This window comes from Oculina patagonica, chromosome 7, assembly GCF_052425735.1.
Source record: "Oculina patagonica isolate OP01 chromosome 7, crgOcupat, whole genome shotgun sequence".
Lineage (NCBI taxonomy): Eukaryota > Metazoa > Cnidaria > Anthozoa > Scleractinia > Oculinidae > Oculina > Oculina patagonica.
The window spans coordinates 19274397-19345644 of record NC_135764.1 but is presented as its reverse complement, the minus strand read 5'-3'; the positions used below and the strand labels follow the sequence as shown (position 1 = coordinate 19345644).

General features: G+C 38.4%; 4 protein-coding genes, 1 long non-coding RNA gene and 2 pseudogenes across 8 annotated transcripts in view; 4 read left to right on the top strand and 3 right to left on the bottom strand.

Annotated features, from left to right (window-relative positions):
- LOC144661372 (uncharacterized) overlaps positions 1 to 6556 on the top strand; it is a 9460-nt gene extending 2904 nt beyond the window's left edge. Inside the window, exons 2-6 of the mRNA XM_078522100.1 lie at positions 4189 to 4272; positions 4842 to 4969; positions 5338 to 5454; positions 5870 to 5949; positions 6269 to 6556. Of these exons, the coding sequence (XP_078378226.1) occupies positions 4189 to 4272; positions 4842 to 4969; positions 5338 to 5454; positions 5870 to 5949; positions 6269 to 6385 (526 nt within the window). The 3' untranslated portion in view covers positions 6386 to 6556. The remainder of the gene's footprint in view (positions 1 to 4188; positions 4273 to 4841; positions 4970 to 5337; positions 5455 to 5869; positions 5950 to 6268) is intronic.
- A 30-nt stretch (positions 6557 to 6586) lies between these two features.
- LOC144661371 (uncharacterized) lies at positions 6587 to 16194 on the bottom strand. Of its 2 annotated transcripts, XM_078522098.1 has the most exons (8): positions 16060 to 16194; positions 15890 to 15946; positions 11842 to 13127; positions 10972 to 11045; positions 10423 to 10498; positions 10237 to 10343; positions 8931 to 9630; positions 6587 to 8580 (listed from the first exon to the last, which is right to left on the bottom strand). In XM_078522098.1, the coding sequence occupies exons 1-8, from the start codon at positions 16074 to 16076 to the stop codon at positions 8540 to 8542; spliced, it is 2358 nt and encodes a 785-aa protein (XP_078378224.1). In that variant the 5' UTR covers positions 16077 to 16194; the 3' UTR covers positions 6587 to 8539. The 2 variants fall into 2 exon arrangements, with proteins under 2 accessions (XP_078378224.1, XP_078378225.1); XM_078522099.1 differs by lacking the exons at positions 15890 to 15946; positions 16060 to 16194 and adding an exon at positions 14340 to 14446.
- A 2156-nt stretch (positions 16195 to 18350) lies between these two features.
- LOC144661086 (cytoplasmic dynein 2 intermediate chain 1-like) lies at positions 18351 to 43208 on the top strand. 2 transcript variants are annotated; one of them, XM_078521793.1, is made up of 36 exons: positions 18351 to 18500; positions 19668 to 19721; positions 20434 to 20517; positions 22508 to 23308; positions 23706 to 23752; positions 24203 to 24245; positions 24496 to 24573; positions 25057 to 25107; positions 25548 to 25676; positions 26082 to 26153; positions 26380 to 26400; positions 26622 to 26693; positions 27547 to 27571; positions 28125 to 28231; positions 28487 to 28600; positions 28773 to 28884; positions 29058 to 29155; positions 29738 to 29861; positions 30653 to 30750; positions 31317 to 31387; positions 31788 to 31863; positions 32678 to 32792; positions 33191 to 33266; positions 34372 to 34404; positions 35136 to 35170; positions 35379 to 35443; positions 35541 to 35592; positions 36481 to 36547; positions 37104 to 37191; positions 38387 to 38453; positions 38775 to 38833; positions 39551 to 39596; positions 39708 to 39828; positions 40034 to 40090; positions 40727 to 40799; positions 41866 to 43208. In XM_078521793.1, exons 1-36 carry the CDS (start codon positions 18486 to 18488, stop codon positions 41977 to 41979), a joined length of 3360 nt encoding a protein of 1119 aa, XP_078377919.1. In that variant the 5' UTR covers positions 18351 to 18485; the 3' UTR covers positions 41980 to 43208. The 2 variants fall into 2 exon arrangements, with proteins under 2 accessions (XP_078377919.1, XP_078377920.1); XM_078521794.1 differs by lacking the exon at positions 34372 to 34404.
- A 138-nt stretch (positions 43209 to 43346) lies between these two features.
- LOC144661096 (uncharacterized) lies at positions 43347 to 51249 on the bottom strand (annotated as a pseudogene). Its single transcript, XR_013572201.1, has 2 exons — positions 51166 to 51249; positions 43347 to 46498 (listed from the first exon to the last, which is right to left on the bottom strand). The product of XR_013572201.1 is annotated as an uncharacterized LOC144661096 (transcript).
- A 2204-nt stretch (positions 51250 to 53453) lies between these two features.
- LOC144661105 (uncharacterized) lies at positions 53454 to 58315 on the bottom strand. The gene is made up of 2 exons (XM_078521811.1): positions 58203 to 58315; positions 53454 to 55764 (listed from the first exon to the last, which is right to left on the bottom strand). The coding sequence occupies exon 2, from the start codon at positions 55762 to 55764 to the stop codon at positions 54178 to 54180; it is 1587 nt and encodes a 528-aa protein (XP_078377937.1). The 5' UTR covers positions 58203 to 58315; the 3' UTR covers positions 53454 to 54177.
- On the top strand, positions 57245 to 60188 carry LOC144661135 (uncharacterized). Its single transcript, XR_013572217.1, has 3 exons — positions 57245 to 58492; positions 58897 to 59000; positions 59817 to 60188. It is a non-coding gene; the product is annotated as an uncharacterized LOC144661135 (long non-coding RNA).
- Positions 60189 to 61486: 1298 nt separating this feature from the next.
- LOC144659267 (uncharacterized) lies at positions 61487 to 63336 on the top strand (annotated as a pseudogene).
- Positions 63337 to 71248: the final 7912 nt, after the last annotated feature.

Genomic DNA, 71248 nt, shown 5'->3' with positions numbered 1-71248 from the left:
CCTTTCCTCTAGAGCATAACAGGTGCTGAACACATGAATCATCTGGCTGTCGTGTGTCCATCTGATTGCTCGTTGACGGGCCTTGTTGTTAATGAGGCCGGTAGATCGTGAATTAGATATCTAACAATTATTCCATGAGCGCGCGTTGGATATGAGGTGATACGCGCCCAATAAGTGCGAGTGGAATAATTGTTTTAGTAAAACGCCCAAAGAATTGCAATATTTAAGCTGCCCGGCTGTTCTCGTTGACGCGTGCACCCACCATATTTAGGACCCATTGTGTATGATCTCATATACCATTGCCTGTTAACCAATTAAAACTCCGGAATTGCAATATACCATTGCTAGTTTTTAATAAATTCGGATTTTACCAGTTTTTGATAAAACAATATAACAGGCTTGAAGACGAATTGTGGCGTATTACCATGGTTTGCTCTTCTCATTTTTCTTATCGCTGAGTTCTTAAAAAATAATCCCGACTTACAGTTATAAAAGTTCTTATAAAGAATGTTTTCTTGTTTTAATAATCTGGCATTAAAAGTTAATCAGAACATATTTTATGATATCTTAATTAAAATTTAGTTATACTCAAAGCGAAGAAAACTTCAAAGAATATATTACCAAGGCGGAGAAACCCTCCCCCCCCCCCCCCCCAAAAAAAAAAATAGAAAGAAAGAAAGAAAAAACATTAATAAGCTATAATAACATGTAAAGCAATAAAGATTGCCTTAACTGATACGGATTATAAATTGTCGGACTAATAAAAAATTAAGATTGTGAATTTTAAGCTCGGTAATAAATAATGAAGACGAATTTTCAACAATGATACGAGCATGGGACAAAGAAAAATTATATGAGTCCCCAAAGGGAATCGAACCCATGGCCTCCCAGATACCGGTTGGAAGCTTTAACCAACTGAGCTACGAGAGACTCGTGGTGAGCTAGGTCATATACATGTCAACCTAGTATATGGCCCAGCTCACCACGAGTTTCTCGTAACTCAGTTGGTTAGAGCGCCCAACCGGTATCTTTGAGGCTATGGGCTCGATTCCCGTCGGGGACTCAGAATTTTTCTTTGTCCCATGCTCCTTTGCTCGTGTCACTGTTGAAAAATTCATCTTCATTAGGAAAAAATTGCATCTACGCTACATTGTATATGGTGTAAAATATGGTTCTCAGTCAAGTTTTGTAATATTGTGCTTTTTTATAACAATTTAGCTTAAAAGTTTCACGCTGTCGTTTCGAGTTTAAAAATAGTTTAAAATTTCCTGTTAAGACTACGTGACATCGTTCTAAGTTCAACTCAAATAACAAAAACCTATTAAAGATAACAATTTTGATAACTTTTTTCAAAAAGCAAACATTATACATAGAAAAAACAACAATGACAACAATTTTTTAAAGAAAAGTTTACTCCATGATATATTATTCCTGAACAGGTGAAATTTTATATTCTTTCACATTCCATTTATTGAAAACATCAATATCTGTAAATAGAGAAGATTAGGCGGCTATTAAATTAAATTACATGAAGGCATAAAATTGACGTTTATGTCAGATTTTAAAGTGGCTTTTTAGAGGACATTTGCGATTTCCGTGCCGGTCGTGCTATTAAATTAAGCATAAGGAGCCTATATTAGAGTTATTCTGTTTCAACTGTATGTCTGCCTCAAATATCGGAAAAACGTAAACCAATGAGACAAAAAGTTTTCTCTCTGTAGTTTTCTATTTAACCTTATTTGAGCTGAGTCGACGACTCGATGGATAATATTATCGTTTGGGTATTGGGAATTATGCCAACACAACAGCCTTATTTAGCGTCTGTTTAAAATAAAGAAAAATATTTAACAGAAAAGAGGCATGAACGGAATTCTTGGATTGACATGATTCTAACCTTCAAAACTGGCCTCTATTTCGTGAAGACGTTAATACGTTTCGAAAGATTTGTTAAGTAACCGGGATCATAGTCTTCACGCTACTGATATGTTGTAAAACCGCCCAGCCCGAGGCCTTTTTACATTGTATCATTTTCTCCTCTTCTAAAGGCAATATATGACAATTTGGTTGATTAAGTCTAATATTGTCGAGTTTGAGGTAAAAAATGGTTAGAAAGTTTCCTGTAAATATTACCTGACATAGTTCCAAGTTAAAGGAAGAATTATGCCTTTAAAATGTCAGTTTGTTTACGAATTTGACAATCTTCAACTCAAAAAACCACAAAGACCATTACAACTAACAATTGAAAAAAGCAAACACCACACACACACAAAAAAACTTTTTTTAAGCAAAAGTATATCCCATAATGTAGTTTCCTTTAGCAGGTGAAATTTTATATTCCTTGACATTCCATTTATGAAAAACATCACATATGTTAATCGGGAAGATTTGGGAGCTTTTAAAGTTACGTGAAGACATTAAAAGTGCCTTGTTAATGTACCCCTGTTGTGATGAACTAGAAGCTACATCAAACGTTAATTTGTTTCTATCGATTGATTCTTTTAAAGTCTCTTTTGTACACGAGGCCTTATGCAACGCCTGTCACAAACGGAGAGATGATGCTGATGATTCGTACATTAGTGTATGCGATTAGCGTATAAGATGTATAATTTATTGTAAAGCTACTCAGCTGAGGTATTTACATTGTATATTTTTCTCCTCTTCTAAAGGTAACCAAAAAAAAAAAAAAAAAGGTCCAAAAAAAAAAAAAAAAAAAAAAGACAAAAAACCAAAAAAACGGGGGCCCGGGAACCAAAAAAAAAAAAAAACACACAAAATATAATCGGCCCAGGCCCCGCCCGATTAATAAAACACCATTTGGTTGTTAAGTTTCATACGGGCGTTTCGATTTTTTTGAACCATTTTTTTAAAAAAAAAAATCATGTAAATACTACGTGGCATAGTTCAAAAAAGCAAGAATATTCATTCGAAATGTCAATTCCTTTTACTGATATGACAATGTTCAACTCAAACAAAGACAACAGTTTTGACAAATTTATGAAAAAGCAAACATAACACATAAAAAAACCCGACACACTACTTTTTTCTGGTTAAAATTTATTCCAGAAAGTGATTTCTTTTAACAGGTTAAAATTTATATTCCTTGACAGTCATGCAATATATGTTGATTTGGAAGTAATTATGACTTAATGTCAGTCTTTAAAATGGTCTTTCAGTGGGCAAAATGCGTTTGCCATGGTAGCCGTCCCATTTAAGTAACATTATATATTTTCATTTTCATCTGCACTGATACCTCAGTTCAATCGGATGGAAAAAAATGACGATTTTTTAAAGTAATCGTTTCTACTTTTCTAACCTAATTTGAACTAAATCAGGGACTAGATTTACACTCCAATTTAAAATTCTATTTAAAATAAAGAAAACATTAAGCAGATAAGAGACGTAAACGAAAGTCTTGGATGCGCTAGATTTTAATCTGCAAACCTGGCCTCTGATACGGTGAAGCTACATCGAGCGTTAATACTTTACTTCAGTTTAGTTCTTTAAAAGTCTCTTCCTTCTTTGCATTAACTGAAGTAGGGTAACCACGACATTAATTTTTAAGTATTATTAAGAATATCCATAATACCATGCTCGACAAACATGGTCAACAAAATATTGTTGTCGAAAACGTTTTGTTTTTAAGAACTTTAATAACTTTTTATCCCTTTTTAGCCTTTTTAAAATTATTTTATTGAGCAACGTTATGACAAAATAATGTTGGTTTTTAATAAAGCAGTAATTCCACACGCGTTTATATGATACAAGATGATTACAGCCAATGAGGCCGGGCGCGATGGCTCACCGCTGTCTACCATCACATATCCAACGCGTGCTCGTGAAATAATTGTAAAGAGATAGTAGTCTTTTACTCACCATTTATTTAAAACGAAATCAAAGCTATTGGTGATAGCCTTTATATTAGCATCATTATCCGTTTCTTATTCTTGTTGTGCCATCATCCAAAGGGCTAACACTTAAAACTCCATCTGATTTTTGTAAAGGGGCGGTGACGGTTAATTAACTGACGAATCACAACGTTTTTAGTTTAGAAGCCAATTTTCCAATTCGCAATCACATGTTTAGCGTAAGGTCGTTTGCTTCTTTTAAACTTTTTTTTTTTATAAGCAACTGTATGCTTCTGATTAATAAGCAACTGTGCAGTCCTGACTGTATGCTCCTGATATACAGGCAAGGTCGTGTGTTCGCCCGTTTGATGGTGCAGGGTTTCAACAACAGCAAAGACCCTAGACTTGGAGTGGAATTTGCAGGAAGGTAAGAAAAATAAAATCACTTTCTAACTTGAACAAATTTCTTTCTCTATAGACTTTCATAGCCTAGTTACGGTTTTGTAGAAAAAATAAGTAAAATGACTTTCAAGAATATATTTCTCGTTATGTTACCCTTTTATTATGAGCTACGATATCTAAGGTCTTAATACTGGTGAACAAATGACCTTTTCCAGGTGGAATCCTATCTTTATAATTGAATGAGGCCGGGGTTTAGTCTCGGACTTGCCAAACAATCATGAGTCCTCGCGTTATCTTTTGCTTATCGAATAACAGTCAGAAACTCTTGTGCTTCAGTCAAGGAGGTGTTAACCAAAAATGACACCTTTTGAACGGACTAGTGTTATATTTGTCTAAAAGGAGCTTTTTTTCCCTTAACAGTGAAATTTTGTAACTATTCTCCTATTGGATTGGAATAGAGAATGTAATAGAGTATGTGTGATTACATTACCTTGACAAGCAATAAAATCAGTCAACGCACCAAACCGGTTATGTTGGATATAAACGCTGCATGTAGAAGTGTTTCAAGGAAAATCATTTTTATATTCCCTTTAGGTTGGCTGGTGTTATGGCAGAGCTCATAGAGGAAAATGAGCCCACCCCTCTGCGGAAGTTTCTGTTGAATGTGCAGTGGGGTATACGTTACTTTATACGAGCCACTCCCCTGCTCTGCGCCCAAAAATGTAAGTATATACAACTCTTACAGTCGACACTTGTTTCATTTATTTCAGATGTATTTCGGCATCTTTTTTTAAAAACGTCTTGTTTGTTTCCTATGAAAAATACTTTTTCTCTGCTTGCCGACAGTTCATATTCAGGAAACCCGATTTTTCAAACCCTCGATTTCTTGAGCCTCCTGATGACTGCAACCAAAATTTTCCCTTGGATTTGCTTCAATCAGCCAAACACTGCAATTTTACCCCCCCCCCCTCCCCCCAATTTCTCGAACCAATTTTCGGTTTCCTTGGAGGCTCGAGTAATCGGGATTTCACTAACTGTAAGACATGTATTGTTGCTCGCGTCGTAATATTTACTTTCTCTTCTGTTTCAGTGTCCACGGCGCTGTCCATTCTATCGCACTGGACAAGCCAGCTACTTAACTGCACCTGGTCTTCACTGCGCATGTCACTCACCTCTCAGTTATTTGCCTGCTGGAGGCATTTGATTGGTACGTGTACAGTGTTCAGATTACATTGTAAACCAAAACCTCTCTTTGTATTTTCATCGGTTAGCAGTGAAAACCTCATACTGTCGAGACAAATCTGTATAATATAAACTGTTGGGAATCTAAAGGCGAATTGTTTTCGGCTTAATTGAACATATAAACCAGAGCTATTGCGAGTTGAAAGTCTCGTTTTATTGTTGGAATTTCGCTTGCTTGCCCGTTTCTCGGGAACTCTACCCCAGTATCATAAAACCTTGGATGTACAATAAGCCGCTTAGTTTAATATCTGAACTGAACTCTTTTCCGTCTACCCCACACCTCTGCGAGGGTCTAGAGGGTTCGACTGCGGGGTACTGCTGGACTCGAGGCACTGTCATTTCTTTGTAAAGCACTCATTATTCTCTTTTGTCGTTTCCAGGTTCCGGGTTAGGTGATCTGCATTTCATTGGTGTGGCCATGTTGCTGTTGTCTCTACACAAGCTGCACATGGTTCTTACGGTAGGTAAACTCAAAAAGACGAAATGAATCATAATCAAATTCTGCACTAGAACTTTATAATCGCCAATGCAAAGAACCAGTGAGTAGAATTTGCGAAGGTAACATACAAAAAGTGCCCGCCTGATACTTGCACATCCCATTGATTTGCTAAGACCACCTAGCTATCCGTCAGCTTCAAAACGAGAGCTGGAAAGCACTCATCCTCGACCCAATCCCCTCTCGGCGGGGTGACTCGTTTTGTTTACTGGTTCGACTCAAACTAATATAATTAAAACTCCACTCTAAATCTATTTCTTGTTTTTTTTTTCCCTTTTTTCAGCCATATGACCAGATGGACTTTTCTCAAGTCAGGTGTCAGAGCATGTTGATGTCCGCCATCGAACGCGCTCGACGACAAAACCTGCTTAATCAGGATCTGTTTTTACAGCCAAACTAATTTATTCTTAAAAAGGAAACAAAACGATATTTGTTTGAATTGATATAAGAGAAGTTTTAATTTATTGAAAAATCTTAAATTTAATATAATTTACGTACATCATGTACAAAATGTTGCCTGAAAATAAATAAAATTGTTGAAGCTTTGAGCTCAAGACAAAAGAACTGAAAGTGTTTTTTGTGTGTCGTTTTTAAGCCTTCTCAGACTTTACAAACTAAATAGACCAAATTCGTCAAAACAAAGTTCTAAACTTGCTCCGAAGCTTAGTGAAATAAAACAAAAGAAATTACTTAATTATTGCTGGTTTGCAGCTGACGTCACAGCAGCCATGTTGGAGGACAGGAACAAAGCGTTCTCCTCCGTTGGGAACTAAACTTTTTTATCATGCAAATTCCGCAAAAACATATTTTGTTGTTTTGTCACCCAACATGGCCGCCTTATCACGTGGTTTCAAACCAAGAATACTTCAACCATGATGTAATTTCTCTTGTTATATTCCCTTAAAGCTCGGATCCGAGTTCTAAATATATCAAAAGAGGCCTATTTAAGGTTAAAATCGTTGAGTTAAGGCTACAGTAAGTAAATAACATTGTTTTAGCAAAAAAGGTTTTCTGTTGCAACAAGAGTTTTGCAAAATATCAAAGGAATTGGACCCAGAAGTGATCCCTCATTTTCAAGTTTGCTTACTTTGTAACGAATTTTCATTCTAAACAATGGTAGTTATCCTCACTTCTCAAACTCAATAATTCAGAATCTATTTCTGGTATTCACTTGACCTAATAGCCGCCATATTGGTGTACACTGTACAAAAGAAATTATATTAAGCACACCAGCATGGCTTCCTTGCCTTTTGCCATTTGAGTACCACAGGACTGAATGAAATTTTATTACAAAATGAATTCGTTTGAAAAGATATATCAAACAATCAAAACAGTCACGATGTATGACTAGTTAAACGTTCTGCTTCTCAAAGCCATACTTTATTTGATAATATCGACGACATTACTCCATAGTGATCTCTCTTACGTTCATTATCAAAAATTAGTAAAAAAATCAACAGAGCTCTTCTTCAGGTGGTTACATCATTTATTAGAGAAAGATTCCTCTACCTTTTTTTTTTTAAAAAAATTATTATTTCCGATATACAATTGTTCACTAAACACTTTTACATTGGACGACTGTTAGATTCGTCTTTCCTATTGAAGCATATTACAAACAGCGAGAAAAGGTTACAAAAGATTTGATCTCGGCAGTTATCAAGTTCAAAACAGTAACAGCTTGAAAATATATCAAAACTTGGACAGTGAACTAACTAATATTCGAACATTTTTTCAAGACTGAGGAAATCTATGTTACCTTTCAAATTTACTTTTTTCAGTATTTGCAGCAATGTTATAACACAGCATTGATAAAACGCATGATCTGATTGGCTAAGGCGATCTACAACTCACAAGCCAGGACGCTCTGTACAACCAACCCGCACGTTGATGTAATCAAGGAGAAAAATTAAATATTTTTGTTAACTATATTCTCGCGATTAGGAAAACTCAGCATTCACGCAGAATCATTTTTCACTATTTCTAGTACTGTAAATGATTCTGTATTCATTTGAGAGTTAGATAAAACAATGCAGTTCTTTGGATTCTTATTCCAGTCTTTATTGAGAACCCGACGAAAGCCGGATTAGAATTAATCATGTTTTCCAATCGATACTCGATACTCAGTTGCGCGAATGCTTGTATTATTGGTATCTTTCTTAACTTATTAAACCTGTCCTTTTATCATTTATATGCGGAGTAAAAAGGAAGTCTTTTTTTCCAGCAAGTCTAGTTTTCTCGCACGTTGTGTCTAGGCCGATGCAGGTGACTTGCCCAGAATAAAAAGGCGAGAACATTGCAGGCGATTATGTGTGGCAGAGCCTCAAATGATGTGTCGCGTTTATCTTGCTCAAACTCCTTCAGCTGACCAGCAGCTTTCTAAAATGTTTCAACAACCGACATTTATTTATAGACGATATCGTTAAATTCAAACACGCATTTAGAATTTCTACAACACACACTCAAAAGCTATTCAAGGGTCTTTTGGAGAGACTTTAAGACTTCCACCGTGAAGTCTGTTTTGGTGAGCGGTAAGGCGTTCTTGACTGAGCTTCTTCTATTTGTGGACTGGAATCACTTGGAATACAGATCCCGACGCTGAAAATAAAATCATTAAAAAATATCGTTCACACAACTTTGCTCATAACGTATATCAGACATTAAGGGGCGTGGATACCTTAACAAAGCGGCTTTTTAGACCAAAACCTGATAGGTTAAATACCCTGGTGATGACATACATGTCGAAAACGTTTGGTTCCTTTTAATTGTTTATATCCACTTTTTTTTTTATCTTTTTAGCCTTGTATATACATCACAAAAACAAACGTTTTTAAAATATTCAAGTTTACATACTGTTGATAATTTAGGTTGATAATTTTAACTCTGTTTGTAAGAAAAATAAAAGAACATAATGCTCTTTTAAATAGTTTTTTTCAGATTTTACTTACCCAGGCCTATTTCCACGCTTGAAAGTCCAGTCAAGTTAGTTGATCGTCCTCCCATTCCATTGGACATTCTTGTCTTCGATCGATTGGAGCTCGGCGATGTTCGGTTTTGCTTCGATGATTTTCGGTAATTGGGAGCGGGCGATGAGCCTTGTGTGTACCTACCATTTGTCGGTGATGCATTACGTGATCGCACGGGCGACGAGGGACGCGAGTTTGGTCGAGAAGACGGTCTGGAGGAAGGCCGTGACCGCGAGTCGTATGGCGTGACAAAGGTGGCAGGATGCGACCGACTCAGGCTTGGTGTTGTGGGCCTGGAGCGAATGCTAGGTGTCCTGTTTATCGAGGGACGCCTGGTAGTTTTGTTAGGTGAATTGGGTCCGAGACTTATGGTTGAAGTGTTGAGATTGAAAGACGACCCCGACAGTCTTCCTAACCGAAAGTTCGGTTTTGAAGCCAATCGTCGGTCGGGACTGACGCTACCTGCTCGGCTCGACCCGTGGCTTGATCGTCGCGACCGCGGACGGCTTCGGCCACTTGAACTGCTGCCACTGATTTTGGAGTTTCGAAGCTGTCTGTCTTGTTTAGCAAGGCGTTTTGCAATCTCTTGAAATTCAGAGGGTAAATAACTGTACGCCTCGACTCCATGGGTGTCTGTTCTGGGTTCCACACGTCTATGAGGACTCACTTTATCTGCCTGAACCTAGCAAGAGTAAAAAGTGTTAGCAACAGCAGTCAAAATTCTATAAGTTTGAGAGATGGCAATGTGTTTCTAGGTAAATGGTTACGGCTGTTGTAATTATACCCGATTAGAATGGTATAGCCTGAAAAGTGAGTAAATAAGAGAACTGGAAGATAAACGCCTTTAAACCTGGGCCGTTGATTAAACTTAAGCTAATCCAGGATTACCGTGAATTTTGAATTCAGTGTTTCAACGTTCAGTGAGGTTTTCATGTTTATATTTCCTGTTTTCCAGTTTTGGCGTCGACAAATCTCAAACTCTACAAAACATAAGCAATAAAAACACTTCTATACCAGAAAAATTTAACCCTCGATCAACTTAAATTCCGGGTTAGTGTTAATCGCCTTTTGAACAGCCCGGCTGAGCTTCAAAGCAGCGTCTTACAAATTGGTCAAAATAAGTCAACAATAAACAAAAACAGTCAACAATAAACAAAAACAGCAAAAAAGTAAAAGAAACGAAAGAAAATTAGGAAAGAGAGAATATTAAGGAAGCTACGTCAAGAAACTGATCAGAAAAATGACTTAAAAGACCCGGTGACATAGCTCCTTTAATGTTTTTTTTTACCTTAACTTTTCCTCCACCCGGTACATGGCCGATGTTGCCAAAAGAATTGACCTTAGATTTCGCTTTCTTGTTAAAGTCAATCTTCTTTGTTTCGTTTTTCGCCCCGCCTAATAAAAAAGGAACAAGCAAGCAATATTAAATGGAGGAAAGGAATTTTCAAACCTGACAAATGCAATTGACACCTACCTGGTTTATTTTTCAGTTTTTGCAGCGATCCAACCTTTGCTTTTACCTCTGATAGCTTGGTTTTAGTTCCCTGTGGCTAGAGGAAAACAAACGAAGAGAAGTTAAAATGGAAACGGTAGGAAAGAAAATCTGTTACTGAGAAACGCATTCACATTACGTAATGCCATTAGTTATGGAGTAGGCCCAAGTTAGATGAATGGTAGCAGCTTGGCTTGGTGTTAAGCTACCTCAAACATGGTCATTGTGTAATGAAACAGTCGTGGTTTATCCATTTTAAAGCTGCATATTAACAAGTTTGACCTGTTTAGGTAGCTTTCTGGTGATACTGTCATCCGGTAGAGGGGGCTTTCGGATGTATTTTTTGTTTCGGTGATGGGCTTATAACTGGGGGACTTAAACCGGAATTTTACAGATAGCTGGTTAGATAGAAAGGTACACCAGCTAGTGAGCAAACGAGATGTCGGAATGTAAGTTGTATATAAAACTAAAAGAGCTGAATGTGTTGTGTGTAATCACACTTGACAGTGATACTACACTGAGTAAAGTTACCTGTTTTGCCTTGCCATTTTGTTTCATGTGTGAATTTGAATGTACGCCACCATTCGGGACGAGCTTATGTATTTCTGTGGAAATTACAACAGATAAAATATGTGTTGAAGTGAGCTTTTCTCATTCTTCCAAGCTGATTTTAAACATTAAAATGAAATGCACTTTTGTACAAAACATGTTTAGCCCAAAGACAACATCTTTTTGTGAGTTCGTTTATAATGATTTTGACTAGTTCCTTCACTACTTTTGCAAGTAAGGCGTGCCCAAAACAATTGTCGAGCAAGGCTGAGATACAGCAGTCACAGCACACTGAACTATCTTATTAGAGAATCAATTATTTACCAGTTTTTCTCACCTGAAAACCAAACTCTTAGCTACATTTTCCATTACGCGCACCCAGTATGCTGTAAGTAATGTAGATACCAAATTGGTCTCACGATTTAAAATAACCCTTTCAGTTCGTTTTCTTAACTTGTGTTTTTGGAGGTAAGAAAAAGTTTATTATTAAGTTATGTGTTTTCTTAACTTGTGTTTTTGGGGTAGAAAAAGTTTTTTTATTAAGTATTGTTGGTTTTCGGGCATCGCTGAGGGTTTTAATTGCATGTCTCAACACTGTCTGGCAAAAGCATACTTCTTCAGTATAATGAAAACTCTTCAATAAGTTCTTAGTGAATACAAACAAAAATAGTACTTTTAAACAGCCAATCTCCCGTATCTTTCACTCATACGAAGAACCCAGAAGCTTTCTGCTTGAACTGGACAACAGTATTAAAAACAAAACAAAAATACAATGATTCGTTTGCAGATTACAGGAAGTAGACCTGAAGTCCGTATGAAGTCGCACTCCTCATTTTTTCAGTATTAACTTACTTTTCTGTCCTCCTGCCGTTTTAATGTCAATGTCATTTACGGACATGCTATCATCAGACATGTACGATTCCAAACTGTTCTTTCTGGAGCTACAAGGAGTCTTGGAGAATGCTTGCTCGGTTGTGGGGGAGTCTGGGTAAAAATCCAAGTCGCTTTTTCCGTCACGTGACTGCGACAAAAAACCGGATGTTGGTATTTCGCTATCTGTGAACACATCTGAGCTCAAGTCCGACAAATCTATGTTTAGTTCGTTGTAATCCCCGTTTTGAAGCGTCTCATTCTGCTCATTGACGTAGAGTAATGTTCTATTATACCGATTCATCCTTTCTGGATCTTGTATTTCACCTCCTTTCGATTCGTAATTCTTATTCCCGACGTCAAATCTCGAGTTACTATCATTTGTCGTAGCGTCCGGCTCGTTCACAAGTTGCTCCTCAGATCTCCCCGGATCGTTACTGTTAACTCTCGTGTCAATGCTTGGTTTAATGTCGTCTTTTAAATTTGAGGGATTCACACTCACAGGCGTTGAACGGATAGGAGAATAGTCTCTCGCTCTAGCGCCATTTCCAGAAGATGTGTCTTCACGTTGTTGTGGAAGTGCCCCGTCTGAAATTGTCGATACGTAATTCGTTTCCTGGACCCTTGAATCTCCAATGCCCTCAACAACATGCGACGGGCTATTACAGTTATCAAAATCCGTTTTCCACGAATCAACTTTTGCTATGCTATCAGCGATACTGGACGAAGCAGTGTTACTTTTGGAAAGTTGAACTGTTCCACTATCAGCAAGTCTTAACCGTTCTAACGCTGCACGGATTTGCTCATTCGATTCCAATTCGTTTTTAACTTTATTTTCAACAGTCATATTCGAGGAACGATCCTGAAGTATTTCGTTTATCTCAAATCCCTTTTTCACGGGTGCGTTTGAAATCCTCGGTGTCATATCCATACTACCGAAATTTTCGGACAAGGCGCTTCGGGCAGGGGAGTCGTTTAAAGAGCTCTCCATAGTTTGGTCCAGAATTTTGTAGGAACGCTTGGGAGTTTTTATAAGCTTTTTTCTTGGGCTTGTCAAAGCGATATGGTCGTCATATAACTTGATGTTTCCTCCCATGGAATATTTAAACTTTGTGTATTCTGATTCATATGACACAGACGCGCCATCTTGAAGAGGTTGGGGTTCATCTTGAATTCTGATCTCTTTAAGATGTGGAAGATATTCCTCATCCACTGCGAATGCTTCTTCTGGAATGATTACACTTCTGTCACCTTTCTTTTTGCGGCGTCTGTGGAGAAAGAAACGTCACTGTTAATAATCCCTTTCTGCCAGCCTCGAAATATTAATTATTTTTACTACCCGTTACAAATTTCTTTAAGTTAGTTGTGAGAATATCAATGTTGATACTAAAGGATTCCCCTTGTGATAATCTCATCTCCACACAGGCGCTAAGTATTGGTTGTGCTTTCTGTAAGGTTATTTGATTTGGACATGTAGTCCTCTTTTCAATGTAACTTTTTCCTAAAACGCTCGGTTGAGTAAAAGGCTTAAAGATCGAATAAAGCCTCGCCAACTTTGCCCAGTAAAAACAATGCTTCTGTGCTTTAGTACTCCAAAATGAAAATGATTTTTTGTTCCTTTGCAGCAGCGACGGTTTTGCATAAAAATAAGCTGTTGTGTGTTCTCGTATACAAATTCAAACTTTCTTGTATTTTAAACGTAAACTACGCCTGAAGAACCACTATACAACTACAGTAACAGGATCGTTTCGGTCCATTTTATATAAGACACGATTAATCCCATAGAATGTATGGCTGATTGCGTGCAATAGTAATAATAATAATAATAAAATAAAACTTCTCAATGTTCTCTTAATAGTTTGAAGGCAATCTTGTACAAGGTTATTGTGCACACTACCGAGATAATTTGAAACAGCGTTTAAAGAATATAGTATTGAAGTCTGCGAATGAAAGAAAAACAAACGTTATTTACTCAGCGGTGTACAGTAAAATAAATTCAAAAGTGAACAATCGCCGCAATACTTTTTGTATGTACGCTTTTGCAAATTTTAGCGAATAATTACTACTTATTCCAAAAATAGTCTAGGGCATTTGCAGTATGTTAAAGAGTTAACCAGCTCCTACTGAAATGTTAAATTATAGATAGTAGTTCGTAACTGGGACGTGACTAGCTACCGAGACGATGGACTTACTGATAAATACTGCCGGAAAACATCTTGCTGTATCTCACTGACAACGTTTGCAAAAAACGTTAACCAACAATTGATATATCAGCTATAGAAAGTGAAATTATATTGAAATTTTGTCTAAGATGAAACTAACTTCACGCAAAAGTTTGGCAGTTAATGGCTTTCGAGATATACGTATTCAATGCTGTATTCTACTGTGCTTTCCCTTTGCAGTTTCAAATGTGTAATTTATCGTCGAGCAGATAATGCCATTCACCCAAACGAATGATACAAAGAAAACTGTAGCAATACCTTTCTCATTTACTTGACCATCAAGCAGAAAAACTAGGACGCTGTCGGACGCTTGTTTAACTGAGATATAGTGACGCTAAATTTATGTATGCTGTGAACCACTCGACCGGTATGCAAACTTTAGCAGGTGCTGACTGATATAAATGGAATATGTAAATTAACTCTTATTTCCCTCCAGTGTATAAAATAAGTGAGAATACCACAAAACTGCACGGGATCATGCTTTACCAGCAAACCAGTGAACATGCATATTAATACCTAATGATACGGTTTTATATCGGTTTATTTGAACTTGCCAGATGGAACGCTCCAATGCTTTGAATACAAGATAATTTTGGAGAATACAGACTAAGTCTCCCTGCGGTTAACTTGTAAATCCAGGCATGTATCTCTCAATTCTAAAATTAGATAAATTCTTTATCAAGATAATAATCAGATTTTAATTGTTTTGTCTAATTAGATCGATATCGAAGATCGGACGAATTTTTGTCATAGAGTATGTGAATTGGTGAACATTTTCTTTAATTTTCCTTTAATAATTTTCTGGTAATTTTCGCTTCAGATAATAATATTTTCCCTAAGGGGTTTTTTGCTAAAAAAGGAGTAAAATGTTTCGATGTTCAATTTGCAATTTCATCGCAATAACTAAAACTGGTGCATGAAACGTCCCAAAAACTGATCGTAATTTTCTAAAGAGCTAAAATTTAAATACAGTGTTATTTATAAGGTGCCGGTTACTTCCAAACTTTAAGTCTCCGACATTTGAAATAGCGTTTAAAAATGGTTTGTCATTGCAAAACTCTTTGCCTTTATTCATTTTTCGCTTAACAATCTCACTCAGTTGGAGAAATGAAACTGTAAATTACAGTATTACCATTTTATAGTGTTCTAGCTTAACTTGCATCGAATCAACAGGATCAATTCCCATCTGAAAGCACTGAAATAATCCTGTACCGGCCGAAACTGATAAGATTGCTGATAAAAATCCGAAGTTCAACCGATTAGGACCGATGGACTCGTCGTGTTCACCTGCCGAATTCACGAGCTCTTCCGATGTCTCAAGCTGTGAAAGCAATCTTAGCTTGATTTGTTTTCAGATTACCAAAAACATTGTATTGCTCTAGCAGAGCGTAGAACTAACACTACTTCAAGAAGTTAGGGAGGGAATCTTTGAGAAATTGCACTTTTAAATTTATAAGCCGGTAACTTGGCTATTCGCAAACGAAACTTATAGTTATACTTTTAGTTTCAGATTGGTACTGCCATACGTGAGAGTTGAGCTAGATCAGAGGAACAAACCTTCTAGTTATAGCAACGTAAATGACATGTTAATTTCAGATAAACATTAAATTTTATCTGTTGAGCTAACACCTATAAGGTTTAACACGTTCTGTAGAAAAACACACTTTTCAATCTTTTGCTAGAAGAAAGGAACTGGTTTCAGCCAGATGATCAACGGACCTTTGATCAGCGAGAAATAAAACTCTCTCATGCGTAAATCACATGATCTGCAAGACATTTTTTCTCTTTATAACACACATCAAACTTACCGCCGTAACTTCTTGTATTCTCTCAGGTCTCTGCGATTTGGCCCAAAAGCGTACAAGCTGACACGAGAAATCAAAAAAAGGATTTTTCATTAAATCAATCAACAACTAAATTGTTATGGATTGAACGTAACTTAGAACTAAACGCTACAACCCATTTAAAAGGAACCCACCCAAGTGCCGTCCACATGCTGCGCCTCAGATGAAGTGTTCTAGAATGTCCGAACAGTCAAAACTCAAATTTTCGTTTTCATTCCGCGTTAAGAGTTAGAAATAGAAAATTAAGAGCGAAGTTTAGCGAGTACGTGGCGTTGATCTACCAAGAAGGTCAAAATAAAAGAAACAAAGCCGTAAGAACAGGTCTTAACGGGTAACACAAAACAAAACCACCAGCCCGGAGACTTTGACAATCGTGCGACTGCTCATTTATTTTCTGTGAAAAACCAAGACTTAACAAATACGCTCCAGCCGTTCAAAACTTTCTTCCAGAAGAGAGCGAAACGAACTTTTCACGCTCGAGAACTCAAGTTTACTCGCAAATAATTCAGTTCTATAAATAAAACATAACTGTTGTAGTTTTTAATATTTTACAATAAGCAGCCGCGCGCCGAGGAATAACAAAATCACGGAGGTAATAAACTTGAATTGTAATCGTAATGTTCTTGTTTTCATCCTTGTGATGGATTCACGGGCGTTCAGTAGAAGCTATATTCAACAGATTCCTCAGTTAAGCTGTGATAACCCTTCTTCCAGAACCGATGTAACGAGTTTTGTGATGGCGTCGACCGAGCAAGGTGTCTTGTTCATATATGCAAATGATGTAACCTCGTTATAATTTCCCCCTCTCCAAACGAGGCTGAGGAGAGCTGATTTAGTGTTCCCGGCATTCCGTTGCAGGACAAATGCATGCTGGGATTAACTCAGAAAAGGAGCCTGAAAACGAGGTTGGGGTTAACTCGACCCATGACGGCTCTGATAGAAAATGAAAACAGCCACAAGCACAAGCAATAGCAATGGCTAAAGCACTATTGGAATGACTTGTACAACATCGTGTTGCCGTTCGTTTTGAAGAAATCTAAAGTAATTGTTTGGCATTTGACGAGCCTTATTAATACTTGGCTTCACACTAGAGCTTAAAGTATAGTCTAAGTGCACTTGGAACCTACTTTGAGTGTGGGGGTCGAATCTCTTGACCATGAAACTTTCGTAGTTCAAGCGGTACGCCGCCGTAGGTCTCATCCACTGCAGTGGATGGAAGCCAACTGGCGCGCGTGCAGCGTGTCACGTTCTGAAAACAACTTGCAGCTGAAACTGATCAGAGAAATTCAAAATGGACGGCTGGTGTTCGGAGGAGCAAGAGTCTTTTATGTAAGTTAACAAAGAAAGAAAGAGTCGATGCATATGGTTAAACTTATAATAAACTTATAATCCTATTTTAATTCCTTTTTTCAGCGGCTTAACATCGTTTCATTTCTACCACGAAATGCGGTTCTTCAAAACCAGCCACGTGCAGCCACTATTTCAACCTGCACTTCCGCCGCAAAATACAAAAATAAATAGGAATTGCAAAAACATTCTCTTTTGCGGCCTATGATTTCCAGCGTGCAATCGGTGTGATATATGCGTGACTGATTTTCCCCTCGAAGATGATTGACAGCTTGTACCTCAAGTAAATACTTAGTCATCAAGTGTGAAGCAGATTTTGAAAAATAGACTTAAGATTTTTAAGTGCACTGATTCAAGTGCTGACTTGAAACTAATTAGCTTCTAGTGTGAAGCCAAGTATTGTGGGACCAACAGGCCTCGACTAACATACTGAAACCAATCATTCGCGGTTGATGACGCAGTATTTCTCGCGTATTTCTTATGTGATTATTGAAACGAGCAGAAAATAGGCCAATTCCCGGCGATATATTAATATTCTAACTTTGCTCCGAGGCTTGGGGGAATAAAACAAAAGAAATGATTTGTTTATTCCTGAACCTTGACGTGATATCTTTTGTTTTATTCCCCCAAGCCTCGGAGCCAAGATAGAATTTTAATATATCGGAAATTGCCTATTATATCACGTGCAACTTTTGTCGTAAATAAATTAGGGACCTTAAAAGAAAGGGGGGGGGGGGGGGGTATAAATCTCATTTCCCTAGCCTATTGCTTTCCCAATTCCCAAAATCCCAGTCCCAGTTCTATTGTTTTTCTGTCTGTGATTCAGGCCCCTCATAAATTGTTGCAAGTTTCACGAACATAATATTACATAATATTGTGTTCATGTTTCACGCTACAATTCGCGGACCACCTGTGTCGCCGAAAAAAATGTAAGTATTTTCACACCAGCTATCACACGTGATGTTTAATTTTTACTGGTTTGCCGCTCCGTTTTCATGTGTTTTTTTACAAAATCGAATTTCGCGGGAAAATGAAAGGGGGTTGGACACTAGAGTCACTTTCGTAGTTTCCCGGATGACAAATTTCTAAAACAGTAATGGCGGAAAGTGTACTTAGTAACTATGGAGCCTGAATAGCAAAATTCAGCTGACATTTTCATCATTTTGAGCTGTTCCTGCTATATTTCTTAAAGGAAGCCAGCGATGATCAAAGAATGCCATCTGGGAAGGTGAGGATATCTGCTATGCCTTGTAGTTTCATGTGTTTTCGTTGCTACGGTTCAGGTAGAATGATATCCATAAGATATAAAAGCATTCAGGAACGAACATACGGTTTAATTTTGCGTATTCGTTTAACTGATCGAATGGTATTCATTTGCTTCATGAGTAGTATTTAAGATATTTTTTTCTCTCTTGTTTCATGGAAAAATGTAAGCTGAGTACGTAACAACGCAGCCATTTTTAGCTCGATGATTCTTAATCAAAAAAGAGCTTAATTAAGCTTAAATATATTTTTTGGAATAAGCTTATAAATGCGTAATCTCACCTGCTCATGCCGTTATTTTGGTTGTTCTCTGAAATGTAGTTAATTTATTTTAAATAATTTGTGTTAGTTTGAAGAAGACATATCAAATTTCACACTTGTCTTATAAATTGAAGTTGTCAACAGTTTATGTACAACTATTGCATTATCAAATTACTTACTACAAATCGTTAGTTATAACCTGAGTGAAGTGTCTGAAATGGGTACAGTGTAACTGTTTGCATGCAGATTGCATCTGGCATCAGGAGTCTTAAATTATGTCCAAACCATAGACCTGTTAAAAGTCACGAATGTGTACTAAGATTATGCAGTGTTCTTTACAAGACTTCGGACGAATCTTCGCAACCTATGTATATTAAAAAACAAGACGCGCGCATGTGTGAAAAAGCAGGATATCTGTTATGTACGGATGACAGATAACGTTAACATTTTGACCATATAATTCTGGGCAGAACGCGCATTTGTTGAATAATAATGGGTATTGCGCTACAAGGTAATGCAACCTTTATTGAAAATCATTCAACACAGAAGATATCAGCTACTTTTATTTACATTAATTTTTTGACAAATTTCCTGAAAATGTTTAAAGATCCCCTTGGGAAACATCATCGATTTTGCGTGCTTTGTGTGCCATTTTTTGCTAAGTCCTGAATGATTATGCAATTATCACAATTTTTGACTGAGCTGAATTAAGATTGCATAGTGAAATCAATGCAGTCAATTGAGTCAATACAATTTAATTCAATTGAGTCAATACAATTTTATTCAATATTCTTGCCTGAATATTGATAGTCAAATAATAGCTAAGAGGGCAAAATAAATTACCTGTAACATTTGGCTTTTTATTTTTTAGGATCGTAGCAAGGAAGACACATGGAAAGAATCAGAGCTAAAAAAAGTGTTGAAGGTCAGGAAACTACAATATCATTTTTAATGGAGTTCACTTGATGTTACGGGTGAAGATTTTGATTGGTGTTATATTAAGCCCTGACCAAACGACAATGCAAGTAGGCGCAAGTTAAAAAACGTGCGTCCACTTGGATCTCCATTTGTCCATGAGTGAGGACTTGCGTCACACTTGCATTGACTTGCGTTCACTTTGGTTAAGATCAAATTTGCACTTAAGTTAACGCAAGTTTTTCACCATTTGGCCATTCTTCGCAAGTCATTGCATTTTTTACAGTTTACTTCAAATACTGAATTGCACCTTGTAGCATTTTAAATGACTTGTTGCAAACTTGCATGCACTTGCGACTAAACTTGTGTGTCCATTTGGCCACCCAGCGCAAGTCCGTACACAAGTTGGACTTGCAACTACAGTACTTGCGTCCACTTGCGTTACTGTTTACCCAGGGCTTTATACTATGCTAAATGCTATGGGTGATAACTTCAATGTACTGTAATGGCTTCTTAAAAACTTAATGACAGCCCTACATGTATTACATTACTCATAATTTCACATATGTGCCCTGATTCTGAGAATTATACATGTATGTAGCTTTAAGCGTTTGCTTGCAACCTTTAATAAGTAATAGCCAGATAATGGAAGATAAGGGCTAGAGGGAGAAGAATCCATGTCCTGATTGTTTTGCATCATTTTGTTCAATTTTGCTGCCTAGGATGACAAGACAAAGTCCAAAGATGAGAGCAGAAGATCCAAGGAACACTCAAGTCGTAAATCTGAGGATAAAAGAGAACGGAAGGTACACTTGACTTGTGAACAGTCATGTAAACATGGTTCAGGCCTTCTGATAGGGTGCGGCAAAAAAGCAGAAATTATGCGGCATTTTTAGGGCAAATTATGCGGCAAGAAAGTACTTTTATGCGGCAAATTATGCGATTTTATCTGAGCGATTTTAAGCTTGTTTTACAAGGTTTCAGAAAATGAAAATCCATTCTGTGCATTTAAAAAAAGAATAAAAGCATGAAGGAACGATAAATATCTTTATTAGAATGAAATAGATTATTTTCTGCCCATTACCGTTTATTCCAATGTCAAATGGTTTTCCGTGTACACTACATGACGTAGTAGAACAGTGATGACTTTTGGTGACACTTTATATGAAGGGTGACAAGATACCGCTGACCGAATTAATGAAGGCGCATGTGTAAACGTATGGTATCGAACGGATTGAACACTCTACGATCTTTTTCTGCTTTTTGACTTCATGGAAGGATTTAAACATTCTGAATCCAGCCATTTTGCCTTGTAAACTTCAGTACAATACAAGAAAGCAAAGATAGAAAGCAAATTTACCGGTATTTGTGTGAATGTTGTTATGGCTAAGTTGAAACTGAAAAAGAAAGTTGCCTGCCCGAAGTAATGTTGTTCGATTGGAAACCACATCAGAGGTTTTCCAAGGTTGTTTAACAGGTAAATCACATTGAAACAATGTTGAAGTTGTCTTAAAACTTAGTTTAAGCGATAATTTCCTTTATGTTTTCTCAAATTGTGCGATTTTGTACAAATTATGCGATTTTTGATGAATTATGCAAAAAAGTTGCGATTTGAGGTCAATTATGCGAAATCGCAACATCGCATAATATCAGAAGCCCTGATGGTTGTAAAGAAAATGGAAATGTTGTGGTTAAAGTTTGTTTTTTGGTTTGGTTTATTTCTGTTGTTTATATTCATTATCATGATGTAAACAAAGAAAAAGAAAAATCAAACTGGATTAAAAAATGTCACAAGAAAAAAATTAATAATTTAAACCACCACATATACACGTTACGTACATGTACTGTACATGTCCTATAATTAATAAAGCACACAAAATAATCCATATTTTGGGGTTTAAATGATTTTAGATTATGATTTCAAACTAGCTTGATTTGTATTTGTCTTTTTTAGGATTACAATATTTATAAATCAGGAACAAAGAAAAATACAAATCAAACTAGTTTGAAATCATTTTGACCTATAAATGAAAGGGTGCCTGGAATAAAGCCCCCAGTTATTTCTGATAAATTGCTAGATTCCCCTTCCAATTTGCCCTGTGTATGCTTATAAATCAAAGGGAGAATTTTATATTAGATCAGGATCCAAATAGGGCCTTATTCCACACACCCCTTCAATTCATTTTAAACTGCAACACATACATCATGTAGTATTACAAGTAATTTTGTACCGTGTAATTAAAGGAGCATACAGGCTATAAAAGAAAAGATCAGTTTTGTAAACCTCCATGAATTTCATGGTTAAATTCATATTTTGGGTTGCTACAACTGGACATAAGGTAACCTGTATTTATTTTGCTTAATTAGCAAATATTGACTTCCCTGGGTATGGAACTTTTGGTAGGTCACATGTAGATAGTTAACACTGGATGGACACAACATTCAAAGGTGTAGACACTTTTCATAGGACTTTTCATAGCCCTTTGACATTGTACTTTATCAAAGGAACTAAAGTTTTAAAGCTTTGCAACCTATCAGAGGTGTAATCAATCAGAATCAGTAAACATTAGTCAAAATCAGTTTGTTAATTACATGTAGTCCCTTCTACCTTTGAAATGTCTTTGATGCATTTGATCACCTTTTTAAGGCACCTTTGTTTCAAGTCAAAGGTAGTGTTTTTTTCTTTTTGTCTTTGATTGTGATATTGAAGGTTGTTTTTCATCATCAGTGAATAATGTTGTCTATCACTGTCAGTGTTGTTATACTATTACATGTGACAGTTTTTTTCGTTCCCAGGACAAAGATGACGATAGAAAGAGAAGAGGTCATGATGATGTAGCCAATGGGGAAACAGATCGCAGGAGATCAGATAGGGACAGGGATAGAGAAAGAGACAAGGGAGGGGCAAGAGACAGGGATCGGGAAAAAGGCAGAGAGGGAGAAAAGGACAGAGATCGGGAGAAGGAAAGGAGAAAAAGAGATGAAGATAGGGATAAGGAGAGACCAAGAGAAAAAGAACGAGAGCACGACAAGGACAAAGACAGGACAAAAAGAAGAGAAAAAGAAGGAAGTGAAAGAACGAAAGATGCTGAAAGATCAAAAGAAAGAGACAGAAGTCAAGAAAGACGAAAAGAAAAGGAAAGTGGAGATAAAGAACGTGATAGGGACAGAAGAAGAGAACGAGACGATGGGAAGAGTAAAGACCAGGAGAAAGGCCGTGAAGGAAGAGAGAGAAATGGTGAACGTGACAGAAGTCGTGACAGGAGAAAAGAGAAAAGTAGTGAGGACAGAGACAGGGAACACAGAAGAGAAAAAGAAAGGGAAAGGAGGGGAGAAGCAGACAGACATGAAAGAAGCAGAGATAGAGACACCAGCAAGGAGAGGAGGAAAGAGAGAGAACGGGAGGACAGGGATAGAGGAAAAGAAAAGACAAGGGACAGGGAGAGGGACAAGGAGAGAGAACGAAGGAAAGAAAAAGACAGAGATCGATTGGATAAAGAAAATAAAGATTCTGACAAAGATGAAAGGCGAAGAAGTGATAGACATGACAAGGAAAATCGAGACTCGGATAGAAGAAAGGAGCGTTCCAAAAATGAGGTAATTGTACAGCTTACAATTCAGCAGAGTCTTAGACATCTTTCATAATAAGGCCTCTCTTCACCACAGTAATTAATTTTCTTGGGTACAAACCTGGCAAAAAATCTTGACGATAGCCTACACTGTTTGATTGACTAATATCCCTTTGCCACCCAGGTAGGGAATCAATACTTCTTATTTAATCTTGTCATGGTAAAGAAACTTTTATTAGTTATTTAATAAATATGTAAATGTACTTGTACAGCTAACTCAAATAGTGGACACTCCAAAAAATAACAGCCTTGATTGTTTTGCTTCACTATTTTTAAATATTGAAACAAAGTGAGGTTGTGTCAGATACGTTCTTTTTTTTCTAAAGGTTGTTAGTTAAATTATGCCTCGTTTAATTGTTTTGCAGGATGGCTCAAGAGAAAGAAGTCATGATGATAGAAAGGATGATAAAAGGTAATTATAATAAGCATGTCAATATTTACGGCAAAGATCTTTACAGACCTTCAAGCATCCTTTCATGGGAGGGAGCAGGAATGGCGCAGTGGTGAAATCACTCGCCTCCCACCATTGTGGCCCAGTTTTGAATCCAGGACCTGGCATCATAAGATGGTTGAGTTTGTTGTTGGATCTGGTTCTTGTTGCAAGGGTTTCTCTCCAAGCTCTCAGGTTTTACACCCTCCAACATTTCCAAATCCCAGTTTGACAGGGAATATGGCAGCCCCACAAGCTTCTTAGCTTAAAAATAAAGGTAATAATAAAAAACAGAAAGACATGTACACAAGCACCAACTTGGCGTTCATAAACAGCTGAAGGTCCCAGACAGGCATTTCCTCTTGGTTTCCTTCTGTCAGTTGATTGTGATTAAGTTTATAAATCAAAGTACATGTAAATTTTGTTTTATAGAGAAAGAAAAGAAGATAGAGACAGACGTAAGGGAAAAAGTGAGGTAAGTTTACTTTCTGGGCTTATGAAAGGGTTGGATTGAAGTTTTTAAGTTAATTTGTGCCTGTCATGCTGTTTACAGCATGTCACTTGATATTTGGGACACTATTAATTCCCTCTGTGATTGAAGGATTTTTAACCGGCTCTAGTTAATTATTAACCAACTAAAAAGTACTACCCAGAGTCAGAAACCACATGTACAGTCAGTTGTTTGTTATTTAGTTTCAATCTTTAGATCATTTTACTTTCCACAGGAATCCAGTGATAGAGATAAAGATGAAAAGGTAAAGAGAAGAGAAAAAGAATTGATGGAGTCTCTAAAAAAGGAAGAGGTACAGTACATGTAACAAACTTAGCCTTTTCTTGTAGTCTGACATGCTTCTTGTAACATCATCATAATTATTCAGCATTTATGCATTCTTACAGCCATTATAGAGTAGCACATACATGCACATGTGCATGTATAACTATTGTGGCAGGGACCATCAATAAATAGTCACTGTGCTCAAATGAAATTTGTTCAAGTGAATGATTTTCTTTCAAATAAAGTAATAGATTGTTTGGATCCATTTCCTGTCTTCTTAATTGTTGGCGTAAATACATACACCTGTATACTTACACACATCCCAGATTATTTTGTTGTTGCAAATGATATAACTGGTAGGGATTTATGGGTTCATATGCTAAAATGTCCTTTTAAAAAACATCTTCAAAGGGATTGTTATTTAATTAACAGGCTTTAATCATGTTTAACATCCAAGATGATTTAAAAAAGATTCATACTTTTTACTTCTTCTGTGTTCTACCCCCAACAGGAATTAAAGAAAAATCCATTGAGATTTAGATCAGATACAGTGGAAGAGGCAGTGAGTCAAATCTTTATATTATAAATTTATGTATAACATAGTCATTTGTAGTACAAAATTAATTTATTACTTCACTCAAAATGTTTTGTTCCAGAAATTATCCATACCCCTGCTGTAACAGGTTTTTGGTTTGAACCTCCTTTCCTTCTGGAAATTCCAGATTAGCTTTATATTTTGCTTTAATAGCTTTGGCTTTTGTAATCCACTTCCCAGGGAACTTTTAGTGACCTTGGTTGGGGTGGGTTTGGATTTTTTGCATCCAGAAATTTTGTATGGGAGTTTGTTTGGGAACTTCTTGGGGAGGCAACAGACTCTAAACTACTTTATTAACCTATTAAGAAATGTTCATTATTTTGTCAGTAGCTACAAACTTTTTTATGTAAGTTGTAACTGGTTATTAAAAGTATGAAAGTTTTGACTAAGGTGTCTCATTTCTCAAGGATACTATTGAAGAAGATGTTGAACAAAGACGAAAAGCCTCATTACAAAGAATGCCATCCACTGGTGCTGCTGAGGAAATCCACGATGAAGAGAATGATGGTTATGACTATGACGATGACGACTTTGAGGTAGATATACATGTCATCTGCTGCCTTCAAATAATTTTGATTTGTTCAAATACAGTACAATGTACATGTATGTTTGGTTTGTGTTCAGGGGACAAGTTTTCTTGAAACATGGTCCTGAGCTTTTCTTACCTTGCTAGCAGTCCAGCATTGAGTCACAAATCACAAACATGCATGAACAGCATGAACAGCCTGAAATGAGTACTCACTCACCCTTATGTACAAAATAATGTAATTAGGGACTCTGACTGGAGGTTTTTAACCTGAATTTTGTTGAAGATTTCCCCATTGATAATTTCCTCTATTTCTCTTCACCTGCCTGCTTGTCAGTGTATTAATACTGCAAGGAGAATTAAAAGATAGATCACTCTTGGGAACAAAAGATAAATATCAGTGATGCATTTGTAGGATTATGATGAAGATTTTGAAGATGATGCAGATGAAGAGGGAGACGAGGAAGAGGCAAGCCTTGATGTCCAGGTATCTGAGTAATAATCCATTTATTTACTTGCTTACTTCAGTTGCTAAGTTTACATACTGGTAAGTAAATGGCTTTTAACTTACTTACTTATAATTATAGTGCTTAGAACTTACTTGTTTATAAAAAATGCAAATCTTGTAACAACTTTTAGTAATAAAAGTGATTCAGTGAAACCCAAAGTAATCTTGGTTTTGATACTGTGATGTTTTTTTCAAACTTTCGTAGGATCATTCTGGAATGCAGGAGGTAAGTTGTGCCTTACTTTACTGAATTATTTTCAATTGGTAATACATACACTGTAGTATTGCATTTTATTACTATTAGCTTTCCAAATTTGTTAATACAGCTGTATGGAATGTGCCCTTTCTGATGCAAAATTACAGACTTTGAGTGGAAGCTTCTTTTTAAAAACAAAAATACCCTTTTTAAGGGTTTAAACTAACTATTTTAACTTGTTGTATATGTAGCTTCTACAAGCAATCCATGCAGAGAACCAGGATGCAAGGGCGTCATCCAGAGAAGGAAGAGAAGATAGCGAGGTTTGTGACATTCATTGCTCCACTGTTGCCATAGAAACTCGGAATTCACTATTCATACATGTACATGTAACCATTTAAAAGCTGATCGTTCAGTTGGCTTTTTAAGAAGCTGATGTAGCCAAAGTTTTTACATGTCTTTCAGTTTAAATTTTATGTCAGACAAATTTTAGATTTATCATACTTATGTCCATTCCTGGCTGCCATTTTAGCATTTTTTGTAGATGTACATGTCAGTGTGTACACTAATTAGATGTGTATTAATTGGTAGCGGAGCTCCCAGCGGTCCTTCGGGCTGCAGAGCAGAGCCCCATACCCATAGAAAATTAACAGAACCATGCTTTTGGTTTTTCCTGGTCATCATGACTTGCGGCATGGTTCACCTAGCGACGACGTCGCCCCAACGTAATGGCGGCCATAATCCAGAAATACATGAAGGTTGGTAAGGTTAACGAGAGCTTACTTCTTTGATATTGGATATCCATGTTATGGTCAATTGACAGCTGTCAAAACAAGGTATCCGCTGACCAGTAGCACATGACCATATCGCGGGCTCAGATATACGACTCATCGAGGTCTAATGTTTTTTGAAGTTAACCGCTGACCAAGTAATGTTTTGCATTAAATCGCGGGCTCAAGTGCTATATTTTTCTGTTAACGGTCAGTAAATTTGGATTTACAAAAAGGTGAAGTAAATAACCAGGGAGCTCCGCTTTTAGGCTTGGCTAAATCTATTTAATAGGGTTTTGTCGATATACCAATGTTCAGAAGGCGAGTATTTCTTATACTAAGCCAAAACGGGCGATACTTTACGACTGATCTTAATTTAGTGTGCATGTTGCATTTTTTTCTTTAGGACCTCTCAGAACCATCAAGTAAAGGTAAGCAACACCTAAATTTCATTTGTCAATATTAGAGGTTCTAACGTCCAAAAGTTATCCAGTGCATGACCTAACTCATCAAAATGCTATCTGCTAAAACATCATCTCCTCTTTGGCAACCTGGTGCAGATGTTAATTTCAGGTATCTATTATTCTTGATACTACAAATGTACATTAAAATTTTACTCTGCAGTATATGAGGAAATAGAAAAGATAATTTCGATGGTGCCATCCATAACAGCACTACCTGCTTCAATTTTTTGTTAGAAAAGACTTTACTCACAATAATGGTCAACATGTATCTGAGGCTGCTACCCACAGCTGAGAATGTCTATTTTTGTTATGGCCACTCAACTTAGAGCATCAAACTCCAGGTCAAGAGATCTATCTGGGTTGACCCTCGCTCAGGTTCTTGAGTTGTGTTTGTGAGGAAAGACACTGCTCTCTTAGCCGACTGCCTCTGTCCATCCCATCACTGCCACACATGGCGTTGCTCTTTAGTTCTAAAAGTTCATCGAATTGCAACACTAATTACTTGTTTTATTTTGGATAGAAAAACTACGACCTACCACTGCCAGCCGAGGAAGAATAAACTTTGTTGCTGCCAAGCAGAAACAGATCACTGATAAAGTTGCTTCACGGACAAGAAGAAGAGGACAGGTCAGCAATTTTTTTGAAAAAATATTTCCTCTGTGTAAATTGTTCCACAATTTTGACGCAAGTTGCACAAAAATTAATGAAAATTGCCTATGGTGTTGTAACCACACTTATCGCTAAAAACAGAACCATACAAAAAAAGCTGACATTCTTAAGTGAAGCATTGTCAAAAGCATACTTGCGAGAACATATTAAGCTAATATATATATATATATATATGCTTTCTCTTTTTAAAATGTGACTGTTTTGTATTTTTAGGAGTTGATGCACTTGATTGACCTGGATGTTGCCGTTTTTGATATTTTTGATTTGCCACCACTCAACGAGTATGAGCTGTACATAAAAAACTTTGGACGATCTGATACTAAACAGGTAACACTTAAGATCAGCCTTTTTTAAACTTGCACAGCTGTCATGTTGTACTTCAGAAAATGTGGCTATTTAATCTAGGAAAAAGTCAACACAATATAAAAGCCATTTGATGACAAAAAAGTGACAGTCTGGAAGTGGGGTGCTTTATAAACCGTTTTGGTGTGTTTTGTAGGCATATGTCCAGTGCAATGAAGATAATCTTGAAAAAGAGATACAAACAGAGGAAATTGAGACAAGAACAAAATGGACACAAAATCCTGCAAGTGATGCTGCTGGGTTTGGAGGTAAGCTCTTGAACCTTAATAAAAAAATTTGTGGTTAGTACATACTTCTATGGATGGACAATTGACCAGAGTCCTTGCTTGTTTTTAACATTCTGTTTTGCTTGTAATGTTTTCTGGAACTGGCCACTGTCGGTCTTGTTGTGTTCCTCATTTAACGTTACTTTAAATTCCAGACGATGAAGATGATTTGCAGGAGGATTTATCCAGTTTAACAGAAAAGGCAAATATTGATAGCTTAAGATTGTCAAAATTTCTTCAGCGAGCTTCACAGGTTAGTTCAACTTTATTCCTTCCTTTATAGTATGTGATCATTGTGAAATAAAAGAGGCAGATTTTTGGATTCAAAAGTATGTTACAGATGCCCATTGGAGTGGTTCAGATTGAGTGTCCGAAGTGAGCTACAATGGGCGTCAAAAGTCCTTGAGACAGTTGGATGAAATTAATACTAATTTAAAATTCCCATTTTTATCTTTAATCTGCTACCGCTTTTCAACCACTCCCCCTCCCCCCTTTTCAATGTTGTACACAAACGGGGCAAGTCTTGCAGATAGCAAATCCAACATTGTTTCGGGAGAGGGGGTAATATTGAAAGGGGGAGGGGTAAAATTTGTCCAAGGTACTCAAAAAGTGCCGACTGTCTCAACACTTTTGGCGCCCATTGTAGATCGCTTTGTGATTGGTTTAAAAAACTTGCACCACCTACTCAACCAATTCACGTGATACCCATTGTTATTGATTTGGTTTTGGTTTTTCAACACGCCAATGAAAACCGCTCTGTTCCTACTCTGTTCTTGCTGCTCTGTTGATCAGGACAACTTAAGTAAGCAAAGGGTGTATTTCTTCTATCTTACAGACATGTTTAATCCTACTGGAAGAGAGTATCAGTGAACAGGCAAACACTCAGTTTAAAGACAGGAAAGATATGACTTGTAGTGATGGATTTATTCAACTTTCAACTAAACACCCTTACCTTGAAGGTATGTGATCCAGGAATCTTTAAAAGTGCTGCATTGTGCTGAGATTCTTTTTTTTTTTGTCAACTTGCATGCTATGAGATTTGCATGTACTAATGTGCTTATTACTTGTGCATGGGTGCCTGTTTTAACTTGTTCTGTAATTCACCATTACTATGATCTTAGAGGTTAACCTTAAATGAAAAGTTGTGCAACGTGACGGGGTTACATCAGCTTTATTTTTTCGAGTGTATAATCTGAAAGGAAAGATAAATAATACTGACAAGTAATATTTCTAAACTTTATAACAGAACTTTCTACTAATTAATATGTTATACATATTTAATACGACGCGACATTATGGAATTGTCAGAAGATTGAATCATGCCCATTATTATCATTCAGGCTACTTTTCTCACGTCTCATTACTGATCTCGTTAAACGCTTTTCTGTATGAAGTATTTAGCTCACACATTTCCCAGGAAACCCCTGTGACGTATCGTTCCTTGACTACCTTTATACAATCAGGTGTATAGTTTATTAACTACACAAACAACTGGCGAACACCTAGGACTCACAGGGAAAGCTAGAAAGCTACTTGAATATGAATTTCAAAGGTTCTTCCTTTTTAACAGTACATGTATGTAAAGTGCAACAACCCTTTTTGCGCTTCGTCGGGTCACTTACGTACTTAGCATTTTAGCAGTTTTGATTGGTACACTAGCATTTCATCTTGCTGTAAAATAATACTTTGAGTAATGTTAATAGAAAAAAGTTATGACACTCCTAAAATGAAGTTTGTTTTCCTAATTCAGGGCGTCCAGTAAAATGCGTTCACATATCTCCAGTCCAAACACATTTCTTACTTGTTGCTTATGGTCCAGTAAAGGAGCAGGGCAAGGCTACTTCAAAGGTCAGTCTCTTAGTCATGTTTCTCTAATTAAGTAAGCCCAAAGGCTGAAGGGTTTACTTTGGGAGTAAATTAGGCCAAACGAACAGTTAGATATAATGCAAAAAAGAGAAGTAGACAACTATACTAAACAGAAGGATTTCATGAAAAGAAACAAGCGAAAAGCCAGCAAACTGCTGTTCAAGTTAGTCTAATTAAAAAGGAACATTTTATTACTAGACCGGCCGACTGGTCTGACGAAATAACTGAACTATTATCTGCTCAGATACAGTGACCCCAGATGTTAAGAAAGATGGATTTAAAACAACACACTAGGCGGTTAACTAGCAACCAGACACAAACAAAACAGGAAAGTGGCCCCACACTGCACTTAGTAATACATGGACAAACCAACAAAGGGCAGAGAGATTAACAAGCTAACAAACTTTAACAAATGAACAACAGGGAGATTGGAACAAGTTTAAAAATTTACAAAATGTTGAAGCCATTGCTTCCTTGGTGTTTGTTGTTTGTAAAAGGTGAAATTACTTATTACGGCAGTGTGGCACATTTCTCTCAATGTATTTTAGGCTCATAATAACATCCAGGAAAAGGGACTTGTCTGTTTCTGGAACACCAATGAACCCTCTGGGCCTCAAAAGTAAGTCTTCACTTGCTGAGATGTTTACAGTAATACTAACTTGTTTCCTACTGTAAGCTAGCAGAAGCGGACGAACAAGCCAATCACAATGCTAGTTCTCAGGTCCTCCGAGTGATTTTTTTTTGATTGCAAGTTCAACAATTTTATTTTTACAAGATCATAAGTGACCACTACGTCGGTTTGATTTTCACTAGATCGTAACACTCTGCTCTTGATTACCACTCCGACTCCGTCTCTGTCGCTAGTAAAATCCAGCCTTTAGATGGTCAAGATTTACTTTCACTTCAGAGTAGCAGTAAAAAAATAGTTTGAGAAATTTCCTGTAGTGAAATCATATTCTCTCCGTTTATACTAAGGAAAATTTGTTGTGCTAATTTCAGGTTGTTTCTTTCCCCTACAGAGTTTTAATCTGCGAGTCTGCACCGAAGTGTTGTTGTTTGAGTCCTTCTAAGGCAACTTTAGCATTTGCTGGTTTGGTAGGTTTCTCTTGAATTTATTTGTGTAAAAAATTGGAATTAGATTGACCACAGTTTTCAAGCGGTAGTAACGGGCTGCCACAAAACGTCAGTAAATTATTAAATGAGACTTTGATGTACAAGAATGAAGAAACATAATGTCTACGAGGTAAAGTTATTATTTGGAAAATAGGTGAAGGGAACGACCATGTACGTTTGTCCATCTACATGTACAAATTTGTTGTAAAACCAGAACAAGAAAAAGTTAACACTAATTAAATATTTTTTCAGCTGGCCTTCTGCTGCTTGAAACCAAGCTTTCTACAACTTGTCGTACAACAACTTTGCGTTGCAAGTTGAAAGCGTTGTTGCGTAGCATGCATTGTATTATCGCTGGCGTTGCCACGGTTGCGGCAACATGTTGCACGAAGTAGACGGCATGACTAAACCTTTGTACGACTTGTTGCACAAACTGGCAACACGGCTGTCAGTACGCACAACAATGCTTTTCAACTTGCAGTGCAACATTGTTTCGTGTCCTGTATTACTTGGCCTAAACGAAAAATAAAAACAGAAAAGGAAACAAGTCACGGAATACTCACACAGGGGAAGTGTTACGCTACTCGCAAATGGACCATGGTGTACCATCATGTGTACTGCTAAATTGATTTGATGTACCGTAAGATTATGAAAGAATCCCCCAGTGACCTTTGAGCAGTTAGCACCACGCACTGGCACATGTAATCTTCTTACAGTGGATATAAGTGTAAAGGAAACGTGGCGGTGGGGTTGGAGTTGAGTGATCTGAGTACTGACATTTTTATTGAACCTTCAGGAGGATGGATCGCTGGTAGCGTGGGACTTACGAGAGTCTTCTTCGATGCACAGCTTTTCCAGAATCTCCGTTGGAGACAGTGAAATAATTTTAAGGCCACCCACGTTTAGCACAGGTGTGTTGTGAATATGCGTCCTTTAAGAGTACGTGCAAGACCGACTTGTTGACCGACTTAGGCTACTGTAAATTGTATTTTTTTTTCAGCTCCTGTAAGCAATGTGCAATGTCCGCGAATGCACAGAAAATTTTATCGTGTTATCTAAACTATTAATTCCTTGGTTGTTCCTAAAACGTTGCACAGCATTCGTGTTACAGGAACAGGAAAAATTAATCATTTCCTCTACTTTTGGAATCTTGCTGCCCGACAATTTTTTGACTTAAAAGTGAGATGTAATGGAAAAATGTTAGTTGTGCTGTATTGTTATTTGAGTGTAAATTTTTTTGCACGAAGAAACAGTCACTTTAGCTTGTAAACGACTGGTATTCACCCCAACTGTTTTCAAATCTCCTCAGCTGGTGTGTTGAAAAAAGACGAGAGTCATCTTAGCCCAGTTGTATCTATACTACCAGTCGTCATGCCAGGAGACAGGTCAGTGTTGTTTACATGAAGAAAAACCATGTTGTATTGCAAATTGAACCTTGAGTTGACAATAACAATCGATTGTACGATGAATTATATCAGGATTGTATTAAAACCAACAAACCGTTGCTAAAAATGCATTCAATCGTTAAACCTCTCTTTAAAATACGATAACCAGCTGATAAACAGTAAAGTTTCGTTATTAATAAAAATGCACCGTTCATCAGCTCTCTGTGACTGGAAATCTCTTATGCATTTTAAGAGTTGTTACATCAGGTTCCGGTTGTTCATAGGGTGGATAAAGCTATTCACCTGATAAGTCGCTATCCAGTAAAAAAGTGTTAAAAACATACTACGCTAACCACTGGGTAGTGATTTATCAGGTGGATAGCGTTTTCTATCCTTTGAACAACCCGGGCCATATTTCTCTGCATGGTGCTTTTCGTGTACTGTCTTGTAATGGCTATTACAGTGAACCGTACTTTATGGAACCTCCAACATGCAATATATATTGCTCGTATTAAAGTTGTAGTTTATGATAATAGGTCTACTCCCTTTAAATAATGCCATGAAAGGTATACTTTAATTTTTACTCTGCATCGATTCTATTCCAAGTGAAAAGAACACAACTAACACATTTTGATACAACTGAGCATATTTCAGTGTCTATTTGCGTTTGTCCCGTAAATAAAATAAGTCAGTCTTATAATGAAAGCCTCAAAAGGTAATGTTCTTGAGAGATTCTCAAACTCATTAATAATCAGAACCGTGACGGAGTTAATCTGATCTTAATTAGCATAGATTTTGACGATTTTATTTTTCCGTTTCGTTGTAGTTTTAGTTTCGATTGAGAGATATTCAACCACTCGACGAGTGTTTCATCACATTTCAAACACCTCGAAGTTCGTCAAAATACTCCGCTCGCGTCGTCTTTCCTCTCTTCTCGGTATTTGGTAATGTGATGAAAACGCTGTCTCGTGTTTGATATATTACTTAATGTGTAAATTGCCTTTATAATACAAATAAATTGACGTGTGACGAAAATATGAAATAAATGCATGCCAATTTGTGATAATGGACACGTTTTTTATCATGAATAATCTTCATACCGCAGACTTATGTTGCAAGAGATTTCAGGAGCAACGAGGTAAAGAATAAATGTAAACCGTTCGTTTAACTGCAGCATAACCGTGTAATTTACAATTGTAGAGATTAATTAGAAGGTAAAAACAACACCAACAAAATAAAATTTCAAAACAATTTAAATGCAAAATGTTAAATGTAAAGATCTCGTCCATCACGTCATATCTACCATAGCAGGTGCAATATATTATGTAAAAAAAATTGTTTGACAGTGAGTCTATCTTAAATTTTTAACGACACGGCAAAGTATTCATTGAAATCTTCAACACTTCGTTAATATTGAGATTATGCCATGTAATCGTTATGGGATTCTAATGGAAATCCCTACCGCCCCAACCTAATCTTATGTGATCTATCAACTACAAACAAAAACAAACCAGCTGGTAGCAATGGGCTTTTCAGCTTATTTATATAACATAAATTTAAATACCAAATATAAAACTATTAACCAAAGCAAATATCAAATGTAATTAAAACAATTAAAATTCAAATTCCCCTTTAATATATTCCCGTTTCCTTTATAATCCTCTTGAACCAAGAGGAGAGGGTGGGATTGATTTGATACATGCAAATAACTTTGTGTTGTGAGTCACCTCGGGTCTTTATAAACAGATATTTCTAAACCGACTTTAAGTTTCGTAATGTTAAGTAGATGTTATAAATAACTTAATTACTGCACAAGAAACGTTATTGCTGTCATAATGTAGAACTAATTGCTTACCTGTTGATATTTAGCGCGAGGGCTTCTGGTGGATCAAATATAATGTCAGGTAAGCCTAATATTCCTGTTGCCTTGTTTTCTGTTGGCTGAATTCAGATCAGACCAAGTTCTGACTTAGCAAAAATATTGGCGTCAAAGTAAGGGCGATAGTTCGTACATAATATAAAAGGGAAATTTCTGCTCGTATTTATGTTTTTGCCTATATTTAATTATATGTCAATGTTTAACTAACTTTTTTTACGTTTCACTCTTTGTAGATGATGTGTTAGGCTTATCATTCCAACTAGCTTCTTTAGAGGAAAATGCTGTAATTCACCTCTGGGTAATGTGTTGTTTTTTTGCCTACTGTCCTCATTTCTGGCAGGTCTTGTGATAATTGTTTCACTTTACTGATGTACCAACTCTTTGTCTCTCCGCAGGTTGTTGTGGAGCTTGATAGAGCGAACGACGCAGGCTCAGAGTCGGATCTAGGTCGGTGGAACTTTTATGGATCATGCCATGTCCTGGCTTTTTCAAAACGTTCTCTCTTCTTTATCGTTATGATTGCTTTGCTCTGACCGCATTGTTTTTTTTTTTACGAAGAACAAACAACAACAACATGAACAAAGAAAACAAACACCAAACAGCAATAGCCGTAAAACAACATAAAGGATTATGGAAATCTTTTGTAGACGCATTTAATTCACATTGAACAATTTGTATAGGTAATCATATGATTTCGATGAATTGGGAAATCAGCACGGAAATCAAGCCCATCACGCCCGAGGCGAATCTGACCTGACCACTAAAAAAATAAGTGATGAAAAAACACCCCCGGCCGGGCTCTCAACGCTAGGAAACTCTCGTCATCCTTCCTTTCATTTTGGTTGGGCTGTGTCATTCTCGCTTGTATCTTTCTTCTTTACGCGTCGCGAACACTGGTAGCTTTCAGTAGTATCGTTCGGTCAAACTGTCGTTATGTTTTGCTCGTCTCTCTCTCATGCAAACTCCGACTCGGCCGCCATCTTTTTTGGCGTGCTTTCCGACATCCTTCACATTTATTTCAACTTTCTGCACTCAATTTCAATTTTTCACTCAATTCAACTTTCTCACTTTTGGGATTAATTGACGTGCTCTCAGCCAATGAGCATGCAGAAATTTTTGTGTGTATATTATTAAAACGTAGAACAAGCATTTGTGTGTATTTCGCATATTTTTACGTCAGAATAATGTCAGAAGTGTTAATGTTACGTCATTGTACAACTTCTCCGAGAAAGAAGAGATGGGACTTAGCCTGGTACACAGGCTTTCCTGCCCCGTTGCCCACGTGCGGATGTTTCTTGGAAGTATTTCTTAGTCATTTTTTATTTTTTATTTTAGGATTGTCTCCTGGAGGAAAAATTAAGCTAATCAAAAGCTCCTCGATATCTCTTCAATCACCTTTTAGGTCTGTCGTGGTATTATGCTTGCTGTGGTTTTATGCTTATATCAACTGACTGCCTGGCTCCGCTAGCCCTAATGGTTATCCCAGACAGCCAGTACTTCAATTTTACTCCTGATAAAATAAATATCTTGAATTGTGAAAGGCAAGAAGGGTACAATAAAGGTTGATCTAAGTATAAAGCCTTCAGTTGTTTGTAGTTTCAATACTATGGTATTGGTTTGCATGATAGTTTGGAAGTTATGTGGTGAATAATAAGATTAGCTGCAAAAGTAAGGTTTCCTTTGTTTGGAATGTTGAGAAAAATGTCAAGTGTTGTTTGTCGTCAAAAGCCGTTGTAGTGCGCCAGCAAACTGACAAAAATTATTTTGCAAGCGACGTTGCGATCGTCAGCTGTTCGTCATGCAGTACAAAAGGGCTAACACTCAAAACGTTAGTTGCTTAAGACTTCCATCTGACAAGCCAAGTTACCGTTTAAGGTAAAAGGTAACATAAAATTGATAAATAAATTTTAATTTTGCGTGCCCAGAACATAGCAATGAGGATGTTTTTTTATTTTTAGGGACTTCCGAAGCAAGATGAGTTTACAGGCGCTAGTAATGAGGTTCCTGCCACACGATCCTAATCATATTTATGTGGGTACAGATGGGGTAAGTAACAGGAACATGACAGTTTTCTCGAAATTGGTAAGGTCTTAGGAATATATATTGTATACTACCTGCATGTCGGTTGATCTCCCGACGATATGCGTACCAATAAACCTTACATTGACCAGTTGTTTAGTGAAGTGAAGTGAAGTGAATACTTTATTTACCCTCGGATTGTAGAGTAGCTTTTAACATAGCTAATATCTTCGAGCATTTCAACAGTACAACGGCACAATGGGCAAAGACCAGACCACAACACGGGGAACTTCGTGCCCTACTCTTTACGATAAGTGTGTGGGTTCTTTTACTAAGTTACTAAAGGTCGGGACACACTATGCGACAGTCCCGCAGGTCGCTGCGCGTCGCTCCGTGTGCTCTACACAGTCGCTGCGACAGGTGTTTATTTGGTGCACAACAGCGAATTGGGTGGGATGCGACCCAGTTTTCCATATTCATACGGCGAAAATGCGCGCTCTCATTGGTTAATTCATATTTTGTCGCGCGACTTGTGGCGACGTGTACACACGCTGCGACAACATTTTGTCCTGTGTGTGTCCACAATTCACCAGTCTGTTCTGCGCATCGCGTTTCGCGCGACTTTTGTCGCGCCGGGCGACTGTCGCAGCACATGTCGCCGCGCTGTGCAGCGACGTGTCGCCTAGTGTGTCCCGACCTTAACAGTTAACTAAACACGAGTAGCCACTAGACGTGCACAGGATTTGGACATTGCAGGGAAGAAGCACGTTGTGCTAGGATAATTTCAATGATGTGGGTTGGTCTGTTCCTTTTACAAACACACTCACTCGACCACAGTTTTGTGTTATGCCGTGACCAAGACCTTGCCTGCCAAAAAAGGCAGCAAATTCTGATGTTTGATGGTCTAATAAAAACAGTTATAACTTAAGGGGCCGAGGGGAAAAAAAAAAAAAAAAAAATAAAAAGAAATTTTAATTTTTAAAAAAATTTAAAAATTTTTTTTTTGTGGGGCCCAATAAAAAAAAAAAAAAAAAAAAAAATTAAAACCTTTTTTTCCATAAAAAAAAAAAAAAATTTTTTTTTCCCCGGGGCTATTTTTTGGTTTTTTTTTTCTGTACAAAAAAAATTCCACCAAAGTTTTTGGTAAATTTTTGGTAAGTTGTGCGGAAACCATCTTAATTCTTAAAACTTATTTAATTTTTTGTCTTGCTTTTGTTTTCAGGGTTATGTTCTTCATTGTGAAAGGCACGGTAGTCGAGCTCCTCCAAAGGCGCACAGACCTGCTATTGGTAAAGAGAAGATTGGCTGTATTATGTGGGCTGTGTCGTTATCTATAGTCATTTTTAATGACGCACATATTCACAAAGAAACCTTTACACTGTAAATAGTAGGTTACAAGCAAGACAGAAAAGAACCAAAGAGGTTATAAAAAACCAAACGGAACAAGCATGGTCAAAATTGAAAAATTAGGCTGAATTTTGAGAATGCGCCATCCCTTACTTGATCCTTTAACTGAACCTCTCATTTCTTGTTCTCCGTTATTTTCATTCATTACGTTTTGCGGAGTCTTCCTTCGTATTAACTGTGGGCTATGTTTTTCTTTGTTTCAGAGAGCTTAGTGAACATTGCAGCTGTTGACCTGTCTCCATGGCAGTTACCCTGTATGCTGGTAAGTAACCTGTAAAATTTGTACAATCTATCGAATTGTGTTTTGTCGTCATTTTGTCTTTACTTCTATCTGTGAAAGTTAGTTCTACCTGTGAAAGGCAGTCCAAAATCCGCTCACGGAAACGTTTTCGCACTTCGAGCAGGCTAAGGACGAGCTCCAAAGCAATAATGATTTTCCCCTCTAGCCTAAGCCCCCACCCTCGTTCAGCGCTCTCCGTCTCGTCTATGCCGAGGCAATTTTTTTTATTTTTACTTTCTTTTGTTCCCCATTAAAAAAAAAAAAAAAAAAAAAAAAACCCACTCATTTTAAGTTTTTTTTTTCAATCCGCCATACTTTTTTTTTTTTTTGTTTTGTGTTTTTTTTGGGGGGCATGCACTTTATTTTATTTATTTTATTTATTGTATTGTTAATTTAATTGAATGTAAAGGGTGCAAATAAAGGTGTTGTTGTTGTTGTTGTTGTTGTTGTTGTCAACCATACGTCAGTCTCTTACTATCTATTTTTATGTGTTGGCTAACTTAGGATTTGCTAAACGTTCTTATACAATCGACTTAAACTGGACCCAGTTGGCTGAAAAGAACAGCTTCTTGTTTTTCCTACTACAGTTTCAATCCACTATCTGGTGGCATCGATTGACATAAAAATCAGTTCAACGAAATCAGACTTTTATCGCTTATGTAAAACAAATTTTGATGTAGCATTTTTTTTCTTTATCAGGCAGGAAGTGACGACGGTAACTTGTGGCTGTTCAACTTAAAGAATGGTAAGTGATTTACAAACCGATATGAATTTAAGTATTAAACATAAGAATTTTTGTGAAAAATTTAGCACGTTCTCTAATTGAGTAACCATTTTCCCACTTTCGTTTTGCTAGAAATACCGCTGCTCAGCTGGTCGTCATCCACGGGCGGCAGTGCGATATTATCACTGCAGTGGTCTCGAAGCAAACCCAGTGTGTTTTATGTGTTGGACTCAAATTCTAATCTACATGTCTGGTAAGGTTTATACTACATTGTATATAATTCTTAAATTGGGTTTTACTCCGGAGAAGTTACTCAGTGACTTTCTCGCCAAAGTGCTTTTTTGTTTTTTTCGTCCCCTGAGGACTAAGTAAGAAATGAAAAAAAAAATCAACTATAAGAAGAAATTGCCTTAATGCCAGATTATTGTATTTTCTAACCGCCGAAATTCTCATCGCAGGGATCTGCTCAAGAGCGATCAAGGTCCAGTTGCTGTTGAGAAGTTTAAACATGGACGGTGAGTACTCGATACTTGTTTACCTTTCGCCAAATATGTCCAGCAATAAACGCCAATAAAAACACGCATACTTCTACCAAATACGAAGTTAAATGAAGGTGTCAAACAACCCAGTCAGACTCGAAGTACTTATCAAACAATCCTTGCGATCAATCTTCGACACATGTCATTTCCTCGAGGAAACAAATGTAGGAAATAATTTCTGTCTCGGCAATCTGTCACAGTACGAAGTGAATGTTACCCCTAGATGGTAAACAATTTTTACCTGCTTCCTGGAACGTCCTCAAATGTTTTATCCTTTGGACGGACCGATAAATCTGGATAATTCATCCAGTCTAAATACAACTCTCTGTTTTGAAACACCGGTGAAAATCATCTTCATGTTAATTCAATCGTAAAACAAGAAACGGAAATGCGGCCAATTTCGTACATAAAGGTTAAGATTAGGAAGAAATGTATTATTCTTGTAGATTGTAGAACTAAAATCATGAAAACTTAATGTAAGGGGCGCTCTTATTTTTACAGTTAATGTAAATCGAGAAAGTTGTTTTTATATTGCGTTGATCGATTATCTCAGTATTCGTTATTTACTACAAGGCGGTAAATCACTGGTTTTTTTTCGCTGTTTTCTTGCAGAGTGGTGTGTTTTAAACTTTCTAATGATTACACAGCTTCAGGAATTGGAATTCCTGGAAGAAACCCCGAGCTGGTATGGTTTTAGGATCACGTTGTTTGTTGTTGTTTGAACCGTATTTTTTTCAATTAAACGTCCCCGGCGTTTATTTCAAACTTGGTCTGGTGGACCCGGCGTTTATTTAAAGCCGGCGTTTAATTGGGGCCCGACGTTTATTAACGAAGTGAAACTTTGTGTTATTTTTCAAGTTGATCCATTATCACCATCCTTCGATACCTAGGGCCAATTTGTCAAAGCAGAACAATTTTTCCCTTTGTCCCGCCCGGACAAACTGTCTCTGGGTCTCCGAAGATAACTATTACCAAGGGTTACAGTACTGCATACGGCACGTTGCAATCAAGATTTGAGACAAATAGAACCGAAACACTATATGAACAAATGGGAACTAGTAAATGTTACAGATATAAACTTTTAAGTCCACTGCCGACAGAAACGATGTTTAACTCACTGTAATCCTCTTCAATGTTGTCCAGTTTTGATTTTACGTTTTGACTTTCTGGAATTTCTCTGTTTTTCTACGCTGTTAAATTCATTATATCGTAAAGGCTGGTTTTTACTGAGCACAAGCACAAGCATATAAGCATAAGCACAAAAGAAGGACACACACTCATTCTTCTTATTATTCGTACTTGCTAGTAATAAGCATAAGGATAAACACAAGAACAAACAATTTTGTTGTCTCGTGCTTATGTCTAGTTCGGACAGCAAAAGAAAAATGAGTGAGTGTGTTCTTTTTCTTTCGGCTGTGCTTACGCTTGGGCAAGTGCCGAGTGAAAACCAGCCTTAGACAGTTTTTATATAACAAATTACCAAAATTGCTGTATCCTTGTCCCTTTAAAGTCGCAATGTTTTATCTATACATGTACCTATGTTGTGCAGTAATATAATGTAAATTTTGTTTGTAGTGGTCATGCAGTTCGCTTCGAGAAAGCGAGTTTGCAGGCATGCCAGTGCCTTCATTCTCTATGTGAATCATATGAGGGGTATTTAAGTCAAAGCCTAAATAGGTTAACGCATTGAATTATTGCCATTACCCTTCTTTAGCCTTCCCGGGGTAATTTTTTTGTTTCCATGTCTACAGGTCTTGGTGTACGAAAGCGGAGCGGTGGAAGTTCACAAACTTAGCAGTCCTTTCTCCAGCGCGTCCGGGGATGAACTGGACACGTTTGCTAGTTTTCTGGACAGAGTCATTTGAATATACCTACACCTTAGCTAAAAATACTGATCCGAGACTTGCTCCAAATTGATCGTTTTGATTTTCAGTCAATTTCCATAAGGAGTCGCACTTCTTTCTTGAATATCAAACGATCGTGTTGGAGCAACCGGTCTAAATATTGATGTACTGCAGTTGTCAAGAAAGTCATGAAAGTACACAATCAAAATTTGCAGTTATTTTCACAAATGTGACATGTGCATGGCACCACTAACTTGTATGTATTCAACCGCTGATCATCAAGAGACAAATTCTTACAGATCCTTGCACAATTTATTCAAAACTAATTGGGAGAGGACTCAGAGGAGGCCACACGTTATAGCTGAAATGGTCAAAAAGATTTTCCATAGAGGAAAACCACTTTACGATCCCGTTCGTGTTTGTTTCATTTGTGCTTATATGTCTTCAACTGTTTGCTGTTATTTTACACCTGGAAACAATTTCACTCAGCCGTGAGTGACACGAACACCCCAGCAACGCGCTCAGTATACCCTGGTCAGCAACAAAATTCTCTCAACTCTTTTTTGTACTTTTTCCAAAACTCACCTTTTTCTCGGAGTCAAATAATTTTTCGGGGGCTCATGGGAAAGCGGCGAAAGGCCTATTTCAAACCATAAATCATCAGGTAGAAAGTCAGAAAAAAGGTAGAGACACCCACAAAAAATTAACAGTGTGATGTACAGGTGAGAAGATTCACTCCAAAAATATCAGCTTATCGTCAACTGATAGTTTACACATGTTCACACAAAAAACATTTATTTTGCAGGAAAGGGCGGGGTAAAATTCTGAAAAAATACGAAGTAAGATCTTAGGCAGCAATAAAAACAAAATACTACTTAACGTTCAACTTATAACTGATTGTAAATTACGCGGTAATTGGGTTTAAAATTCTTATTGCCCCTGCTATCAGACTGTTTGGTAGGCATTGCATGACAGTTGCATCACTCCAAGAATTCCTGAAGTCAGGCGAAGATGTAGTTTTTCTAAAGTTAAATCGTTCGTATATGGTGCTGTACTGTTTAATCTTGTAAGATTTAAAACGAAAGCCGAATTTTGACGCACTGTAAATATTTACCAGGAATTTAAATTATTTTATGTTTTGTATATGTATTTATTTGCCATGTGAAGTGAGAACCTGTAATAATGTGTAGTACTCATGTACCTTAAACTGAACGTGCGTTAATAAACTACATCCGCCTTGATATCGTAAATTGCTGCCTGAGTCCTCTACAACGTCGCAGAATTTTGAGAAAGCTTTTAACCAAAGAGGCTTATTTCTGGTGAGTGGGGGAGCTTTAATCAAAGAGAACGTAAAAACTGGCGAGGGGCTTATATCCGGGCGGGTGAAGTTACAAATGAAAACCAAACATAACTGAGGACGGAGCCTAAAGCTGGAGAGGGGACTTACGTCCAAAAATGTGCAATCACTCCATGTTTTGATCAGTGTTTCTGAGAGGCTTTGTTTGATGGCCTATGCTCTGCGAAGAGCCAAGGGCCTAAGTAAAATCTAAGTATTTTTTTTAATTTTCTTTCTTTCTTTTTTTCTTTAATTTTCTTTTCTTTAGTCTTTTAACTTTATTCCTTATATATTTGGAACTGTTATGTAACTTCAGTAACATTTTAAGTTACACGAAAAACAGTATAGCTTAAATAAACGCCACATAAACAACAAGTAATGCTAATCAAATGTCTGGCAAATGTTATAAATAATAACCAAATGCACTTTACATAGATGAAAAGTACAAGTGATGATCCGATAATGTCACGAAATTTACAAATTATGGTAGATGAATATAAGAAATAAACTTTAATATACAAGTTTAAAGGAGGCTGAAAAGATAGCTCTTAACATTGCATTTAAAAACATAATAATTCAAGATGACTTATTTCGATGGGAGACTGCTGTACAGTTTAGGCACGGCTGCCATGAATGCTGTCTCCAAGGGTGGATAGCATTTTACTACGTGGGATATCCCGAAAAAGGCTATGATCAGATCCTAGTTTATATCTAGTCGATGTTTACGATAATAAGTTTACAGATAAAGTTAGGTGCTTTGCCATGCAGCAAAATTTTAAATTCGATCAGAATACTAAATTGGTAGCCAATGGTGCCCATAAATTAAAGCAGTGGCGTGGATGTGACCTGATAAAAAAAAAAAAAAAAACAAGCTGTCGCAAAAATCCGGTGGGTTTGAGACAAATGCGTTCAGTATACGTAATTTGTGTCCGGTGCACAAAAAGGAAAGTTAACAGAATAGTTCTTTGGAGTGGCAAACGATTCCTCTACCATTTTTGCACTCTAAACTTAAAACAAACATTGTTCATTGAAAGACGTCTCAACAGGTGCCTATGTTCTATGTTCAGTCAACATAGCTTTTGAAATATCTAATCAAGAGCGGACATTATCCCTCATTACGTTCAAAAGCACGCTAACCTCATGAGTATCAACAGCGAAATTTGAAGCAAATCTTCAAGCAAACTGTGTGGAGGAATGACGAACGCTGTCGATTTCAGGTATCTAGCAGGTGTGAAAGTTCATGGTTAGCGCAAGAGTGTCATTGCTTTCTCAAAGTTAATGTCTTGATTTTCGAGAAAGCTGAGTCGCACGAAAATCAGGGATCGAACGACAACGCTGCGGGTAGACTCGACGCGCATAATGACATTCTTGTCCGTTTCGGTGACAGGCACACGGTACTCTGGCATGACAGGTTCACCATCCATCGGCTTGTACTGGAAAACGGTTGGGTCATATGACTTATAGGTGCCAGGTTTACAGTAGACTTTGACCAGGACGCACCACTGTTGGGATTCAGAGAAGATTCGATCCGAATAGCATACATGTGCCGCGTAAAGAATGCTTGGAGAGACGAAAATTGCCGCTGCCCAGTTGGCAATGCCAAAATGCACTTCACCGAGACTGTAGTGGCCTGCTGCCGGCGTGATACCACTTGAACCAGCGGGGAGAAGACCCTTCTCTATTATTGATTGCAAATATTTATAACGAGTGCCATGCCATGCTGTTTCCCAGGAGGTTTGCATACCATTCCACTCTGCTCGTGTGTGTACATCAAGGGTGCGAGGATCACGAGTAAGTTCCTTCGCTATGACTTCTCCCTGATACTCAATAAGCCGCACGCTCAATACAAGTTGCTTGTCCCTGAGCGATGTAGCGAGGGATGAAATATCGTCAGCCAATGCAGTTTGAATTAGATTCCGCATCTTGGGTGTGGTACTTTCGTCCAGGACAGTATTTCCCCACTTGTTTTTGATGTCACTTCTCGCTCCATGTTGAAGTAGTAGTCCAACGACTAAATCATGACCGAAATATGCTGCACCATGAAGAGGAGTACTTCCATCTCTTTGCGCTTCATTGACAGAAGCGCCTTTTTGTAGGAGTAGCTTGCAAGTGTCATAGAAACCTGACTTGCTTGCGATGTACAACAGTGTCCGACCATGCTCGTCTCTGTCATGAACAAGATTTCCTTTCTTGTCTATCCTAAGGGTAAGCTCTTTTGTGTGGCCACACGCTGCAAGCATGAAGTGGTCACGCCTTCTGACAATAAATTCGTCCTTGCCTTGAATTCGGGTGTACCTTCCAGCTGATGACGTGAGCATATGATAGGCTATAGATACCATTGCGCGATTCTGGCGCACTGGTTGGGTTATCTTCTTCTTGAAAGCTTCCTTAACAGCTCCGCTGAGATACTCCAGACGAATGGAGACCCAGCACTTGCCATGGGTTTAGAGGTACAGAAATGATAACTCTTCCTCCTCCTCTAGCACCGTAAGTTGCGACCCGTCTACTAGTGCTTTCATCATCTGGATAACGATTACGAGTGGTTGATGCCGATCTACGTTTGTTATTTGCATGCCGTTTGGATGGCACTGGCTTGTCTCTGTAAGTGGCAGATTCGACTCTAGCAGCAGTAGCATAGCTTTTGACTGATGCTGATTTAACGTCAAGATTATCATATCTTTTGTAAGATGCTGAGTTAGGGACACGGTCAGCCACGTAACGTTTAGCTTTGTCACCACCAGTAGGATAAGTTTTAGTTGATACGCTTTCAACATTAGTTGTAGACACAGAGCTCCTGGATGATGCTGAGGCCCAGCTACCAGTTGGATAGCCTCCATTACTAGAAACATTGACCGATGTCGACTTGCACCTATTAGATACAGTAGGAGCAACATAAGCTTCATGTGACTTGAACTTGACAGTTGCCGCATCAAAGCCTCTTGATGACGTTGACTTCAAATCAGTAACAACCCCGTACTTTTCCTTTGATGCTGCGTTGTCGAAACTACTTCCACTGAAGGAATAACTCTCCGTTGATGACCGCGATGGCATCGAGCTCCAGCTACTAGTTGGATAGCTTCTGTGTGACGCGCCGCCATAACTATACGTAGAAGATGACGAACACACTTCAGTTTTTGTGGTGAATCCTGCCTTTGATGAATAGTCACCATTTTGGCTTTTATTCTTTGAGAACAAACCTCCCATCTGAGGAAAAATATATTGCATATATGTTATTATATAATTAAACATCTTTTACTAACGATGTAGTACATCATTTCTGAAAGGCAGTGATGTTCTTTCTATTTATGCGCAATACAATCACATTTTTTTACGCAATTATATACTGGATGTATCTACACCAAGAAATCCAAATCTGGTTAACGTGAAATGTTTTGCTTACTTTGGCGACTAACAAGCCAGTAAGTCCCGAAATTTTCACTTGGGCCTTGCCAAATCTTGCTTCATAAACGGCAAGCTGTGATTTGCTCTTTACCTAATAAGCGACGTGAAAATGGTTACTGTACGTAATACAAGCCTTTGGCAAGAACAAAACAAATCGTTTACCTTGTAAACAGAAAGTAACTTTGTTGGAGATCGTGCTGCAGAAAGCATACTATTACTCAATTCAGTGGACGGTAAACTTTCATATGGTGGTTTGGGGGGGGGGGGGGGGGGCATTAGTGAAGAATTTTTTTGGAATACTACAGACTTCGTTTATTCAACGAGTATAGCACAAATTCGTTTTTGTTTAAGCCATTTCACTATAAAAGCATGCGGTGAAAAGAATATATTTTTTAGTGTGTTTGGCAAACACGGGCCTTAAAACTAACAGACTAGTAAAATTAAAACGTCTCGTTTTTACTAGAACGTCCTAATGCAAACCTACATTTCTTTACTATCCTACATAAAGTTGTTGTTTCAAGTTGTTTTTTAATCCACGATCGCGAATAGCATTGATCTAACAGAGGTGGCGCCAGGAATTAACGTTGGCGGGGCATAATTCAATGCATAATAATAAACCTGCAAAAATTTCTGCAAGCTCATTAACTGAGAGCATGTCAATTAATCCCAAACAGTGGAGAAAGTTAAAATTGAGTGTAAAAAATTGCAATTGAGTGCAGAAAGTTGAAATTAAATTGACTGACAGGGAAGTCGGAACGCGCGCCAAATCACGGATTTTTTTACGCGCCAGCCCGTAAAGAAGACTAAAGAAGGAATTCATTACAAACATGAACTGAAGTTGCACATTTCAGCCCATACCAATACAGCTGAATGAGGATAAAAGCATAGGCTACGAGGCGGAGTGGGGGGGGGGGGATGCAGCCCCCACCCAGTGCTTAAATGTTTTGGGCAAAACGCTAACAATTCGGGCAACAAGACAGAGAAAATATTGAAAATAAGTGAGTAAATAAAATATTTCCGAAGAAAAAGGATTCAGTGCATTGACATCTTCTGGTAACGCCACGAGATTAATTAAAGAACTTTCGTTTCGTTTAAGCAAACAGGCAAGGTTTGTACAATTATAATAATAATAATAATAAATATTTTAACGCACGTTTTGTTGTCCATTTCGTTTGCCTGTTTATTCGGCTTTCAACCCATGCCATTTTTTTTTTTTTTCGGGCATGCAACAAGGTCTCCGCCCCCAGGTCCGAAGGTGCCCGTATGCCTATGGATAAAAGCACCTGATAATGCATGTTTTAACAACGAATCGGAAAGGTAGGTGACCGAGCACGTCTTGTTTGTCATCCACTTTTAATAACAATTTTTTATGCGTATTAATAACAAGTAATCATGTGATTTTCTCGTGCAATTTGGGATAAATCAGAATCAAATTTCACTCGCCTGCATTTGGTTATTCTTTAAAAATTTACTCGTGCTGATTTATCCCAAATTGCACTCGGAATTATGCGATTACCTATACAAAGAATATGAGCGAGAAAGCACCCTTATATTTATTTATTTTGCGAATTCTAGGGCACTGGTCAAAGGATTTTGCAACACTATACATCTCAGGCCGCCGCCATTTTGAGCTGTCCAAAATTGGTGGGCAAATGCATAAGTAGAAAGAACGAAGAGGCGACTAAAAGAACAGGTTAAAGCAGGTGGCAAAGTTTCCCGCGCAAGCAACTAATATTATGAACAAAAATAAATCTAATGCCGACTGTTGTCCATTGATTCTGCTGCTTAAGCCGAAATAAAACGTTAAAAAAAAACAATCACCCTTTTCTCGAAAGTTTGCTCGGTGACCTATCCTGAATTTTTCTATACAAGAACAAGTCGGTGTTTCTCTTCTATTACAAAAGTTTTAAGAGAAAATTATCTTGTGCCAAATCAGTCTTTTGTCAAAGATAAAAGATAATCAGTTATCGTTGCTTTCTAAAACGGGAGAAAAAAAAGTTACCGAATTAGGTTCCGAGATAATTTCCAATTTTTTTTTTTTTTTTTTTTTTGGGGGGGGGGTCTTTTCACAGAGTTGTACCGTTGCCATGGTGACATCTATGATGTCATGATCACCCTTAAATGTTTTTCTTGTAATAGCATTGTATAGTTATTTAAATTTGTCTGTATGATTCGTTGCACTAGTTTTCAATCTTAATTATGTCAATGAAAGTAGGAAACTTTTCGGAGCCTCCCAAATAAAACTAAGATATAAGGTTATTGTCCAATAACAATCAACCTGAAGTCAGAAACTGTGCTTGTCTAGACCTAAATTTACAGTGGCCGATAAATATTATTTTTCTTTGATTGTATTAATTTAGATCGGTCCAAGATAACTTGAATAATTTAGGCGCAAGAACAAAGGAAAACAATCATGCAGCAAATGAATTCAATATAAAGCTTGCCTGGATGTGTTAAATAATCTGCCAGCGTTAAGTCGCTTTTCTCTACATCAGTTGATTTTGTGCTAAAATGCATCGGCAAAAAAGCAAGGAAACTTTTTGTTTAAACTGAACTTGAATCTGCCTATTTTAGCCAAAAAAAAACAAGAATGATGTAATATTTGTTGATCTGCTCAAGCCCTACAACCCAGCTACGACACTAGATAGCCCAGTCAAAATCTTCTTCACAAGCCTAGATTTAATCTTAAAAGCTACGTGAGCCGTTCGTTTTCGGAGGCGGCACCAACTGTGTAGAACATACTGCCTAACGATATACAAAAGCCTCGTCTTCCACAAACATTTTTTAAAGCAAACTAAAATCCTTGCTGTTTGAACAGGGTAGTATCGAAAACGAAGACCTCGAAAACGAAGACCTAAGACCTAAGACCCAGTCGAAAACTAAGACCCAGTCGAAAACTAAGACCCAGTCGAAAACTAAGACCCAGTCGAAAACTAAGACCCAGTCGAAAACTAAGACCCAGTCGAAAACGGGAGAGTTGAAAACACTGACCACCGATCCGCGGACTACCCACTGACCCCCCACTCCGCGGATCACCTACGGACTACTCCGCGGACTACCCTTACGGAGTACCCCTACGGAGTACCCTTTAAAATGAAACGAATTTATGTTTACGGGGGCAAGAGACAAGAGAAACCTACCTGTGCCACTTGCACGATCGATCGAAACAGCCTCCATCTTGTTTACCTCGATCCAGTCCTAACGGGACTAGGCTAGTACTAAAATCGGGAACGCCGGAACGCCGGAATACTAAAACCCGGAACAGATAAAATATATCGTGTAAAACTTACAAATATAAAGAGCTAACCGTAAACAGGCTAACCGAAGTTCATAGTAGGTTAACGGATTAATAGTAGGCTAACCGAAGTTTATAGTAGGCTAACCGAGGTGAATAGTATGCTAACCGGAGTGAATAGTAAGCCTACTATGCACTGTGGTTAGCCTGCTATTCACTCCGGTTAGCCTACTATTCATCGGTTAGCCTACTATGAACTTCGGTTAGCCTGTTTACGGTTAGCTCTTTATATTTGTAAGGGTAACACGATATATTTTATCTGTTCCAGGTTTTAGTATTCCGGCGTTCCTGGTTTTAGTACTAGCCGATGAAGTCCCGTTTGAGTTTGTAACAAGATGGACTGGATCGAGGTAAACAAGATGGCGGCTGTTTCGAACGATCGTGCAAGTGGTACAGGTAAGTTTCTCTTGTCTCTTTCCCTCGTAAACATAAATTCGTTTCATTTTATAGGGTACTCCGTAGGGGTACTCCGTAAGGGTAGTCCGCGGAGTAGTCCGTAGGTGATCCGCGGAGTGGGGGGTCAGTGGGTAGTCCGCGGATCGGGGGTCAGTGTTTTCAACTCTCCCGTTTTCGACTGGGTCTTAGTTTTCGACTGGGTCTTAGTTTTCGACTGGGTCTTAGGTCTTAGGTCTTCGTTTTCGAGGTCTTCGTTTTCGATACTACCGTTTGAACAGGCATGTTACGTCAAAAAACCCACACGGGCCAACAGAAGCCGGAGACAGGCGCGATAACATGCCTGAACAAGACTGTAGTTTTACTCGTTCGTTTCTGTCCTAGAAGTGGACCATAATTTTGGAAAATTTTGTCAATTCGTATTTCAGTGTCCTTACGTACGTCGACTGTCCCCTAGTCGACTTTATACATTTTCTAATCGCCGACTGGACTTGACGCTGAACGAAATTACTTTCTGTATTAACTGCTTGAATATGCGTTGTTGCAACGAATGTGCCTCGTCTAGTCTTCCATAGTCCATATATATTTGCCGCTCTCACTCTTAATCAGCCGTTCAAGACATAAACTCGTATATTTATCTCTTAGCACGGCTGAATGGCAACTGACTGATCATTTTATAAACCCAAGCACGCAGAAACAAATCATAAATCAATTATCGAAATCGCCTATTGTTCAGTCGAATCATAATAGTTCTGTTCAATAGTAAACCAGAAATACTCACATTTTCAAGTAAGTTTCGTCGTTCTCAAACATCAACAGCAAACTCTGAATCGGAGTAGAGATAAATAAATGTTCTCAGAGTGACTTCCGGCTTTCGGCGAAAGATGACGGAAGCGGCAGTTTTCTCCTGCCTTGTCCCCAGGGCCTTTGCGGGATGGCGGCCGGTCGTGAAAGGGCAATAAACCTATATCGACTATTTCAAGTGACCGCAAATGCTTTCCAGAGACGTCATTAGCTGTTAAATTTGTTTTGTTTCCTCAGAAACGAAACCATCAGCAGAACGCACGTTACCACAATGTCAACACAATCAAAAGAACGCTCGTTACCACAATGTCAATACGTTTTAGCAAAGGCAAAAACCTGAAAAAAAAAACGAAAAGATAATCATCAGGAAGACAAAACGATATTAAGATCTGTATCTGACGACTGCAATGCTTTTAAGTTCGATTAAGGCGGGGATAAACGTTTGACGACGTCACTTTTTGATGACGTCAATACCCGAAAACCGGAATTTGATTTTGCTTGGTTTGTTTCTGAAACATTGGTATAATTTATCTATCCACGGTAAAAAGTTTAATGCCACTAAGCTTGTGGGGCTGAGTACAACTTAAAATTAGTTATGAGCTAGTATGAACAAGCTCGACGTTTGAATTTTCGAACTTTCGTCATGTCTTTGATCACTTAGGATATTTCTGAAGTTTTGTTGTGAACTATTCATTTTCTTGCTACCTTTATTACGGGGTAAATTCCTTTAAAATAAAAGCGAACCAATTTATTACTCAAAAGTGTCTTTGTTAGAGTCGTATTTACAATATTGCATGCAATCTCAGCGGCGCAAGGATGCAGGTTTTTTTAACACTTTTTAAACAAAGGGTTCAGACGCAACGCCTGGTTATGTGGGTGGGGGTGGGAAGAAAGAGTTAAGTATTAAAAATTAATTATTGAAAACACAATTTCCAGCATGCTTTACTGGATATTTCTTAAAAGAAGTAGTTACTTTTTGCTACATTTTTTATTAGCAAAGAAAGATAAATAGACGGACAGACAGACAGACAGACAGATAGTTTGATGTTTTTATATCTAAAACAAAATACACACTACTAGAAACGCTATTTTCGATGTAATATTTGAAAGAATTTTTTTTAAAGCACCAGAAAAGGAAGAGTTACTATACCATTATGAATAGACGAGCTGCAGTGTTTAGTGACCTCGGAACAAGGGAAAGAAAGTCGGCACTTTCTTTGACGGCATAACGGTGCCTGGAAACGGTGCAAGTCTGTGTCAATCAAGCCGTTGCTAAGAAAGACGTCACCCAAACTTTTGATTTTCACAGAAAGATTTAAATATCAATGACTGCATGCGTGTAAAATGCGAACAGTGGTGGTTTTTGCGATTTATGTTTCACGCCGCTGAGATGTTTTTCTGCATTTTTTTAACCAGATTTCTCACCTGATGTTTCACGTCACTGTTTTGGCGGCGTGGAATAACAAGGGAAAATTTGTCAAGGTTGACATTTAACAACCAAAAAAGGGTAAATCATTTCAGAATCATTGGAGTTATTTTTAATTAGTATAATTCGCAAGCCCTACTTTTGCCAGACTGGTCACCGTTATCACTGTTTATTTGTTGTTTTGGTGTTCGGCAAGTTTTAAAGGAGCAAACAAAATGCAAATAGCTATTGTGTTTTGTGCACGGTCAAGACCGAAACATGCGAACTAAACAATGAACTTTGTCAAGCTTTTCACTACGCCTTTATCAACCATTCGATAGCTACTGCGCACACTCGTTTGACCGGCACTGCTATGCCGCATTTTTGAGTCGTTTAACAAAGCAAGTTTCTTCCCCCCCCCCTCCCCCCGCCTCGAAATGATGATCATCAAATTGATTATCATAACAGCAATAAAAACTCGAAACGATTAGTCGTGTTTATGAACGATTTCGTTAATGACGGAAGAAAAATCATTCATCAAAGCATATACAAAGACTAGTACAAAAATAAGGTTTGAAAGGTTGGCGAGTGCGACACTAACTCTGCTTGTTATTTAAGAAACTGCGCATGCCTTTATTTCACATGGCTCTCTTTCCTTTGTTCTTCCAAGCTAATTATATTTGAATAAACCCCGCAACAGTGCCGCAAATTAGAAACTGTCTGAAAAGCTGAGGGTTGGTTATAATTTTCATTATTAAAGAGGACAGGTCTGACTGTATACGCTTTCCGTACCCTACTTATGACGCCTGACTTAAATTGCCCAAAAGTTCAAATGATAAAGACATGTCCACAATCGTCTATGTTTTAATTCACTTTTATTGTACATAAACTCTTTGGCGTTACTCAAAAGCTAAATAATATTTTGGTTCGTTGAAACGTTTATATGTTATCTGTATGATAGATCTAAACTGCAATAAGTGAGCAAATATGGAACTTTCTAGCAGACAATGTCGCATATAAGAAAATAACCTATTTTTAAGTGTCAAATCATTGTAGTGAAACTTGGCACTAACCGAGGACACTAAAAACAGGAAAAATAACATCTCAAAAATCTAAAATAAAAACGTCCAACAGTCGTCGTATGTGCACAAATTAAGAGAAAAAGATAAGAACTAAAATATATACAATTTAGAATAAAGTGGATAAAAATGAATTGATTATTTATGCAACACTATAGGTGTTGCATAATTTATACAAGATGTACGGCTGCTGTCGTGTAATTTTAGAGTCTTTTTACCGATAATCATTTTCTTGAGAGCTTTTAAAACTAGCTATAGTTAGTTTGGATTGCAAAAATGGACCCAAATATCTCTAGGAATGTTTTCATATTTCGTAGGTTGTAATACATTTGTTATTTTGCAAGATAGCTTGGTACCATTTAGTACTTTACCTTATACGTTTGGGTAAGTATTTTCTTTTAAGTGTAGTTGAATTAGCCCTCTTTGCTCATAGTGAACGATATGAATATTGATGCTGATATCTGATATTAATATCATAGTCGATGAGAGCTTCTTGGTTTCTTTTTTAGCGCAAGAGTTTAATTGCTTGCTCAAAGTTAATGCCTTGATTCTCAAGAAAGCTGACACGGACAAACATCAGAGATCGGACGACAACTTTGCGCCTTGACTCAACACGCAAAATGACATTTTTGTCAGCTTCACTGACAGGCACACGGTACTCTGGTGCAGCAGGTTCGTCCTCCATCGGCTCATACTTGAGAACGGTAGGGTCATATGATTTTATAGTGCCGGGTTTACAGTAAGCCTTGACAAGGACGCACCATTGCTGGGATTCGGAAAAGACTCGATCCGAATAAGCTTTGTGTGATGCGTAAAGAATGCTTGGAGAGACAAAGATTGCTGCTGCCCAGTTAGGTATGCCAAAATGCTCTTCACCAAGCCGGAAGTGGCCTGCTTCAGGATTGATGCCACTTGAACCAGCGGGGAGAAGGCCCTTCTCTATTATCGATGGCAAATAGGCATAACGAGTGCCATGCCATACTAGTTCCCATGTTCGGTGAATAGTATTCCACTCTCTTCTCGTTTTTGTGTCAAGAACCCGAGGGTCACGAATAAGTTCCCTTGCAATGACCTCACCCGTATATTCAATAACTCGCACACTCGACACAAGTTGCTTTTCTCTGAGCTCTGCAGCAAGAGACAAAATCTGGTCGGCCGAGGCGGTTTGGATTAGTCTTCGTATTTCAATGTTGGCGCCCTCGTCCAGGGCAGTATTTCCCCAGTTGTTTCTGATATTAGGTCTTGCTCCATGTTGTAATAGAACATCAACGACCTGTGCATGACCAAAATATGCTGCAGCATGAAGGGGCGTGCTTCCATTTTTTTGTGCTTCATCAACATCCGCGCCTTTCTGCAGGAGCAACTTGCACGTGTCATAGAAACCCGACTTGCTTGCAGTGTACAGCAGAGTCCGTCCGTGTTCATCTCTATCTTCTATCAGATTTCCTTTCTTAGCAATCTCACGGTTGAGCTGTTGCGTATGACCACATGCTGCGAGGATGAAGTGGTCATGTTTTCTGACGAGATACTCGTCTGTGCCGTGTTTTCGCATGTACCTATCAGCTGACGACGTAAGAATATGGCAGGCTACAGATACCATTGCACGATTTTGGCGACTGGCCTGGGTTGTTTTCATTCTGAAAGCCGCCTTGATAGCCCCATAAGACACGTCGGATGATTGGAGACCTAGTTCTCGCCACGGGTTTAGAGGTTCAGAAATGACAACTTTATTCCCCCAATCATCACTGTAAGTTGCAATGTATCTAACTTTGTTTTCATCCTTAGATACCCAGTCAACATTACTAACATCTAGATGGCTTCTTGATGGTACTGAACGCCAGGTACCTCTTGTAATGGTTTTGCGTGACGCGTCACTAGCGCTGATAGCATAATCGTATCTTTTAGATGACGTTGTAGAACTACTGGTTGATTTGTAAGTGTCACCAGTAGAAGGCGAAGTAAAACCATACCTTCTAGAGGATGCTGAATAGATGTCACGTCTTGGAGTTGGTGGTGGAGTTGGTAAGACACGGTAACTTTTGTCATCAGTATGGCTTTTGCTTCCTAACAGCCAACTATGTGAAGGTCTCATCTAAGGACATAGTACATTCAGAGTCAAGTCAGTGACACAATGAAAAGTTCCAATAAAGAGCAAGTCAATAGTTCTAAGCAATTAAAGAAATTCTTTGACGCATGGACAACGTATTTGTTCAACTGTGTTATTTCGAAGTGAGTTCAAAACAAATATATATTTAGACTTGTTTAGGAATGTTCGCATATAGGTTTGACAACAGTTGCAAATTTGATTTTTAATACAACACTGACTAGCGGTTAATTTGGACAACTGTTTTCTCGGTGCCAGATTTAGTCCGGTGGAATAACAGATGTGCTTCCTCGAGCATCCCAGGCTTAGAGGCGTATCATTTGGGGGACCATCGGAGGAGCAGAGAGGGCAAAGGAGGGGCTTATCAAATATTTCCGAGGCGCAATGTATATCCACAATACAAACAAAGGTAGGGGAGAGAAAACTTATTTACATTTTTATCCCCAAAAGGGTTAAGCAGACGAAACATGGCAGTTTAATTTTCTTCCTACGTTGATAGCTACAAGCATTCGTTACCAATTCAATTCATTCATTTATAATTGCCATTTGTAGTGAAATGCCTGCGAATTAGCTGGTGCCTCTTAATTAGAGGCACCGTAGACTCTGCATGTAGCTAAGTGCATGACTACTTTAAATGGAGTTAATTTTTTTTATGTCATATGCCTAATTACTTCATTTGCTGTCATTTGCGAGTATTGTACGTTGCCATTGCGATACGGACTAATCCTATTTACGCAGACGGACTAATCCTATTTAATCTTGATGTTGGTAATTTTTTGTAGCGAACAGACGTAGATGTGTTTCTGATTCTTATAGAAAAATCCGCGTACAGATCTGGCCGCACTTAACCTTGTTTTGCATGAGGGCATATGTTTAAAGGAACCAGGTGACAATATACCAACTTTAAGTCTTTTCATGTCTTAAAAGGTATGTTAAGGGCAGATGAGCTTGAAATCAGCACTTTAAATTCCAACTTAGGGAAACTTATTAGAAGAATAAATTATTCTTCTAATATTTATCATCTTTGGAGACCCAGGGGCAGTTAGTGAGGGCGGGGTCATCCCGGGGAAAGCCTTTACGGGGAAAAACCGTAAACCAAGCCGTCCCCGGCACGGTTATTGAGGAATGCCAGCAAAAGTCTAGGCTCGATTTCCAGCCGTTCTGGGAGTCCGGTGCGTCATCCTCCTCCCAGGAACGCGGGCTCACAAATCGGCTGGAAATCGAGCCTCGCGAAAGTCTTGATCTATTAGATCAAGCTTAGCTCTCTGGTAGGCATTAACAGATCTTTGGTCAGGAATATTTCGATTTTTCGTTATTGAAAACATTATTTAAAACAGGCAGCGATTTCCAAAATTACAGTTCATTTACATATTAGGGACTGGTCATTATTTAGAAGTGGGGAGGTCTGGTGCAACTTGGGAGGGAGACTATCTTCAAATACTCCTGTCTCTCCCCTTTTATGAAGCACATTTTTGTTGACCCTCTCCCCCCCTTACCCACTCCCAACCTCCCTTATATGCCTGCTTATATTTATGTGCCCTTTTGTGCCCCCCTTTATTCCCTGCATAAAGTTCATTGTCCCTCCCGCTCACCGGTCTCTAGGTAGTTTCTGCGCGCGTTAGTATGAACACCGTCGGCAACGAAAAGCCAAAACAATGCTGTCTCGGTTTACGGAAGGAATGTAAAAATGATTATTATGACTTCCGCTTACTCAGACAACCGTACAGCTCACATGCAAGTGACATCGTTTTAAATCAAAATAATTGTGTTATCGAAAGGTATCCTTTTAAGTTATTTGAAAAATGTTGGTGAAGTTTAGGAGCTTCGTCTTGGTTGCTGTTTAGGAGTTTTTGTTGGCTTTGTCTGTTTGTCACGGATTCAAGAATCGAAGCGACGAGAATCGATCATGATTACATGTCTAGACGCGTTCCGACGAGAACCTTCCATGTTTGTGGACAAGTAGCGAAAATCTACCAACACTGCTGCATAGAAATTGGTAAAATGGTCAGATTTGATAGCCATAACTTGCAAAATAGCGAAATTAGGGCTCTTCAAATTCAGTGAATTTTACAGAAGTTAGTACGGTATTCATAAATTTTCGCAAATCAGCTGTATTCCAAATATCGAAGGTCCATTTCTTCAGTACTAGGTACAGCAGCTACACAACTAGCTCGCGCGATATTGCAGAATAAATACAGTGTAATGCAACCGCACAATCATGTGCTCAATCTCCGTAAAGAAATAAATGTACTTAACGCCGAATAGCGGATTGAGTTTGGAGTTTGAATATTGGGAATATTCGTGTAACAAACAAATCATGCAACGCCAACCAAGCCTAAAATTAGTGTGGTTCTTCAGTGAGCTATTCCGCCTTCTGGTGAAATCCCAATCCCACTTCTTCCCACTAGTAGGCCAAATGTTTTTACCTTTTCAAAGCCAGCTAAAGCCACTAACTTCCTCTTCGTTATTTCCTTAGCAGAGAACTCTGAAGATATCACTGTTTATTGGTGCAAATCTACTCATTAAGTTTATACTTCTGGTTTTTCCGAGAAAGGAGGTAACGCAATTCCTCGTTCCCAGGCCGTTGCCGGATTGCAGTTGAAGTCAATCTGAGCATTTTCTTTCAAGGGGCCGCGGATGCGTTTTTTGAGGAAAATTGGTGAAGAAAAATGCTGCGTGCGAGTAAGGAAGGCGACTGTCTATAAAAAATGAAAAGGTAATGAAGAATCATAAAACAAGCAAGCAATAAGTGTGGATCATTGCATTCTCCAGCTAATTTCTGGATCATGAATCCTTGAAAATATCGATTCTAGCCAAAAACATTGCTCAGGGAATTCGATGATCCGCAATCCTGGTCAATCCTCACTAATTGTTATTTTTACTAAGCACGCATCCATAAATGTTTTTAAATGTAAGAAGTGATTTTCTAGTTTTAAGTTCAGTTTTTGGGCTGTACCACGCACATGGCAAACTGGATACGGTAACTTTTGTTAACGTTTTTTTATTATTAGAAAAAAAAGACAAGATAATTACATTACGACATTACAATATACGACATATAATATTATTACCTTACTTTTAATAGCTTACTTCTATCTTTTACAATGTCTTTCTTCCCAGGTAAGTGGGACCCGATCATTCAGACTCCAAGGATGAAGAGGGGGACCCGCTCTCGAAAATAATTTTTCACAGCCCGACAGGCCTTGGCGGAACTCGAAAATAAGGTCATTTAAAACTAAATTAAGACGAGAAATAGAAGGCAAAAAGAGAAAATGGAAAGAGAGAAAAAACAAACAAACAAACAAAATTCTCTTTTTTCATTTCTCAGGGGACTAGGACCACGGTTGACAAGATTTTGATACGGATACTTGACGGAGCTTACAATTTGCTGTACGAATACCATAAATTGACCTACCGGCTCATCTAGTTCCCCAGCTTAATACGAACTTAACTACAAAGATCTGTAATATCTTCTTTCCTTGTTATTAAGAACACGAAAAAAAAATGTACACATTTATATGAGCTAAATGAAAAAAACAATATTATAATTATTATTAATTAAGAAATGTAAATGAGTAAATAATAATGGATTGATGTGTGGAGAGAAAGAACTCAGAAAAAAAATTCTGAGTTCACAGATGGACTCGAACCCACGACCTTCCGTACACTAGTCGGACGCTCTAAGAACTGAGCTACTGAGAACTCTTATGGTGAGCAGTGGTCATTTGTGGGTGACACAACGACTGCATCGCGCAAGTCACATTATGTCAATGAAATGTAAATGTGGCACTGATAATAGAAGCTGCAAAGTAGAGACTCGTTTGTTCCATGATTAGTTGGCTCGCTTGATGTTACTTGGCAGACAATACACTCGCCGGCAGTTTTGATGAACCTGCTGCCCAGGAACCGTAGTGATGGAATCATTTCGCTCTGTGCTCGCCCGATTATTCCGGCGCTTCCCTTTTCTCTTAGTGATGCGACCTCGCCCTCGCCATCAAAGATAGCATCAAAGATAACACTCTTTTCTGTTTCATTCATAGGCAAAATAGAACGTGTAACAGACAACAAGACGATGATAGACGTATAAAGAGAGCTTTTTGCCCAAAACATACTCTCAATCTCTGATTCTATCTACAGCTATGTGGTACTCGGTAACGTCTAGGTTGATGATTGCGTAAATATTGGCTGTTTTTATGCTAGAGAAGATAATGTCGTCTAGACGACTTTAACGACTAAAACGCTAAAGGCGTCTGGTATAAAAACGGGACGCATTTAGTAGACAGCTTTTCAGAAAAAAAAATAAAAAAAGACTGGGTTCGACACTCGTTGGACACTGGACACGAAGACGTAAAGCCATCAGACGTTAAAGGCGTCTGTCTTATTTACTGTTTTAATACTAGTTAACGACGTCCCGTTTTTATACTAGACGGCTTTAACGTCTGAGACGTTAAAGCTGTCCGATAAGAGCGTCGTTCAGACGCTCTTACGAAAAGACGTTAAAGCCATCAGACGTAAAAGGCGTCTGTCTTATTTACCGTTTTTATACTAAACGCTAATGTCGTCTCGAGACAGCTTTAACGTCTAAGACAGCATAAACGTCTCTAGCATAAAAACGGCCAATGTGACTTAAATTGGGTTTCTTGAATTTTTGTTAAAGTTGGGTTCTATTCTTTCCGAACTTTTGTCTTCATTGATAATGAATTTCAGACAAATTGTTTTTTGTTCAAAGCTTATTTATTGTTCAGATAAATTTGTCTTTTAGAACTGAGGTTTTTATTCAGACATTTCTAAGTTATGAGAAAAAGATAACACACGATGCGATAACACTACTCAGGTCACAATGATTTTTTTTTAACTGCATTACTTTAACACATAGCATCCAATAATGTTTCTTTTAGCTTGAAAACTTTTTTAACTTTTAACTTTGCTAGCAGAAGACAAATTTCTTTGCTAAATACCTCAAAAGGATAAGCAAATTATAACAACGTAGACGCTTTCTGTAGGCTTTGTCTATTTTTTACAGATTTAAGAATCTTATGTAAGCAATTATTTGATGAAATCTGCATGTAATTGGACTTACCTAATTTATAAATTACTTTATTTAATTTACTTGTAATATTAAAACTGAAATCTATAGGGTTCTAATAAAACTTATTTTTAGTCAGCTTCCCGTGCTGAGATTTTAAGAGACTTTTGATATGTTTTAGAGGACATGTTTCCGGACCAAAAGGCGTTAAAAACGCTTATGTTACAAATAGTAACAGGTTGACCTATTTTAGGCGATAAAATGCCTGGACTACCAGTTTCAAATATCGAAAGCGTAAAGTCTGCAAGGACAGAAAACTGTAACCTGGAAAGCAGAGACTTAACTCTAATGCCCAAATGTGATCTCAAGTGTCTTAAGTGCGGGAAAACGACCCAGGATAGGAGACCACATGAAGCAAACCTGTCCGAACATTTTCCGAAATCTTCCGAAGATATGCGAAGATTGCCGAGAAAGATCCGAAGATGTTTCGACTAAATATCGATTTACTTTGGCTCATTCAGCATTGAAACAGGGCAAACTTGTCAAAAATGTTTCGAAATCGATATCTTTACATGTGAAATTAAAATAACATGTTATTTTCACGTGTGAAGATATGTGTAGTGTTGTACATTTGTATAGACATCCGGGACTCTCATAGCGCGGGAAACCGTGGTCACGTGTCAAGCGAAGGATTGTGTTTGGTATGCTTAGTGCGTATGTGACAGTGCTACTTTGTGAGATCGAGTTGCTGGCCTTTGTGGCCTTTAAGAATACTACATTGGCGACGAGGATGGTCCAAATATGACTGAGAAGCACTTACCGCCGTTGGATTTAACCGGACCGGCTTCGCAAGTCGCGGAGAGGTGGCGTAAATGGAAGCGTGCGTTTGAATATTATGCCGAGGGAAAGGGCATCGAGAATGTCCGTAAGAAGACATCTCAACTCTTGCATTTCGCCGAGATGGAAGTACAGGACATATTTGAAGATCTACAAGACCCTGGCCCTGTCCCAGAGGAGGGTGACAATGCTTACAAAATTGCCATTCGCAAGCTGGACTCTTACTTTCGAGTCGAGGAGAACATTCCCTACGAACGCCATGTTTTTCGCCAACTTACACCATAAGATGGAGAGACTGCTGACCAGTTTATGGTTCGGTAAGAAAACAGGTCCGACACTGCAATTTTGGAACGAGTTTGAACGACAATTTGAGGGATCAGCTGATCGAGAAGTTAACGGATTTTGAACTGAAGAGAAAGCTGTTGGAACAAAGGAATATTACACTAGAAGAGGCGCTAGATAAAGCTCGTGCATGGGAAGCGGCGGGGCGACAGGCAACAAACATGACGGTGAGCCCACCGACACCGCAAGTAGAGGAAGACAGTGTCAATGCAGTCAAGACGAGACAAGGAAAAAGGGATGAGAAAAACAAAAAGTGCTACAATTGTGGAAGAGAGTGGCATCTGGCAAGGGACTGGAACTGCCCAGCGAAGGGAAAGAAATGTGCAAAATGTGGAAGGTATGGTCATTTTGCTTTGTGTTGTCAGGGAAATAGTGATAGTTATGGAAGCAAAAGTAAAACAAACCAGCAACGTCCAAATCACAATACTAACTTTGTGGGTGATCAAGAGGTATCTGATAGTGAGGAGGACTGTGCTTTTGCATTCGCAGTGACTGAGAGTAGAGAGGAAACATGCAATGTAACCAGTTCTAAAGAACCAGTAGTAGAAGTAAGTGTTAGTGGCATTACAACAAGAGTGCTTATTGACTCTGGCTCAGTAAGCAACCTCATAGGAATGAAAGAATATGACGAACTTAATGCACAAGGCCTTACTGCGAAAATGGAAGATTGCCGCAAGCAGCTGTATGCATATGGTGGAAAGGAGCTAGAAGTAATCGGTCAGGTTCAAGTTGAGATCTCAGCGGGTGACAAGAAGATAAATTCACACTTAGTGGTGACCAAGACTGAAAGATGTCTGCTGGGTCATGAAACTTCAAAGGCCCTGGGTCTGCTACGAATCGGTTTGGGTGCGAGTGGTGGATCTGTGCAGTGCAATGTTGTCAGAGAGGACCTAGCCCTAGCCCTTCAGGCTAAGTACCCAAAGGTGTTTGTTGGTGTCGGTAAACTTAAGGACTACCAGTTGAAATTAAATGTTGACCCAGATGTGACACCGATAGCTCAGAAGCCAAGGCGTGTTCCATTTGCACTGCGAGAGAAGGTAACTGCGAAGGTAGAAGACCTCATTGCCAAGGATATTGTGGAGCGGGTAGATGGGCCGACGTCGTGGGTTAGTCCGGTGGTGATTACGCCAAAGGCATCAGGGGATATCAGGTTGTGTGTGGACATGAGAAAGGCAAATGAAGCTATTATTCGCGAAAGGATCCCTATACCAACTGTGGATGAAGTGTTGGAGAATCTCAACGGCAGTACAGTGTTTTCGAAATTGCACCTCCGTCTTAGATTTCACCAGATAGAGTTAGATGAGGGCTCTCGAGACATAACCACATTTGCCACACATGATGGACTATTCAGGTAGAAGAGATTGAGCTTCGGGGTAAACTCTGCACCCGAAAAGTACCAGCAGATAGTTACGCAAGTGATATCAGATGTTGGCGGAGTTCAGAATATTGCGGATGACTTGATAGTACATGGCAAGAACGATGAGAAGCATGACGGGAATCTCCATAGATTGATGCAGAGATTGGAGGAGAAGAACCTCACCCTCAATGCAGAGAAATGCCAGTTCCGAATGGACAAGGTGGTTTTCATGGGACTACTGGTATCGAAGTACGGGATTGGTCCCACTGAAGAGAGAGTACGTGCTGTGCTTGAGTCCAGCCGCCCAGCCACGCCAACAGAGGTTAGAAGCTTTCTGGGGATGGTTGGCTGCAGTGTGCGTTTTATTCCCAACTTTGCGACCATCGCAGAGCCTCTACGGGCAATTTCCAGGCAGGGAGTACCCTTTGTATGGGGCAGTGAGCAGGAAAAGGCGTTTCAGAAACTGAAACAGCAGTTAGCCAGTGCACCTGTTCTAGCCTATTTCGACAAAGATGCACACACTCGAGTGATAGCTGATGCGAGTCCCGTGGGCCTTGGTGCAGTGTTAGTACAGGAAAAGAAGGGTGTGGGTCGAGCTGTTTGTTACGCCAGCAGGGGTCTGAGCAGTGTAGAGAGGAGGTACAGTCAGACGGAAAAGGAGGCGTTGGCACAAGTGTGGGCATGTGAGCGGTTCAACTTATACCTGTACGGGTTGCAAACCTTTGATTTGGTTACAGATCACGAGGCCCTGAAGGTGATCTACTCCAGAGGATCCAAACCATCCGCGCGTATCGAGCGCTGGGTGTTGAGACTGCAGCCTTATGATTATAAGGTGTGTTGTGTTGCATCAAGAGATAATATTGCAGATGCCCCGTCACGTTTGACAATGATCCCTGCATCAGAGAAGTGTCGTTATGACGATGTGCATGTTCGGATGGTTGCCCTTCAAGCAGTCCCCGTAGCAGTCAAAATTCAAGAGATAGAGCGTGCCTCAGCAGAGGATGAAGAGCTGCAAGCAGTGCGTAACTGCCTCATCAGCGGAAACTGGGAGAAGTGTCCGAGGCCATTTGTGATGGTGCGTAACGAACTGACTTTCATTGGGCAAATTATCCTGCGTGGAACGAGGATTGTGATACCCAAGGCGCTGAGGCAGAGAGTTGTGGAGCTTGCACACGAGGGTCACCAGGGGATAGTCAAAATGAAGGAGAGGCTGAGGTCTAAGGTGTGGTGGCCGGGTGTTGATAAGGATGCGGATCAGAAGTGCCGAGAGTGTTATGGGTGTCAATTGGTCACAAAGGAGACCATCACGCCACCAGTGAAAACAACCAGGATGCCAGAGAGGCCGTGGCAGGATGTAGCACTGGACTTACTTGGGCCCATGCCAACGAGAGAGTATTTGCTGGTCCTAGTGGACTACTTCAGCCGATGGGTGGAAGTCGATGTAATTAAATCCACTACTTCTGGAGTGATTATCAAGTGTTTAGATAAACAGTTCTCTAGATATGGGGTACCTAGTACCTTGAGAACCGACAACGGAGCCAACCTGGTGTCCGCAGAAATGGAAGGATACTTGGAGGAAATGGGCATCAAGCATAGGTTGACCACCCCACTATGGCCAAGAGCAAATGGGGAAGTCGAGAGGCAAAATCGTTCCCTTTTAAAAGCAATGAGAGTTGCCCATGCCGAGGAGAGAGACTGGAGAATAGAGTTGAACAAGTTCCTCCTGGCTTATCGTTCCACTCCGCATGTAACGACTGGCAAAAGCCCAGCAGAATTATTGTATGGGAGAAAAATGTCCACTAAATTGCCAGAAGTTGCTGATTTGGAGGAACCTGAGAATCTGGGATATCAGCAAGCCAGAGATCATGATGCAGAGAAAAAGCAAATCGGTGCAGACCATGTTGACAAGAAGCACCAAGCAGCGGAGAAATGCATACAAGAGGGAGATCTTGTGTTACTGGAGAAGAGGAAGGAGAACAAATTGTCGCCAAACTACGAGAAAGAGCCATATCAGGTGACAGCACGTTACGGGGATCAGGTCCAGTTAAAATCACCTCAAGATGTGGAATACAAGCGAAACATCCAGCATGTCAAGCGATTTGTGACTCCAGCTATAGAGTCAGCTGAACCAAGCCTTCCTCCAGTAGTACCGTGTGAGCAGATGTGTGGGCAAGAACCCACACCCAGCCCGGAGATTAGAGCAAGCGCTGTTCCAGTGGAGGACCAGAGTCCAATCCAGACACAGATAGCACCAAGGAGATCGGGGAGAGCTACCCGACCCCCGGACAGATTCAGTGACTATGTCACCACCTAAGGGTGGTTGCCATTTTGTAGTGACAGAAACTTTTATTTGCTACGTTAACAAAAGTTTTCTGCAGTGACAGTATTTTGATTATGTTACATTTATAAGAGTGCCCTATTTGCCTTATGGGACATTGTTGACATTATCTTGTTGAGCTTTTACTAAGAGTTCATAAGCGAAGAAAAGGGGAGATGTAGTGTTGTACATTTGTATAGACATCCGGGACTCTCATAGCGCGGGAAACCGTGGTCACGTGTCAAGCGAAGGATTGTGTTTGGTATGCTTAGTGCGTATGTGACAGTGCTACTTTGTGAGATCGAGTTGCTGGCCTTTGTGGCCTTTAAGAATACTACAATATGATTTTTGCGTGGGAAAGATTTCCTTTTATTTCACGGATGTTTATATAATAAAGTTGTATATGTTTTGTTGTCTGGTTGGATAAACTTTATCCAATGATTGGTGAGGAACGCAGTACACATATTTAGGCTGAATTTGCAATATTATCTGATAGACCATTTTTGGAGTTTAATGCTACAATAGTCACAGCCCTTTTACTGTCTGGTGAGAGCAGGGAAATTACAAACTGAATTCCATGCAAACTGATATGCCAGACATGCCAGGTCACACAGAAACCTTGAAAAATATTCCATTTATGTATGATATGAACATAATCATCCCAACTAGCTATTTCGATTTTCAATTGTAGCATGTTCCTTTTTTCCCACGCTGTGCCTAGAAACAGTTAGGAAATGCTGTCAATCAACTTTTTGCATCGGTGAATCTATAAAATCTTGAGGGTGCAGTACTTTCAAAGATGTTGTTTCAGTCTAATTCGCGTTTTGTAGGTGTAAATGTACTCACTTATGTTTTAGCAGTGTCCGAAATTGTTCCACAATGAGATAACGGCCGAAAATTTTTGCAAGAAGTGTAATAGGTTAGATAAGGTAAGGGAGCCTTATGGACCTCGAGCTCTGAAATTGTTTTAACCGTAAAATCTCGAATTTTAAAAACAAGGGTCTCACAATCTCGCAAAGTCTTGAATTGACCATTCTTTACACCGTTTAAAGACTGCCCTCAGTCTGATTAAACTATCCAGGAATGACATCAAACCACAGGTGTCAACAGCCTATACATGTACATGTACACTCAATACAACTCGGTCTGAGCTGTTGGGCCTCCTAACTTTATTTTCTTACATATCACTTAAGAAGTATTTATAGGAATTCTAGGACTTTTTGGCCAATTATAGGAGTTTTATAGGATCCTATAAAATAAAAAGGAAAATAAGGAAATATGGGAGGAATGGGATGTATGATGTACAGTAAAAACCTGAGAGTAAGAACCTTATTTTTAAGAACCTGTTAGGAAAAAAATTGTCAGTTAGACACCCCTTTTATAAGAACCTCTTCAGCTTTTTAAATACTTTTTATAGCTTTTTTACATATTGTAAGTATTTTAGTATTTTTAACAAAGTTTTCAATTTTTGTTTTGTGCATTTGATCATATTAATATGTATATTCTGCACACTACAAGTTTCAATTTATTATTAAATTATACTATTAAGCCCTTAATTTTTTAAAAAACCGATTAAAAGTGTTTTCTTTTAGACACCTAGGAGCCTAATCACTCCAGTTGTAAGTCCCAATGTTGAAAATCATACATGTAAAATATTATGTAATTGATGCCATGACATACATGTAAATATAAACAAAATGGATGCAAATTTAATACAAAGAAAAGGCTGAATGTCGCTAAAAATTCTATCAGCAACAAATAGCCTGAATGTTTGCTTGGGATAATGCAGTTTCTTACTCACAGGTTTTTACTGTATGTCAAATTTCTTGGTAATAAAATATGTGCATGTTATTAAACAGCCAAAAACACATTGCTGTAAATCTGAGAAAGTAGAGGAAGGCAAATGCTGGAAATCAAGAGAAGAAGAAAGTAACACCCTAGAAGAAACAATTTACAAGAATACAGGGCTTGAGACTAACTTTTTAACTCACTGGTTTACTGGCTAGTGACATGTCAGATTTTACTTAATTATAGCCAAAAGTAATTTTTCACTAGTCAGGTAATTGATTTCTATCAAGAACAGTTGATTTTTTCGAGTTTTTCACTAGCCAAATGGCTAGTAGGGATGCTAAACCTGGTAGCCAAAACCTAAAATTTAGTAGTCTTTGGTTAGTTGGCAACTGTTCGTCTCGAGCCCTGAGAAGGTAAAGAAAAATTTGAGTAACATACTATGTCAAACCAATAAATCCACATCTACTTTATTCCTCATGAGACTGCCTAGTCAATCACTCGCTGGCCCATCCACAACCGGAGTACTGAGCTCTGAGCTAATCTCCAGCCGAACCCTTTACACTGCCAGAAACTATGAACCCTTTAACACACTAGTCGGGTAGACTAAGTTACTTACAGGAAACTAATCTCATCTCGTCTCAGCTCACTCAGCTCAAACTCGCGCCTACATTGTGCAATATGTTGCTGTAACTTTCAAATTGGGAAGTAATACGCACAACACTTTGCAATTTATAATGCAGCAATGCTGTGAGAAAAGTTAAACGAAGATGTTGCCTTAAAAAATGCAAACATATTTCTACAGTATGTCATTTTATAACAAATATAATTTTTAGGAAACTAAAATACTAACAATGGCAATTAGTGAAAAAATTTGAATAATTTTTATGAAAGCTGTGACCACACAAACATACATGCAAGATGGTAAGCCTGTGCAAGAACACAAGTCTACTTTGCAAACCGTGTTGTCTCAACTCGCAACACTGCATTTCATTGTGTGACAAGTTGCTAACAGACGCAGTTATAGATGTATGCGCAACAATTCATCTCAACTTGCAATGCAACAAAGTTGTGCGACAAGCTGGTAGAAACTGTTTCCCATAAGACCAGACCTTTTTAGGACATTTTAACTGTCCATGGCATTTCCATGCTTCAGCATAAGCATATGAAATATTAAGTGATGACGTCATTGTTAGCAACATTGCAGATACACCGACGCGAAAATAATAAATACTATCAAGCCGTAACGTATCTCAAGCCATGTCTCAGCTAGAGTTCACTCCATAAAGGAAACTAAAAGCTTCGGAGCTCAAAGTCGCTTGATGATCTCCTACATGATCTTCAAAAGGATCATTTAGTTCTAGTTCCTTAGTTACAGCTTCCACAATTTCTGCCATTTAAAAACCCTTTTTGTCACATCATACTGTAAATATTTCGGCCGCTTAAAAATTTCTTTTGAGATATGTGTCAAGTCATGTTAACTTCTCGTAAATGTTTGAGTTTTTTGGAGATTATAAGTGATCATGTGACTGGTGTCTACTGTTAGCAGTTGTAAATTGTCTTAGTTTTAAACACATGTACAGTCTTAGGTATGATTGTTTTGAAACACTTATTAAATTGTTTTTCAACTAACACAGCATCTGTGTGGGGTATGAAAATCCTTTTTAAAACTCCTATATTTTGTCCAAAAATCCTATGAATCTCCTTTATGATATCCAGGGTGACTTTAAATGTTACAACCGAACCTTTTTATATGAAATCGTGAGATGACCATTGGAGGTGGCTGGGTTTCAATTGCCTTAACCTATAAAGCCCTCAGACAAATAGTCTTCTTTCCTAAATATAATACTGACCATGTATGCTACACCATTGGAAAAGTTATTCAGCAGTATAGTATTGTAAATGACATTAACAAATAAGAAGAAAGTTAAAACTTTGAAAGAAGTAAAAGATACAAAAAAGAGAAAAATGGCAAAATATGTTATGTTGTATACCCCTGAAATATTTCACAACCCAAATAGATAAGGATAGCATGTTTTAAACGTTATAGCGCTGCAGAACTTAGTTATGTACACAGGTATGTACATGAAGCACTGATGAAATGAATTTAAACTACATGTAATTCAGCAAGTATTGACCAAATAGTGACGTTATGTGCAGGCAGGGTTAGCTGATGCTAAAACATATTTGTATGTGGAATTGTAACTAACGTCCACGGAAGAGTTACTTATAGCTAGAAGGTCATTCAGTCTACTACTGAAGTCTGTCTGGTGACAGGAATGGTCTTTTTACACAAAAGTGGGTTATAGTTTTAGTGTGATTACAAGATGAACTGTAACTGACAAAAGATTTATTGTTGACTCCAAAAAGGTTACATTTGTTTGAAGTTGTTTTTATTTATCCTTAGAGAAAATAAACTTACGAACATAGCAAAGCATATACATTTGCCGTAATTTTTCCACGAACAACGTCAACCCACCATAGCAAAGCATATACATTTGCCGTAATTTTTCCACGAACAACGTAAACCGAACGTAAATCTTTTGAAAAAATATAGAAAATTTAAAATGGAACTTGATGTTTTCTTGCACAGCCACATCCGTCAAATTTAGAGAATACAATCCTTTGCCCAAGATCTTAACTTAACGATTCACAAGTAGTTCATAATTCATTTGCCATCGGATTCCCATAGAAACACTACAAATTCTGACGGAGTTGCCTACCCGTCAAGATGACGTTCAAAACCTTGATAACGTCTATAATTATTCAATTATTACCGAGCTAGATAACAGAACGGAGGTGCGGTGGCCTAATGGTTAGAGCGCCGGATTCCGGATCAAGTGGTCCGAGTTCGAGCCCCGGCCGGGGTCACTTGTGTTGTGTTCTTGGGCAAGACACTTTGCTCTCATAGTGCCTCACTCCACCCAGGTGCATAAATGGGTTCCGGCGACATAATGCTGGGGGAACCCTGCAATGGACTAGCATCCCATTCAAGGGGGAGTAGAAATATCAATTCCTAGCTGCTTAATGCTACGGAAACCTGGATAAGCTCCGGCAGTGTGGGCCGCTTGGCTCGTGGCTTCTCCTTTTTAACAGAACGGAACATTGCTACTTTTTTTCGAAGTGAAGGCTTAAAACGTTTAAAGGAGTGTTTCTTAGAATCATATATGCCAAGTGCCTTTCATAGTGGCAGAAAAACATGCAGGTGGATGAATGAGCAGCATTTGCAAGGTTATTGACCACCAAGGTCTCCACTCGCGCCTACATTGTCTCGAGCCCTGAGAAGGTAAAGAAAAATTTGAGTAACATACTATGTCAAACCAATAAATCCACATCTACTTTATTCCTCATGAGACTGCCTAGTCAATCACTCGCTGGCCCATCCACAACCGGAGTACTGAGCTCTGAGCTAATCTCCAGCCGAACCCTTTACACTGCCAGAAACTATGAACCCTTTAACACACTAGTCGGGTAGACTAAGTTACTTACAGGAAACTAATCTCATCTCGTCTCAGCTCACTCAGCTCAAACTCGCGCCTACATTGTGCAATATGTTGCTGTAACTTTCAAATTGGGAAGTAATACGCACAACACTTTGCAATTTATAATGCAGCAATGCTGTGAGAAAAGTTAAACGAAGATGTTGCCTTAAAAAATGCAAACATATTTCTACAGTATGTCATTTTATAACAAATATAATTTTTAGGAAACTAAAATACTAACAATGGCAATTAGTGAAAAAATTTGAATAATTTTTATGAAAGCTGTGACCACACAAACATACATGCAAGATGGTAAGCCTGTG

Bases quoted from the DNA above. Each gene is read 5' to 3' on its own strand.
- LOC144661371 (XM_078522098.1), bottom strand. The intron at 13,128-15,889 runs GTAAGTTTGATG...CTTTCTCCACAG, and splicing joins GAATACAAGAAGTTACGGCG to ACGCCGCAAAAAGAAAGGTG. The intron at 9,631-10,236 runs GTAAAAAAAAAC...TACTCTTGCTAG, and splicing joins CGGGTGGAGGAAAAGTTAAG to GTTCAGGCAGATAAAGTGAG.
- LOC144661105 (XM_078521811.1), bottom strand. From the start codon at position 55,764: ATGAGACCTTCACATAGTTGGCTGTTAGGAAGCAAAAGCCATACTGAT.
- LOC144661086 (XM_078521793.1), top strand. The intron at 30,751-31,316 runs GTCAGTCTCTTA...AATGTATTTTAG, and splicing joins AGGGCAAGGCTACTTCAAAG to GCTCATAATAACATCCAGGA. The intron at 39,829-40,033 runs GTAAGGTTTATA...TTCTCATCGCAG, and splicing joins AATTCTAATCTACATGTCTG to GGATCTGCTCAAGAGCGATC.